Source organism: Triticum urartu, chromosome 2A, assembly GCF_056163025.1.
Source record: "Triticum urartu cultivar PI428250 chromosome 2A, HENAU_Tu73, whole genome shotgun sequence".
Classification (NCBI taxonomy): Eukaryota; Viridiplantae; Streptophyta; class Magnoliopsida; order Poales; family Poaceae; genus Triticum; species Triticum urartu.
In genome coordinates this window covers 474,317,329-474,389,417 of record NC_141874.1, presented here as the reverse complement: position 1 = coordinate 474,389,417, position 72,089 = coordinate 474,317,329, and the positions used below count along the sequence as shown (strand labels likewise).

At 46.2% G+C, this 72,089-nt stretch overlaps 1 long non-coding RNA gene across 1 annotated transcript; it reads left to right on the top strand.

The window, feature by feature from the left end:
• Positions 1-47,128: 47,128 nt before the first annotated feature.
• On the top strand, positions 47,129-62,480 carry LOC125537698 (uncharacterized). The gene is made up of 2 exons (XR_007296059.2): positions 47,129-47,519; positions 50,383-62,480. It is a non-coding gene; the product is annotated as an uncharacterized LOC125537698 (long non-coding RNA).
• Positions 62,481-72,089: the final 9,609 nt, after the last annotated feature.

The following is a 72,089-nucleotide window of genomic DNA, read 5'->3' as shown; positions in this document are numbered from 1 at the left end:
ATCCCCCTTCACCGGTATCACCTACGACCGCGTTAGGGCACCTCTAACGCCGTTACTTGTCATGTCATGCATCACTATGCATATGCTTGCATTATATTTATTGTTTCTTCCCCCTCTTCTCTCGCTAGACACCGAGACCGACGCCGCTGCTACCCAGTACGACTACGGTGTTGACGACCCCTCTCTCTTGCCAGAGCAACCAGGCAAGCCCCCCCTTTGATCACCAGATATCGCCTACTCTTCTCTATACTGCTTGCATTAGAGTAGTGTAGCATGTTACTGCTTTCCGTTATTCCTATCCTGATGCATAGCCTGTCCTTGCTACTACTGTTGTTACCATTACCTGCTATCCTAGTGCTGAGTATAGGATGCTAGTGTTCCATCAGTGGCCCTACACTCTTGTCCGTCTGCCATGCTATACTACTGGGCCGTGATCACTTCGGGAGGTGATCACGGGCATATACGATATACTCTACACAGTTACATTACCTGTGATACTGTTCGGAGATGGGGGCTGAAGGGGCAGGTGGCTCCATCCCGGTAGAGGTGGGCCTGGGTTCCCGACGGCCCCCGACGGTTACTTTGAGGCGGAGCGACAGGGCAGGTTGAGACCACCTAGGAGAGAGGTGGGCCTGGCCCTGGTCGATGTTCGCGGATACTTAACACGTTTAACGAGATCTTGGTATTTGATCTGAGTCTGGCTACTGGCCTATACGCACTAACCATCTACGCGGGGACAGTTATGGGCACTCGACGTCGTGGTATCAGCCGAAGCACTTCGTGACGCCAGCGACCGAGCGGCGCGCGCCGGGTTGGACCGCGTAACGTGACTTCCTTTGTAATGGAGGTTGCTAGGTCTGCTCTCCGGCCGCGTACACAACGTGCAGGTGTGCTATGGGCGATGGGCCCAGACCCCTGTGCGCTTAGGTTTAGACCGGCGTGCTGGCCTCTCTGTTGTGCCTAGGTAGGGCTGCGACGTGTTGATCTTCCGAGGCCGGGCATGACCCAGGAAAGTGTGTCCGGCCAAATGGGATCGAGCGTGTTGGGTTATGTGGTGCACCCCTGCAGGGAAGTTAATCTATTCGAATAGCCGTGATCTTCGGTAACAGGATGACTTGGAGTTGTACCTTGACCTTATGACAACTAGAACCGGATACTTAATAAAACACACCCTTCCAAGTGCCAGATACAACCGGTGGTCGCTCTCTCACAGGGCGACGAGGGGAGGATCATCGGTTAGGATTATGCTATGCGATGCTACTTGGAGGACTTCCGTCTACTCTCTTCTACATGTTGCAAGATGGAGGTTACCAGAAGCATAGTCTTCGAAAGGACTAGCTATCCCCTCTTATTCCGGCTTTCTGCAGTTCAGTCCACATATAACAGCCTTATTCCAGTTGATACCATTGCATACATATGTAGTATAGCTCCTTGCTTGCGAGTACTTTGGATGAGTACTCACGGTTGCTTTCTCCTTTTTCCCCCTATCCCTTCTACCTGGTTGTCGCAACCAGATGTTGGAGCCCAGGAGCCAGACGCCACCTTCGACGATGACTCCTACTACACCGGAGGTGCCTACTACTACGTGATGCCCGCTGACGACGACCAGGAGTAGTTAGGAGGATCCCAGGCAGGAGGCATGCGCCTCTTTCGATCTGTATCCCAGTTTGTGCTAGCCTTCTTAAGGCAACCTTGTTTAACTTATGTCTGTACTCAGATATTGTTGCTTCCGCTGACTCGTCTATGATTGAGCTCTTGTATTCGAGCCCTCGAGGCCCCTGGCTTATAATATGATGCTTGTATGACTTATTTTATTTGTAGAGTTGTGTTGTGATATCTTCCTGTGAGTCCTTGATCTTGATCGTACACATTTGCGTGCATGATTAGTGTACGGTCAAATCGGGGGCGTCACAATTGCAATGCGTTGAAACAAGGCCTAGGGTTCATACTTTCACTAGTGCAAGTTCTCTCAACAATAATAACATAATTGGATCATATAACTATCTCTCAACATGCAATAAAGAGTCACTCCAAAGTCACTAATAGCGGAGAACAACGAAGAGACTATTGTAGGGTACGAAACCACCTCAAAGTTATCCTTTCTGATCGATCTATTCAAGAGTCCATAGTAAAATAACATGAAGCTATTATTTCCGTTCAATCTATCATAGAGTTCATACTAGAATAACACCTTAAGACACAAATCAACCAAAACCCTAATGTCACCAAGATACTCCAATGTCACCTCAAGTATCTGTGGGTATGATTATACGATATGCATCACACAATCTCATATTCATCTATTCAACCAACATAAAGAACTTCAAAGAGTGCCCCAAAGTTTCTACCGGAGAGTCAAGACGAAAACATGTGCCAACCCCTATGCATAAGTTCACGAGGTCACGGAACTCGCAAGTTGATCACCAAAACATACATCAAGTGGATCACGTGATATCCCATTGTCACCACAGATAAGCACATGCAAGACATACATCAAGTGTTCTCAAATCCTTAAAGACTCAATCCGATAAGATAACTTCAAAGGGAAAACTCAATTCATCACAAGAGAGTAGAGGGTGAGAAACATCATAAGATCCAACTATAATAGCAAAGCTCGCGATACATCAAGATCGTTCTGAATCAAGAACAAGAGAGAGAGAGAGAGATCAAAGACATAGATACTGGTACATAACCTCAGACCCGAGGGTGAACTACTCCCTCCTCGTCGTGGAGAGCGCTGGGATGATGAAGATAACCACCGGAGAGGGATTCCCCCCTTTGGCAGGGTGTCGGAATGGGTCTAGATTGGTTTTCGGTGGCTACGGAGGCTTCTAGCGGCGGAACTCCCGATCTAGGTTTGTTTTTGGAAGTTTGGGGTTATATAAGAGGTGTTGGAGTCGGGAACAAGTCAGGGGGGTCCCCGAGGCGGCCACGAGGTAGGGGGCGCGCCCAGGGGGTAGGGTGCGCCCCCACCCTTGTGGTGGCCTCGGGACTCTTCTGGCCCAGCTCCGGTACTCCATGGGCTTCTTTTGGTCCAAAAATGATCTCCGTGAAGTTTCAGGTCAATTGGACTCCGTTTGGTTTTCCTTGTCTGCGATACTCAAAAACAAGAAAAAACAGAAACTGGCACTGGGATCTAGGTTAATAGGTTAGTCCCAAAAATCTTATAAAATAGCATATAAAACATCCAAGGTTGATAATATAATAGCATTGAACAATCAAAAATTATAGATACGTACGTATCAGTAACTTGCTCTATGTTGATTTCAGTTTCAATTGAATAAACAGTTATGTTCTCATGCCATGCACATTACAAGTGTTGTTATTGCTGTGTAGTTTCCGACACTTATATTCTGTCTATGCTGCTTTGTCTTAAATAGATATGATTCGAACTGTATCTATCTTGATTTGGCAACATAAACTAGAATGATATAGACCATACAATGACCATACTACATAGATATATGTTTGTTTCATGTTGTTATCCTGTCCACCTTACTACTGAACTGGTTTATCAAAATGAGTTTCATATACTACATTGTAAACCTGTGATGTGTTTGTTTGTTTCTCTTTTAGAACGTGGATAAAGTATTGGAGAAGAGTACCCCATTATGTAATAGTAAAGGAAGTAGTGCAGATAAGGTTCAAGATAGTGAGACATCCCTATTAGTCTCCAAGAAAGCTGATAAAAACTATATTGAAGACACTGAGACAACCCCAAAGTCCTGTCTTGATGTAGTGTTCGAGTTACTGGCTACTACTACTGGCACTAGTGAAGGAAATATGCCCTAGAGGCAATAATAAAGTTATTATTTATTTCCTTATTTTCATGACAAATGTTTATTGTTCATGCTAGAATTGTATTAATCGGAAACATAATACATGTGTGAATACATACACAAACATAGTGTCACTAGTATGCCTCTACTTGACTAGCTCATTGATCAAAGATGGTTATGTTTCCTAACCATAGACATGAGTTGTTATTTGATCAATGGGATCACATCATTAGGAGAATGATTTGGTTGACTTGACCCATTCCGTTAGCTTAGCACTTGATCGTTTGTTTACTGCTATTGCTTTCTTCATGACTTATACATGTTCTTATGACTATGAGATTATGCAACTCCTGAATACCGGAGGAACACTTTGTGTGCTACCAAACGTCACAACGTAACCGGGTGATTATAAAGGTGCTCTATAGGTGTCTCCGATGGTACTTGTTGAGTTGGCATAGATCAAGATTAGGATTTGTTACTCCGATTGTCGGAGAGGTATCTCTAGGCCCTCTCGGTAATACACATCACTATAAACCTTGCAAGCATGATAACTAATGAGTTAGTTACGGGGTGATGTATTACGGAATGAGTAAAGAGACTTGCTGGTAATGAAATTGAACTAGGTATTGGATACCGACGATCGAATCTCGGGCAAGTAATATACCGATGACAAAGAGAACAACATATAGTGTTGTGCGGTTTGACCGATAAAGATCTTCGTAGAATATGTAGGAACCAATATGAGCATCCAGGTTCCGCTATTGGTTATTGACCGGAAACGTGTCTCGGTCATGTCTACATAGTTCTTGAACCTGTAGGGTCCGCGCGCTTAAAGTTCTGTGACGATCGGTTTTATGAGTTTATATGTTTTGATGTACCGAAGGTAGTCTGGAGTCCCGGATGTGATCACGGACATGACGAGGAGTCTCGAAATGGTCGAGACATATAGATTTATATATTGGAAGCCTATATTTGGATATCGGAAGTGTTCCGGGTGAAATCGGGATTTTACCGGAGTACCGGGGGTTACCGGAACCCCCCCCCCCCCCGGGGGGGGGGGGTTAATGGGCCAAGATGGGCCTTAGTGGAAGAGAGGAGGGGCTTCCAGGGCAGGCTGCGCGCCCCCTCTCCCTCTAGTTCGAATTGGACAAGGAGGGGGGCAGGGCCCCCCTTTCCTTCCTCTCTCCCTCCTCCTTCGCCCTTCTCCTATTCCAACTAGGAAACGAGGGAGTCCTACTCCTGGTAGGAGTAGGAGTCCTCCTAGCGCGCCTCCTCCTGGCCGGCCGCCTCTCCTCCTTGCTCCTTTATATACGGGGGCAGGGGCACCTCTAGACACAAGTTGATCATTGAGATCTCTCCAGCCGTGTGCGGTGCCCCCTCCACCATAATCCACCTCGGTCATACTGTAGCGGTGTTTAGGCGAAGCCCTGCTACGGTAGCTTCATCAACATCGTCACCACGCCGTCGTGCTGACGAAACTCTTCCCCGGGCTCTACTGGATCGTGAGTTCGCGGGACGTCACCGAGCTGAACGTGTGTTGAACGCGGAGGTGTCGTATGTTCGGTACAGAGGATCGGTCGATCGTGATGACATACGACTACATCAACCGCATTGTCATAACGCTTCCGCTTAATGGTCTATGAGGGTACATGGACGACACTCTCCCCTCTCGTTGCTATGCATCACCATGATCCTGCGTGTGCGTAGATTTTTTTTAAATTACTACGGTCCCCAAAAGTGGCATCCGAGCCAGGTTTTATGCGTTGTATATGCACGAGTAGAACACAAGTGAGTTGTGGGTGATACAAGTCATACTTCTTACCAGCATGTCATACTTTGGTTCGGCAGTATTGTTGGATGAAGCAGCCCGGACCGACATTACGCGTACGCTTACACGAGACTGGTTCTACCGACGTGCTTTGCACACAGGTGGCTGGCGGGTGTCAGTTTCTCCAACTTTAGTTGAACTGAGTGTGGCTATGCCCGGTCCTTGAGAAGGTTAAAACAGCACCAACTTGACGAACTAGCATTGTGGTTTTGATGCGTAGGTAAGAACGGTCTTGCTCAGCCCGTAGCAGCCACGTAAAACTTGCAACAACAAAGTAGAGGACGTCTAACTTGTTTTTGCAGGGCATGTTGAGATGTGATATGGTCAATACATGATGCTATATTTATTAAATGAGATGATCATATTTTGTAACGGAGTTATCGGCAACTGGCAGGAGCCATATGCTTGTCGCTTTATTGTATGCAATGCAATCGCCCTGTAATTGCTTTACTTTATCACTAAGCGGTAGCGATAGTCGTAGAAGCAATAGTTGGCGAGACGACAACGATGCTACGATGGAGATCAAGGTGTCGCACCGGTGACAATGTTGATCATGACGGTGCTTCGGAGATGGAGATCACAAGCACAAGATGATGATGGCCATATCATATCACTTATATTGATTGCATGTGATGTTTATCCTTTATGCATCTTATTCTGCTTTGTTTGATGGTACCATTATAAGATGATCTCTCACTAAAATTCAAGATAAAAGTGTTCTCCCTGAGTATGCACCGTTTCCAAAGTTCGTCGTGCCGAGACACCACGTGTTGATCGGGTGTGATAAGCTCTATGTCCATCTACAACGGGTGCAAGCCAGTTTTGCACACACAGAATACTCGGGTTAAACTTGACGAGCCTAACATATGCAGATATGGCCTCGGAACACTGAGACCGAAAGGTCGAGCGTGAATCATATAGCAGATATGATCAACATAGTGATGTTCACCGTTGAAAACTACTCCATTTCACGTGATGATCGGTTATGGTTTAGTTGATATGGATCACGTGATCACTTAGATGATTAGAGGGATGTCTATCTAAGTGGGAGTTCTTAAGTAGTATGATTAATTGAACTTAAATTTATCATGAACTTAGTACCTGATAGTATTTTGCTTATCTATGTTGTTGTAGATAGATGGCCCGTGCTGTTGTTCCATTGAATTTTAATGCGTTCCTTGAGAAAGCAAAGTTGAAAGATGATGGTAGCAATTACACGGACTGGGTCCGTAACTTGAGGATTATCCTCATTGCTGCACAGAAGAATTACATCCTGGAAGCACCGCCGGGTGCCAGGCCTGCTGCAGATGCTGCTGACAATGTTAAGAACGTTTGGCAGAGTAAAGCTGATGACTACTCGATAGTTCAGTGTGCCATGCTTTACGGCTTAGAACGGGGACTTCAACGACATTTTGAACGTCATGGAGCATATGAGATGTTCCAGGAGTTGAAGTTAATATTTCAAGCAAATGCTCGGATTGAGAGATATGAAGTCTCCAATAAGTTCTATAGCTGCAAAATGGAGGAGAATAGTTCTGTCAGTGAGCATATACTCAAAATGTCTGGGTATCATAATCACTTGACTCAACTGGGAGTTAATCTTCTTGTTGATAGTGTCATTGACAGAGTTCTTCAATCACTGCCACCAAGCTACAAAAGCTTCATGATGAACTATAATATGCAAGGGATGAATAAGACTATTCCCGAGCTCTTCGCGATGCTAAAGGCTGCGGAGGTAGAAATCAAGAAGGAGCATCAAGTGTTGATGGTCAATAAGACCACCAGTTTCAAGAAAAAAGGCAAAGGGAAGAAGAAGGGGAACTTCAAGAAGAACGGCAAACAAGTTGCTGCTCAGGAGAAGAAACCCAAGTCTGGACCTAAGACTGAGACTGAGTGCTTCTACTGCAAACAGACTGGTCACTAGAAGCGGAACTGCCCCAAGTATTTGGCGGATAAGAAGGATGGCAAGGTGAACAAAGGTATATGTGATATACATGTTATTGATGTGTACCTCACCAGAGCTCGCAGTAGCACATGGGTATTTGATACTAGTTCTGTTGCTAATATTTGCAACTCGAAACAGGGACTATGGATTAAGCGAAGACTAGCTAAGGACGAGGTGACGATGCGCGTGGGAAATGGTTCCAAAGTCGATGTGATCGCCGTTGGCACGCTACCTCTACATCTACCTTCGGGATTAGTCTTAGACCTAAATAATTGTTATTTGGTGCCAGCGTTAAGCATGGACATTATATCTGGATCTTGTTTGATGCGAGACGGTTATTCATTTAAATCAGAGAATAATGGTTGTTCTATTTATATGAGTAATATCTTTTATGGTCATGCACCCTTAAAGAGTGGTCTATTCTTGTTGAATCTCGATAGTAGTGATACACATATTCATAATGTTGAAGCCAAAAGATGCAGAGTTGATAATTATAGTGCAACTTATTAGTGGCATTGCCATTTGGGTCATATTGGTATAAAACGCATGAAGATACTCCATACTGATGGACTTTTGGAATCACTTGGTACTTGCAAACCATGCCTTATGGGCAAGATGACTAAAACGCCATTCTCCGGAACTATGGAGCGAGCAATAGATTTGTTGGAAATCATACATACTGATGTATGTGGTCCAATGAATATTGAGGCTCGCGGCGGGTATCATTATTTTCTCACCTTCACAGATGATTTTAGCAGATATGGGTATATCTACTTAATGAAACATAAGCCCGAAACATTTGAAAAGTTCAAAGAATTTCAGAGTGAAGTGGAAAATCATCGTAATAAGAAAATAAAGTTTCTGCGATCTAATCGTGGAGGAGAATATTTGAGTTACAAGTTTGGTCTACATTTGAAATAATGCGGAATAGTTTCGCAACTCACGCCACCCGCAACACCACAGCGTAATGGTGTGTCCGAACGTTGTAATCGTACTTTACTAGATATGGTACGATCTATGATGTCTCTTACTGATTTACCGCTATCGTTTTGGGGTTATGCTTTAGAGACGGCTGCATTCACATTAAATAGGGCACCATCAAAATCCGTTGAGACGACGCCTTATGAACTATGGTTTGGCAAGAAACCAAAGTTATCGTTTCTTAAAGTTTGGGGCTGCGATGCTTATGTGAAAAAGCTTCAACCTGATAAGCTCGAACCCAAATCGGAGAAATGTGTCTTCGTAGGATATCCAAAGGAAACTATTGGGTACACCTTCTATCACAGATCTGAAGGCAAGATATTTTTTGCTAAGAATGGATCCTTTCTAGAGAAGGAGTTTCTCTCGAAAGAAGTGAGTGGGAGGAAAGTAGAACTTGATGAGGTAACTGTACCTGCTCCCTTATTGGAAAGTAGTTCATCACAGAAACCGGTTCCTATGACATCTACACCAATTAGTGAGGAAGCTAATGATGATGATCATGAAACTTCAGATCAAGTTACTACTGAACCTCGTAGATCAACTAGAGAAAGATCCACGCTAGAGTGGTACGGTAATCCAGTTCTGGAGGTCATGTTACTTGACCATGACAAACCTACGAACTATGAAGAAGTGATGATGAGCCCAGAATCCGCAAAATGGCTTGAGGCCATGAATTCTGAGATGGGATCCATGTATGAGAACAAAGTGTGGACTTTGGTTGACTTGCCCGATGATCAACAAGCCATCGAGAATAAATGGATCTTCAAGAAGAAGACAAACGCTGACGGTAATGTTACTGTCTACAAAGCTCGACTTGTTGCAAAAGGTTTTCGACAAGTTCAAGGAGTTGACTATGATGAGACCTTCTCACCCGTAGCGATGCTTAAGTTTGTCTGAATCATGTTAGCAATTGCCGCGTTTTATGATTATGAAATTTGGCAAATGGATGTAAAGACTGCATTCATGAATGGATTTCTGGAAGAAGAGTTGTATATGATGCAACCTGAAGGTTTTATTGATCCAAATGGAGCTAACAAAGTGTGCAAGCTCCAGCGATCCATTTGTGGACTGGTGCCAGCCTCTCGGAGTTGGAATAAACGTTCTGATAGTGTGATCAAAGCATATGGTTTTATACAGACTTTTGGAGAAGCCTGTATTTACAAGAAAGTCAGTGGGAGCTCTGTAGCATTTCCAATATTATATGTGGATGACATATTGCTGATTGGAAATGATATAGAATTTCTGGATAGCATAAAAGGATACTTGAATAAGAGTTTTTCAATGAAAGACATCGATGAAGTTGCTTATATATTGGGCATCAAGACGCTTAATTGGACTTTCACAAAGCACATACCTTGATAAAGTTTTGAAGAAGTTCAAAATGGATCAAGCTAAGAAAGGATTCTTGCCTGTATTACAAGGTGTGAAGTTGAGTAAGACTCAATGTCTGACCACTGCAGAAGATAGAGAGAAAATGAAAATTGTTCCCTATGCTTCAGCCATAGGCTCTATCATGTATGCAATGTTGTGTGCTAAACCTGATGTGTGCCTTGCTATTAGCTTAGTAGGGAGGTACCAAAGTAATCCAGGAGTGGATCACTGGACATCGGTCAAGAACATCCTGAAGTACCTGAAAAGGACCAAGGATATGTTTCTCGTTTATGGAGGTGACAAAGAGCTCAACGTAAATGGTTACGTTGGTGCAAGCTTTGACACTGATCCGGAAGATTCTAAATTGCAAACCGGATACGTGTTTATATTAAACAGTGGAGCTGTCAGTTGGATCAGTTCTAAACAGAGCGTCGTGGCGGGATCTACATGTGAAGCGGAGTACATTGCTGCTTCGGAAGCAGCGAATGAAGGAGTCTGGATGAAGGAGTTCATATCCGATCTAGGTGTCATACCTAGTGCATCGGGTCCAATGAAAATCTTTTGTGACAATACTGGAGCAATTGCCGTGGCAAAGGAATCCATATTTCACAAGAGAACCAAGCACATCAAGAGACGCTTCAACTCCATCCGGGATCAAGTCCAGGTGGGAGACATAGAGATTTGCAAGATACATACGGATCTGAATGTTGCAGACCCGTTGACTAAGCCTCTTCCACGAGCAAAACATGATCAGCACCAAGGCTCCATGGGTGTTACAATCATTACTATGTAATCTAGATTATTTACTCTAGTGCAAGTGGGAGACTGAAGGAAATATGCCCTAGAGGCAATAATAAAGTTATTATTTATTTCCTTATTTTCATGACAAATGTTTATTGTTCATGCTAGAATTGTATTAATCGGAAACATAATACATGTGTGAATACATACACAAACATAGTGTCACTAGTATGCCTCTACTTGACTAGCTCATTGATCAAAGATGGCTATGTTTCCTAACCATATACATGAGTTGTTATTTGATCAATGGGATCACATCATTAGGAGAATGATGTGATTGACTTGACCCATTCCGTTAGATTAGCACTTGATCGTTTGTTTACTACTATTACTTTCTTGATGACTTATACATGTTCTTATGACTATGAGATTATGCAACTCCCAAATACCGGAGGAACACTTTGTGTGCTACCAAACATCACAACGTAACTGGGTGATTATAAAGGTGCTCTATAGGTGTCTCCGATGGTACTTGTTGAGTTGGCATAGATCAAGATTAGGATTTGTCACTCTGATTGTCGGAGAGGTATCTCTGGGCCCTCTCGGTAATACACATCACAATAAGCCTTGCAAGCATGATAACTAATGAGTTAGTTACGGGGTGATGTATTACGGAACTTGTAAAGAGACTTGTCGGTAACGAGATTGAACTAGGTATTGGATACCGACGATCGAATCTCGGGCAAGTAATATACCGATGACAAAGAGAACAACGTATAGTGTTGTGCGGTTTGACCGATAAAGATCTTCGTAGAATATGTTGGAACCAATATGAGCATCCAGGTTCCACTATTGGTTATTGACCAGAAACGTGTCTCGGTCATGTCTACATAGTTCTCGAACCCGTAGGGTCCGCACGCTTAAAGTTCTGTGACGATCGGTTTTATGAGTTTATATGTTTTGATGTACCGAAGGTAGTTCGGAGTCTTGGATGTGATCACGGACATGACAAGGAGTCTCAAAATGGTCGAGACATAAAGATTTATATATTGGAAGCCTATATTTGGATATCGGAAGTGTTCTGGGTGAAATCGGGAATTTACCGGGGTACCGGCGGTTACCGGAACCCCCCCCCCCCCCCCGGGGGGGGGGGGGGTTAATGGGCCAAGATGGGCCTTAGTGGAAGAGAGGAGGGGCTGTCAGGGTAGGCCGCGCGCCCCCTCTCCCTCTAGTCCGAATTGGACAAGGAGGGGGCGGCCCCCCTTTCCTTCCTCTCTCCCTCCTCCTCCCCCCTTCTCTTTTTCCAACTAGGAAAGGAGGGAGTCCAACTCCCGGTAGGAGTAGGACTCCTCCTGGAACGCCTCCTACTGGCCGGCCGCCTCTCCCCCTTGCTCCTTTATATACGGGGGCAGGGGCACCTCTAGACACAAGTTGATCATTGAGATCTCTCCAGCCGTGTGCGGTGCCCCCCTCCACCATAATCCACCTCAGTCATACTGTAGCGGTGTTTAGGCGAAGCCCTGCTGCGGTAGCTTCATCAACATCGTCACCACGCCGTCGTGCTGACAAAATTCTTCCCCGAGCTCTACTGGATCGTGAGTTCGCGGGACATCACCAAGTTGAACGTGTGCTGAACGCGGAGGTGCCGTACGTTCGGTACTGAGGATCGGTCGATCGTGAAGACGTACGACTACATCAACCGCGTTTTCATAACGCTTCCGCTTAACGGTCTAGGAGGGTACGTGGAAAACACTCTCCCCTCTCGTTGTTATGCATCGCCATGATCCTGCGTGTGCATAGATTTTTTTTTGAAATTACTACGTTCCCCAACAACCAGCTCTTTGAACTCGCTGCCTGAATCAGTTCGGCTTCTTGAGTCTCAACTTCAAGTTGAAAGACATCGATCAGATGTTATGCGACAGGAAGCCGAAGGACTGAGGAAGTCCTTGCAGAATTCAGATGCATACTTTCTGGTGCAACAGCAAGTGCTGGAGGATTTAAGCGCCAAATAAGAGAAAGTTAATAAGCTTGCTAAGCATCTTGCCAGCATTATGGGTACCCAGGATATTGTTTCTTGAGCTCTTCTGAAGTGGTTGCAGTTCTGGACTTGTTTTGCTACGGCGTTTATATGTTGCTTTGTTCCCTATATTTGCACTGGTGGGGAACTTTGATGCCTAGTGGATGTAATATGTGTAATAGCCGTGATATCCTAGAGTAAGTTGCTTGCTAATTTATTTCCTTATTGTCTTGTTTATTTGTTTTCTTGTAGTCAGTGCAGTTCTTTTTCCGTGGTTTGCTAGTGGCCTCAATAACCTATTTTTTAAAACTAGGCCACAATAACCATGGGCTACATATTTACTGTAGTTAACATGGGCCTCCTACGGGCCATAGAAACAATGGGCCTTCTACGGGGCGTACAGACAATGGGCCTTATACGGGCCATAGACACAATGGGCCTTCTACGGGCCGTATCATCAATGGGCCTTCTCCGAGCTGTATGATCGGTTGGCCAAACATGGGCCAATAACAGACCACATTATTGTCGTAATTGGGCTAGAGTTGAAATCGTCCGTTCATGGGCCGACCATAATGGGCCGTCGTTAATCGGCCGTATTTGATGACGCTATGAAAACGGCCCAACGCATTAACGGGCCACAAACGGGGCGACTGTAACCACGGGCTGAATTTGGCCCACAAGCAGAAAATGACAGTAACTGGCCGTAAGTAAATGAATACTGGAAATGAGCCCAAGAATAAATGGGCCTTGAGAAGGCCAAAAGATAACATGGGCTGGAAACGGCCCAACGGAATAATGGGCCGTTAATGGGTATAAAGTGATACACTGTTCATTACGGGCCAGTTTCACCACGTGCCGTTAATGGGCCGAGGGTTACTAAGGGCCTCATATGGGCCGAAAGACGTCATGGGCCATACATGGGCCGGAAGTTAAAACGGGCTGGAATTATATTGGACGGCCCAGATGACGCTACTGGGCCTAATTCGGATAGGCCGTAAACGGGCCCTGGGTTAGCGGGCTGTAAATGGGCTATATGCGAACAGGCCGTTAACAGGCTTGCCGTGGGATAGCCCGCCACCTTTTGACCAAGTCAAACGGGCTGGCCTTTTCATAGGAATGGGCCTCTGTTGGGTCGTGCCACGTGTCGACGTATCATAGGCGCTTTGGGTCCAATGAGTGGATGACATCTGTCCCAACGGTGAGCCGACACATGTTTCCTCCAGCCAATGATGATTTTACACGTGGAAAATCTCCATTGGTCGGGGCTGTTAACGGGTTATCGGATCCATACCGGACCCGATAGCTTAACGGTGTTCCGTTACGGTGGATGACACGTGTCGGTCACCCTTGACGAAAGCACTTCTGTGACACGCGATTTATCGTCATGGAAGTGGACACTTCCATGATGATAATTTTGGTAATGTCACAGAACACTTCTACGACAGCACAGGTATGACTATCTTGATTCTGTCATAAATTAGTCACGGATGTACTGCATGACAGAAAACGTGACCTACTGTGACAAACACGTATCATCACGGAAGTGTATTTTTTTGTAGTGGATAGGTTTAGAGGGGAGAGATTAAAATAGAGTGAGGTCTAAGGAGAAAATCACTACCCATATGCACATGAGACAAACACATTCATATCACACCACTCAATTCAAACAAGGGCATACAATCGATCTAGCTATCGTTACAAATACTCGGACTACTACTATATACATGGGGGAATACTACTAGTAATATGGTAGTTGACTAGAAATTTTGATCAGAAGAAGACTCCATGATATCTGCTCCAACTTCGTCTTCATAGTCATCATCACGGTCGGGCTCAGAGTCGGTGTCGTCGATGATGATGTAGTCTTCGGGATGGTTGTCCTCTCCTGGCGCGGGGTCTCCCATGAATATTCCTAGATTCTTCTTCAGTTCTTCATTCTTCTCTAGTAGTACTGCAATTTCCTCTTCATATCCATCGTGTGTACAGTTGAGTTCCTCTTCTAGCTCCATGTTCTTGGTCATCACCTTCTTCAGGTCTATCATGTTGGCGCACATCTGGTTCTCCTGACGATGAATGTGTTGGTTTAACTCCTGGATGTAGGCTGCAATGGACTTGTCCCTCCTAGTGCAGATCATCTCCCATTGTTCATCTCAGCGTCCACATATCAGGTAGATGGTGTCTTTAAGATCCTTGTGGTATACTTCGCCGATGCGTCCCATGGCGATGTGAGCTGCCATGCTCTTTCCTAGACTCCAGGTTGGGGCATCAAAGGAAAACTCTATGGGCTCGGTAACTGGTGCGAAAGTCCTTCCTGGAACATGTACTCGAATTTTCCAGTGCACTTCTTCAGGTAGAGTGGCGGTGTAGGTCCCGGTGAAGCTTGGTATTCCGATGTTCAGGTATCTAGTGGCTTCCTTCAAGTGTCGTCCAAAAGGGGTGTCTTTATCCGGTTGAGCAAACTTGTTCCTTGGATCCGCCATCTATAGAGTAGAAGTGGATAAGGGTCGGAAATGGGTAGAGAAGAGTGTCCTATGGCTTATATTAGTGGTCGCGTCCTACAATCAGCGTGTGCTCTGATACCATCTTGTAGCGATCCGACCTCAAATGGTGAAATCTCTGTGTATAAGTGTCATCCCTGGATCGGCAATGCTGACACAAACAGTACTTGAAGGATTTATAATAGAGTTCAATCACACACTTATTACATCGAACGTCTCATAGAGAATACTTATTACAATAATATGGCTGAAGTCCATCTAAACAAGATAACAACGGAAGCTTCATAGGTAAATGAGTCCATCAACTCCAACGACATAGCTGAGTGCATGACAATGACCTAGCGCACCTTACTCTTCATCTGAAAACTCTGCAACATAATACGTTGCAGCCTGTGTAGGTCAGCACATGGATTATGCTGGCAAGATAACACTATAGAGCAATGAACAAGGAACAACTATAACTATATGCATATATGGCTGGTGGAGGCTCTATGGTTATCATTTGCATAAAGCTAGTTTTTCCCTACAACAAAGGAATATATTTTATTTAACTACAAAGCTTGTTGAAAACATTGACAATGGTAACCCCATCTCAATCCAAAAATTAATAATCATTAACCCAAGAAGTTAATTAAGTAAAGTGATGGGACCAACATAGTAATTCAAGCACCAGATACTCAAGATGTCCATAACCGGGGACATGGCTAATCATGATTAGTTTGTACACTCTGCAGAGGTTTGCGCACTTTTCCCCACAAGACTCGATCTCCTGCGCTGAATTCTCGCATTGCATGATGTTTGAGAAACGGATTACCGAGACACAGTCTTTCTGAAGAGGTCCCCTTAACCGATAGATAGCCTGGTACACCTACAATCCCCTACATCTGCTAGCCCATCATGGAAAGGATTCCCACAACTTACTCAACTATGCTAGAGCCCCTAATTGCTTGTGGATGCACACGGAAGTTTCCAGCATGAATAACATAATGATCCCTTTGAGTCTGGGTGGCAAACCATAGAAAAAATCACATGGATACCCCGGGATTCTCCTTTGGACAACACTGGATTTCCCCAGGTGCCCACAAACCAATCCACCCAGATGTGTATTAAAGTAGCCACCTTAAGGAAACCCTTAGTTCATAATAATACTCACAACTATCATGATTGACTCAAATCAAACCACGTCTACGAGCATAGCATAGCAATGTATAATAAGCGTAACGTAGTAACTCCCAAGGTTTGAATAAAAGGGCAATAGGTACTACCTCAACAACTACTTCCCAAAACCCACATGTTAAACAGATCCTACTCATGCAATGTTTGAGGGTTGAGACTAATGCATAAAAACTGGGTAATAAGGGATATGATCAAAGTGTTACTTGCCTTGCTGACGATCTGTAAACCCTAGTGACTCGTAGTAGCATGATTCGCACTCCGAAAACTCTATCGTGAACAAACAATAGCATACATAAGAAATCAAGCATAAGATGCAAGGGTAAAACTCAGATGAAAAGATACAAACTAAAAGTTCAACTGAAGAGCTTCGATTTGCAAAAATAATTAACCAAATCGGAGCTACGAAACTCAAACTACGATCAAAAGAAGTTCAAAGTCAAATCTGCTTGCAACGGAATTTTAATTTGTCAAAACCATGTTCAAGTTGGTATCTGGAAAGAGGGGAAAAAGACGAACATTTTTAGGGAGTCCTGGACTAAGGAGTCCTCGGGTGTCTGGCCTATTGGACATGGGCCGGACTGTTGGGCCATGAAGATGCAAGACTAAAGATTCTCTCACCCGTGTCCGGATGGGACTCTCCTTGACGTGGATGGCAAGCTTGGCATTCGGATATGAAGATTCCTTTCTCTGTAACCGACTTTGTACAACCCTAGTCCCCTCTGGTGTCTATATAAACCGGAGGGTTTAGTCCGTAGAGGCAATCATAATCATATAGGCTAGACCTCTAGGGTTTTAGCCATTACGATCTCGTGGTAGATCAACTCTTGTAACCCCCATACTCATAAATATTAATCAAGCAGGATGTAGGGTATTACCTCCATTGAGAGGGCCCAAACCTGGGTAAAACTTCGTGTCCCTTGTCTCCTATTATCGTCAATGTTAGACGCATAGTTCGGGACACCCTACCCGAGATCCGCCGGTTTTGACACCAACATTGGTGCTTTCATTGAGAGTTCCGTTGTGTCGTCTTCAAGAGGTTTGATGGCTCCATCAATCATCTACAACGATGCGGCCCTAAGGGAGGTCTTTCTCCCCGGCCAGATCTTTGTTTTCGGCGGCTTCGCACTGCGGGCCAACTCGCTTGGCCATCTAGAGCAGATCGACAGCTATGCCCTTGGCCATGAGGTCAAGTTTGGAAGCTTGAACTACATTGCTGATATCCGCGGAGACTTGATCTTCGACGGATTTGAGCCCATGGCAGCCGCTCCCTGCCACCGCGATGAGCATGACCTAAATCTGTCATCGAACCATGCTCGGGAGATAGCGCATGTAAGTGCTCTGGCCCTAGATCCGGAGCAGACTGCGCCATCTGAAGACGGGAAGCTCAACCCCGCCATGGAGGCCGCGGAATTAGCGGTGTTGGAGCCGCACACAGACCCGATTTTGTGCGGGATCTGCGTCACCGGAACCCCGGACTCGTCTCCGGGCACTGACACCGAACTACGCGCACCCGCGTCCGCTGAGCTTGATCAGGCGCCGATCGTCAAATTCAGCGCCGCGGACATCTTCCGGCACTCACCTTTAGGCAATGTGCTAAACTCATTAAAAACCCTCTCCTTAGCAGGGGACTCACAGCCGAATTATATCCAGTTTGTACTAGGGGCTAATGACGGGGAATTTCGCTTCCCACCCACCTCCCACTTAATAGCCACTATCGAAGACCTAATCAACATGCCTGATTACGGCTCAGAAGACATCGACGGTATGGACGACGATGCCGAAGAGGAGCAGGTCCAAAACCCGCCATTTACCGGGCGCTAGATCACCACCCTTTCATATGACGTATACATGGTGGATACACCCTAAGAGAATAGCGGCAATGACAGGGAAGACCCAGTCAAGGATAAACCTCCTGAGATACAATCAAAGATTCGACGTCAGCGGCGCCCCTCCAAGTCACGTCGTGGAAAAGACAGCAATACCAGCACAGGAGAAAACAATACTCCGAATGATGCCGAAGACAATGAAGACCCCATTAAGCCAACTTCAGAACAGGAAAAATGGGAAGACGGGCAAGTTAGCCCCGATGAACAGGCCATAAACGAAGACTCGGAGGACAGTAATTATATTCTACTCTCCGAGGATGAGGAGAGCCTCGGCAACGAGGATTTTATCATGCCTGAGGAACCTCTTGAGCAGGAGCGCTTCAAGCGTCGGCTAATAGCCACTGCAAGGAGCCTGAAAAAGAAGCAGCGGCAGCTTAAAGCTGACAAAGATCTACTCAACGATAGATGGACTCATGTCCTGGCAGTCGAGGAATACGGCCTCGAGCGCCCATCCAAAAGTTATCCGAAGCGCAAATTGCTACCTCAATTGGACGACGAGGCACTGGAGCCTGTACCGTCAGCACGTAATGCGGATGATCGACCACAATGTGGCTGAGACAAAGCGACAACTCAAGCCGAACACCAGCTAGCACTACCTAACCATAAAGGCAAAAAGAAAACAGCTCGGGGACATACATATGACCTATGGCAGGACCTGGCCAGTGGAGCAGGTCAGACCAGATCGATCTACGAATAGCGGGGGCATGCCCCGTCGCGTGACGACGGCTATCAAGCCGAACATGGAAAGCACAATCATATCCGAGCCGAAAGCCGCAGACGGACTCCATCCAAACTACGTCACGACCTGGCCCAATATAGAGGCACCGCACACCCCCTCTGCTTCACTGATGAAGTAATGGAACATGAATTCCCAGAAGGGTTCGAACCCGTGAATATCGAATCATATGATGGAACCACAGATCCCGTGGTATGGATTAAAGACTTTATTCTCCATATTCATATGGCCCGCGGCGACGACCTTCATGCCATCAAATACCTCCCGCTAAAACTTAAGGGGCCAGCTCGGCACTAGCTGAACAGTCTGCTCGAGAATTCCATTGGCAGCTGGGAAGACTTGGAAGACGCCTTCCGTGATAACTTCCAAGGTACATATGTCCGGCCTCCGGATGCCGATGACCTAAGTCACATAATCCAGCAGCCCGGGGAGTCAGCCAGGAAGCTCTGGACTAGGTTCTTAATTAAAAAGAACCAAATTGTCGATTGACCGGGCATCGAAGCCCTCATGGCCTTTAAACATAGTGTCCGAGATGAATGGCTCGCCCGCCACCTCGGACAAGAAAAACCAAAATCCATGGCAGCCCTTACCGCTCTGATGACCCACTTCTGCGCGGGAGAGGATATCTAGCTCGCTTTTAGAAGCAACAACATCAGTGACCCGGGCACTTCCGAAGTGCGAGACGACAACGGCAAGTCACGACGCAATAAACACAAGCGTCGAAATAACAATGAAGGAACGCACGACACGGCGGTCAACCAAATTCAGCGGCTCCAAACCCGGTCAACAGAAAAAGGCATTCAAGGAAAACAGAGACGGGCCATCCAATTTAGACAAGATACTGGATCGGCCCTGCCAGATTCATGGCACCCCCGATAAACCTGCTAATCATACCAATAGAAGTTGTTGGGTCTTCAAACAAGTCGGCAAGCTCAATGCCGAACATAAGGGGAAGGGGCCGCCCAATGACAGCGATGACGAAGAGACTCGCCCACCAAACACTAGGGGTCAGAGGCAATTTCCCCCCGAAGTAAACATGGTAAACTGGGTATACGTGACGCACACCCCTATAGGGGAGCGCAAGTGCGCACCACGGGACGCCTACGCCATAGAGCCGGTTCCCTCAAAATTTAACCAATGGGCGCCCTGCCCGATCACTTTTGATTGCAAGGATCACCCAGTCAGCATCCGTCACGCAGCTCTGGTCCTCGACCCAATCATCAATGGGTTACATCTCACGAAAGTCCTTGTGGACAGCGGCAGCAGCCTTAATCTACTCTGCCAAGACACTGTTTGCAAAATGGGCATTGATCCTCAAAGAATCAAGCCCACCACAACTACCCTCAAGGGAGCAGTACCTGGCGTAGAAGCTCACTACACGGGCTCCATCACATTGGAAGTAGTTTTCGGTTCGCCGAACAACTTCCGAAGCGAAGGCTTGACCTTCGATATTGCCCCGTTCCGCATTGGCTACCATGCACTTCTGGGGCGTACTGCTTTTGCTCATTTTAATGCGGTCCCACACTATGCCCATGCAAAACTTAAGATGCTCGGTCCACGCGGCGTCATAACAATAAATGGAAATATGGAACGCTCCCTTCGTACAGAGGGTCACACTACGGCTAATACAGTCGAAGTACAAAGCGGCCTCATCAAGCCGCATATCTTATCGGTCAATAAGCCGTCGGTCTCTATTAAACAGGACCGATCAATCTCAGGGCTAGATTAGCAATTCGGCCTTCGTCGTTCGCCTCATATACCTGCAAAGTCTATATCGTGCATAAATAATTATGCACTTAAAATACCCTGGTCATCGGCTGAGGCACAATACGGACAGGCCTACAAGCACTCACATGGCCTCTTTTCTTTTCTAAACCATTTTTATCTTTTACCATAGGTGGCTCAAAGGCTGGTCATCTCACAGACTCTTTCGGAGTTCGGCTTCATACACTTACTCAAAGGCTATTCCTGTTAAGGAGTCCTTTCATCGAGGCAAGGCGGCGCAGACGTGCGACAGGAGGTCCAAATAATTCTTTGTAGACCGCACTCTCTATTTTGAGCCTGTAAAGTGCCTTTTTCCTTAGCCTTCAACCCCCGGCATGTCAAATAGCCTGGGTTGTGGCATTATTATCTGTAAAATGGCGATTGGCGTATCAATCCGGTCCCAGTGAACATAATCTGTAGTCAGTATTCGCTTTTTCTATATAACTAAATCTTGCTTCTTCGGTTGTTTCACACACGCACCTCGGCACAAATTGTCAGCGGCTCGATATGGGAACAAGTGAGTCGCCGACAAGTTTGAACAGCTTTACAGCACACTTCGGCGTCACGAGTTTGGCCTTATATGCATCAGCTCCAAATCATATCTTTGGTCAATAGTTGGGTTGCCCGGCTCATGTGCTTACTACCTTACGTTCTGCTCTATCGGCTAGGGTAGTAAAGGGAGAACTACTGCGATTGTGTTTCCGGTTCATCTGGTCAAGCACCTTAGTAGAGAAAGCCGAAAACTGACTATCATGATGTGGTGAGAGCTGGTCAACCAATCGATGACTTCTCAGAATCTATCGCGATTCCTTCTGTATTACACGAAGGACCGTTTTTAAGGTCGCCTATGTAGCGCACCGTATTGGGATAGCCGCGTACATACTAGGGGCTATATCATAGACCCACCGTCAAACTCCTATGGCTAAGTGAAAGTGTTAAAGCCCTATAGTCCGATTGCCTAGTTCGCCGCCTTGACACCTCCTTCACGGACCAAGACGTTGGGTCAAGAGTGATCAAGTGCTTTTCCGAACACCCCCGTATTTTATGCGTGGGGGCCGAAGCCGACGACTGGAAAACTTTCAAATTATACAAAGACGGACGCACAGGAGGAACCAAAACTTTTAGGAAAAAGTATAAAAAATGTAGCCTTAATATATCATAATATTGTTTTTTACAATCTTGGTACATTCACTCGAAGGTCATATCCTTCGAGCACTGACCCTTTATCAAGCGGGCGCCCTCTAGGACATCTTCAAAATACTGCTCCGGTGTGTGTTTGTCCTTGCCCCTGGGTGGACTCTTCGCTGCAATATCGGTGTCCTTCATCTTCGCCCAGTACGTCTGGACACGGGCAAAGGCCATCCGTGCACCTTCAATGCACGCTGATCGCTTCATGGCGTCGATACGCGGCACCACATCCACAGGTCGCTGCACCAAACCGAAATAACTATTCGGAACTGGCTCAGTCAGCCACAGCCGGACCACGACATCCTTCATGGCAAAACCGGATATCTTGTGGAGCTCGGCCCACTGGGCCATCTGTTCGTTCAGCAACAGCGGGCGCTTTGGCGTGCCGAATTGTGACCAGAAAAGCTTCTCCATTGCACACCCTTCTTGCACTTGGTAAAACTGCGTCGCATCGGAAGTACTCTTCGGCAAGTCCAAAAATGCATCTCGAGGACTCCACATTTGATTAAGCAGGGCATACTTCGGATCGCCAAATTTACTCTATAATAGAAAGGGCTTACCGGCCGCTATCTCCCCAGCTTGCCGGATCTCCTCCCGAGCCGCTCTCGACTCGGATCGTGCCTCTCTCGCCTCTCGTAAGGCCTTCTCGAGTTCGGCTACTTTGGCCTTGTTCTCCTCCTCGAGTGCTCGGCATTTGCCAGTGGCATCCTTTAGATCTTGCTCTATGGAAGATATTCTCTCTTCGCACTGGCGCCGAGCAGCCTGTTCGGCCTTTAACTCCTCAGCTGTCTTTTTGGCAGCCACATTACTCATCCTGACTTGCTCCTTGGCCCGGACGAGCTCAGCCCGCAGGGTCTCAACCGCGGCAGCACCATCTGCAGTTATGCATATTTCAGTGTATAATTCTCAGCTTCATGCTCATATTATTATACATACATACACGGACTGCACCAAAACATACCTTGCGCCTCGTCAAGCCACCTGTTAATAAGTGTGATGTCGTCATCCGCCACATCAAGTTTCCACTATAGATCGACAACCTCTGTAGAACGGGCGGTCGCCGTGGATGAAACAGCCTGTGTTCCACTTAGTTAGATTATTTCCTGGGCATATTTTTTTATCCTCTTATTGCCTCCGACCAGACGCCAACCAGAGTCTCAGGGGCTACTATCTATACACGGGTGCATTTTTTGCATGTCAAGTGCAATTGAAGATATTACATTGCATACGTCGAAGCCTCTTAGCAGGCCCGTGAAGGCTTCATTCAATCCGCTTCTCGCGGACAGAATCCTCTCGGCTACCGTACCCATCAAGGTACGATGTTCCTCTGAGATGGACGCATGTTGCAACATGTCCATGAAGTTATCCGGCGCCTCCTGATTCCCGGAAGCGGTGATGGGAGTACGGACTCCCTTCGAAGGGATGTGTTTGCTCGACTCTAGAGTCGTCTCCGGCTGTAAACCGGATAGTTTGGGACCTTTATTGTTGGTCCCCGAAGGGGCTGCATGCCCCAAACCCTGGGCCGCCGAAGTATCACCTTCGGGCATGGTCTTCATTGTCCCTTGCACCACTTGTTGATCAGGAGAAATCCTCTGGGACAACACCTCAAAGTCGTCCGCCCTATTGGGCGAGAGGGTCTGGGGAGGTGTCTCTCTTTCCATCATCTCCGGAAGAAGATCCCCCGAGGAGGAGGACTGTTGAGGAAGACTGCGTGTCGGACTGCAAACATATATTTTCAGATGTTGCCCTTGTAAGCGGAAAGGAACGGGATATGTTTAGGACACCTTTGTTCACTTACGATTCGTCTAAAGGCGTGTCCTTACGGAGGAACTGCATGTCATCGTCGTCTTCCGAACCTGAACCGCTCGACAAGGACATCTTCCCTCGCTTAGGAGCACCCTCCTCCAAATATTCAGAGGCGGTCCTCTTCTTCCCATATGAGGAAGCGATGTCGGCTTCCCCTTCTCTTTTGTCTTCGGAAGAAGGCCCAATATCCCCGGACATAGCGTCTGGTGTAACTTTAGAATGGAGGTCACCTTTGGCCTTCTTGTTCTCCTCCTTGTCCTCCTTCGCCGGCACTTGATAAGGCGCCGGAGCCAGCATCCTTGTTAACACAGGATCGGCTGAGTCGTCGGGAAGAGGCGACGAAAACCTAATTCATTCCTCCTTCTTTACCCGGTCATGTGCGAAGATGGTTTTTCTTAGTATTACGGGATGTTTAACTAAGCTGTGTTCGGGAGTCGAGTGCTTACCGAGGTATACGGATGATTGCAGTCAAGGCCGATGTCTTCGGTGGTATCCAGCCACTGCCTCCGTGTCCCGAAGAGTAACTTCCATGTTCCTTTGTGCGTCGTGCCGAAGAAGTGCTGAAGGGTCTGTGGTCCTTCCGGATTGAACTCCCACATGCGGAGGGGCCGTCGCTAGCATGACAGGACCCGGAGGACTAGCATTACCTGGATTACATTGATGAGGCCGGTGTCCTTTTCAAGGAGGCTCCGGATGTGGCTTTGTAGCGTCTGTACTTCGTCAATGGATCCCCAGCCAGCCCCTTATTAATCCATGATGCGAGCTGTAATGGAGGCTTTTGATCTGCCTATTCCCAAGGGATTATGCCAACAGAACGGTTGGGTTATCCACGGCCATATTGATGAGAATCCCGTAATAAGGGGACACGATCTCTGCTTCGACAAGACGTGCCAATAAAATCGCATCTTAAAACGTGAAGTGGGAGGCTGAAAACGGTTCGAAATAATGACCGGGTTGTGACATGATGTCACGCCATAAAAAGTTGTCAGTGGATTAGACTCATGAAATATTATTCTCTCTACGGATATATGTGATGCTTGTTTTGCAGAGCCGGACATGTTCTTTGTATTCAAAGGCTGTTTTGGAGTATTCGGAGGAGGAACCTGCCTTGCAATGTCGAAGATAATCTGTGTGCCAGAGACCTCATCATTGAAGCCTGGTTCAGGGGCTACTGAGGGAGTCCTGGACTAAGGGGTCCTCGGGCGTCCGGCCTGTTGGACATGGGCCAGACTGTTTGGCCATGAAGATAGAAGACTAAAGATTCTCTCACCCGTGTCCGGATGGGACTCTCCTTGACGTGGATGGCAAGCTTGGCGTTCAGATATGAAAATTCCTTTCTCTGTAACCGACTTTGTACAACCCTAGTCCCCTCCAGTGTCTATATAAACCGGAGGGTTTAGTCCGTAGAGGCAATCACAATCATAATAGGCTAGACCTCTAGGGTTTTAGCCATTACGATCTCGTGGTAGATCAACTCTTGTAACCCCCATACTCATAAATATTAATCAAGCAGGACGTAGGGTATTACCTCCATCGAGAGGACCCGAACCTGGGTAAAACTTTGTGTCCCTTGTCTCCTGTTACCATCAACCTCAGACGCACAGTTCGGGACCCCCTACTCGAGATCCGCCGGTTTTGACACCGACAATTTTGGCGTTGGTTTCACTAGATTTGGACAAGCGAGCAAAAAGTTGCAAGGGTTTGAAGATCAGGGACTGATCTATGATAAAAATTAATCGCGGATAAGGCCCTGGACGAAAATAGAAGTACAACAAAAACCCTAATGAACGAACATTCACTATAGAAACCCTAATGAACGAAAACATTCGCTACAGAGTAATAACGGATGAACGTCCGCAATTTGGATCCAACCATAAAAACCGAAAGAAAAGCCTAACTCTAAAAAACTGGAAGATAAACTGGTTCGGTTTTTTACCCATTAACCAAATAAATTCGCCGGCAGCAATGACGGGATCCGGCGTGGCTCCGTCGAACGGCGGCTTGGGCGGTGGCGAGGCGACGGAGGGCGGCAGCTTGCGGCGGCGGCGCAGCAGCAGTAGCAGCGGCGGCAGCGAGCGGCTTGCGGCGGCGGCGGGTTCGGTGGTGGCGCTGCAGTCGGGGTGGGGTGAGGAAGCGGAGGGGTGGCGGTGCTATTTAAAGGGCGAGGGGGGCGGGTGCCTTGCGGAAGGGGGCGCGGGGGCTCGTGTCTGAGCCGGACACGGCGGCGACCATGGTGGCGGCGCTCGGGACTCCTGTCCCGAGTCGGAGAGGGAGGCGGCACGGGGCTGCGGGCCGACCTACTCGGCTGGGCCTACGGCGCAGTCAGGCGGGAAACTTTTTTTAAAATAAATTTCGCCCAAAGAAAAAAATCCTATTAAAATATAAAATAAATTCTAAAATATCAGAAACAATGTTCACCGTCTAAACCTAATATTTAGAACAAAGTGAACATTTTTTTGGCCTAAAATGCAATTTTCAAAAATGCACATTTTTCTAAATTCAAATAAAATAGCAAATAAAATTTTAATTTGATTATAAATTTTCTTCTCCAATATTCCTTTCTTTTGAAGAAGTCATATTATTTTCTCTCTTTTTATTTTTAATATTGGAAATAATTGGAGAGAAAAATATAAAAATCAAATTGATCCCCTTTTCAAATTTGAGAAAATTCAAATATGAAAATTTATGAAATCCCCAACTTTCTCCTTGAGTCCTTGAGTTGCTTAAGATTTCTAGGATCCCAATCTAATATGCAAGTAAAATATGGTATGCATATGATGACCTATGTATAACTTTCTGGGGACATTTCTTCTCGGCCTTCTTGTATCGAGAAGCATTGCACACCGGACAGCTTGTTTTTTCCGCATGCTCCTTCCGATAAATTATGCAATCGTTGATGCATGCATGGTATCTAACATGCGGCAGATCAAGAGGGCACACGATCTTCTTGGCCTCATCAACACTAGTAGGACATAGATTCCCCGCGGAAAGAACATCCTTTAGGTACTTGAGATGCTCATCGAGGCTAGTGTCGGTCCATTTGTTTTTAGCCTTCGTCTTTAGGAGTTCGAGCATGAAACTCAAGCGGGTCACCTCAGGATTGCAACCATCATACAATGGAGTGTTCGAGTCTACCACAAGTTGCTCCAGCTTAGCCTCCTCTCTAGAAGCAGCTCTCTCAGTACTCGTCTCCTTGCGAAGCAGTGCTTGAACATGAGGGTCCCACACGATTGAACTTAGTACCGATGAACTCTGCTGCGTGGAGTCCACGTTCTCTCCGCCGCCATGTCCGGCCACTTCTACTCCGCCATGTCCGGCCCCTTCTCCGCCGCCATGTCCGGCCTCTTCCCCGCCGCCATTATCGATCATCTCTTCGTCTTGCCCTGTGTCGTCATTGCCTGCCCCATCGGCGTCCTCAACATCGTCATCCTCATCTTCAATTATCCACTGAGTATAGCCATCCATGAAACCAGTCATGAGCAGGTGCGCTTCGACACGACCATCGTCATAGGGGTCGAGCCAAACTATTCCTTTGCATTTTTGACATAGGCATAAAACCTCTGTCCGGTTATTTTCTTTCATGTCCTGCACCGCAGACCGCAACCACCTGTCCACCATCATTCCACTGACCATCATGAACGTCTGCACGGTAATAATAAATAAATTGATTATAAAAATGTGTTCATGCATCAAAGTCATACAAAAATTCGACATGACCTTCCCTAAAAATAGGACATATATAGATCTAGAGTTTGCCCGGAATTCGCCAAAACGGAAATAAATCGACATTTCGGAAAAACATAGGCAACTCAAAAGCACAATTTGGCGTCAACACATGCCACACACACAATTTCCATCATATTGCCCAATTATCATATCACACACATACACATATTTCCATTTCGCAAAAGCATGAAATTTTAATCACCCCTTTCTCGAGATCAAGCACACGGTGGAGATGATGATGTAGGGAGATCAAAAGTGCACAAAACTCTTCTTGACAAAGATAGATCTAGTTAGGGGGAAAATATTGGTCACTTGACTAAATGCTACATCTACCTAGCTAGCTAATTTGGGAGGAGACAACTTCAACTAGTGGAGGGGGGAGGAAAAAGAGAAAGGAGATGCATTTAATGGAGGTGGTGTTAGCTAGGAGTAATGAAGAGAGAGAAAGGTAAGTAGAAGAGGGAGAGTAATGGGGGGAGAAGTATTGAGGAAGAAGAAGAGTGAGAGAGGGAGGATGCATGTGGGAGGTAGGGGAAAGGGAGGAGAGGAGATGGGGGAGGGGTGGGAAAAGGTGGTGGGGTGTTGTGTCTTAGCAGTAGCGTAGGAGGAAAAACGCGCTACTGCTAAGAGCATAGCAGCAGCGCCCTTTCGTCACACGCGCTACTGCTAAACGGGCCAACCGTGTGGACAATTTCAATATTAGCAGCAGCGACGTGACTAAAAAGCGCGCTACTACTATTGCATTAGAAGTAGCGCGCATCGTGACGCCGCACTGCTGGTAAACTTAGGTTGTTGGGTACTATCAGTGGATTTTTGTAGCAGCGCAGTTTAGACATCACGCGCTACTGCTAAATTTACATTAGTAGCGTCCTTTTCTTAACCTCGCTACTGCTAATTAGCAGTAGCGCCTCTTTTTGTGTCGTGCTGCTGCTAAGATTCTGTGTATAAGGTTTTCCCTAATAGTGCAACCTTGTTTGTAAAGGTTCGGTCACCGCCATCAAGGGCACCACTAATGGAATCACGACATCTTGCATTGTGCGAGGGCGTGAGGAGAATACGGTGGCCCTAGTGGCTCCTTGGGGAGCATTGTGCCTCCACATCGCTCCAACGGAGACGTACTTCCCCCAAAGGAAAGGAACTTTGGTAATACATCCTCGTCTTCACCGAATCCACTTGTGGTTATCTCTTACCTATACTTTGTGCAAGCTTGTATTGTGTTGTATCATTTGCTTGCTTGTGTGGTTGTTGTTAGCATCATATAGGTTGTTCACCTAGTTACATATCTAGACAAACTACTTATTGTTTAACCTAATTTCTTAAGAAAAGATAAAAAGGTAGTTGCCTATTCACCCCCCCCCCTCTAGTCAACCATATCGATTCTTTCACTCTTCCTCTCTCCCTATTTTCTTTCTCCCTTTTCTTTTTTTAACAAAATACTTGGGGAAAAATAAAGAGAGGGGTATACAGGGAAATTAGTAAGGTTAGACATTTCTCTGGACACATTGAAATTTTGGGAATTTAATAAAAATGGATTGGGGATTTTTAGAGAAAATAAAAGTCAATCAATTTAAATTTAATTCAATATGTTTGAATTGTGAAACTCATTCAAATGAACTTCAAATGGGTTGAAATTTTAGGAGGTGTCCTTACACATTAAATGTGAATTATGGGCAAATATGGAACATTTATAGTGGAAGTAAAATGGAACTGAAAGTTAGAAAAAAAGATTTTGTGAAATTTGACATTTGAGGCTTGGAAAAATTGGATAGTTGTGCAATGGCTTGGTCAAAGTTGACAAGGCTTGAAGTTTGGTTTGATACAAGAGGTCACACGACCAAAAGAAAAATAAAAACATACCATTGCACAGACAACCCTAACATAAATATAAAGATCTATCCTTAGCAAAATATTAAGTTTGGGTTGTGCATAGTAACAAAAACATACGATGACAAACAATAAACCTTCGCATTTTATCTCAGCTGACTTTTTTCAATGGGCTTTACGAAGCCCAATCCCAAAATCCAAGTCTGAGCCTCACTCGACCCGAAAGTATATGAACACCATGATTCTCCCTATTATTATTGCTATATATAATTTTGTAAAAAAAGTATTTTTAAAGTAATCTGAGCTTTTGGGTTGATCCTTTGTACCTAAATCTAGGACCCAAACCCAGCCCGACCGTTAGGCTTTGAGTTCCGACCACCCATCGTGTCGGCTATCCATGCCTGCGTTTAGCGAAAACTCGTACTTAAGGGACCGTTTGGAAGCTCTCCAGCTTCTTCAAATCCACATCTTCAACTCCGTGCGCTCACTTCCAGCTTCTTGCTGGAGCAGAGAGCGTTTGGGACATTGGGTCGGCTCCTCTCATGTCTGCCACCAGGGAGGCACGTCAAGGGTGACGGAAGGCAGCGAGACAAGAGAGGGAGGCTATACAGAGTTGGGAGGCACGTCGCAGGTAATGTATGGCTGGCGTCGGCGACCAATGGAGGGGTGACAACGATAGATGTGGGAGATGACTACGCATGGATGGCCCGGCGGCGACGGTAGGGCGGCGATGGATGGAGTCCCGCGTGGCTTGGTGGATATGCGGGTGGTGGTGCGGCGCCGGCCGGCGATAGGGTGGCAGCTCGAGGGTTGCGACAGGGTGGCCACCAATGGTGTCGTTCTTGTGTGCTATGAAACAGTTCGCTGCTTCCATATGGCATTGCGGAACGGCATTGGGATGTAATAAATAACAACGTTCGCTCCTGGTTTTCGTGAAGTTGGGCTTCCGTACCTCCATGAAATTGCACTGCGGAAGGAATTGCTCCGTGGAGTTACAGCATTTGGGCCAGCTCCCAGCCCACTTCCGAAGAAGCATGGAGCCAGAGAGCTTCCAAATAGGCCGTTAGTGAATGTGGATTGCTCACATCGATGTTTCTGTTACATAGGTGCATGTCTATTCTATTGCGGTTGTACGACACATGATTGTCCGGTACAACTTTGTAATACTTTGATTTTTTTTCACCTGTACTTTCTCAGTTTGCCAACTGAACATAGCTATGGCTAATTATCTCGTGGTGGAACTTGCCCACCCAGGTTCATGTCCTATATTTGGCATGGGAGGTCACATTTTCCTGGATTTATGGCAGGCTCATTGGCTCTATTCGTTCAACGGTATGACATGTTTGTCAAGTACGAGGTGTCTGAGGCGACATCGTCAATCTCCAGATTTTTCGGATCAATCCCTCGGAGGTAGGATAGAGTGTACGTGCGTAGTGGTGAAGATAAGCCTAAGGCAAGTAGGGCAATAGTGTTAGGCCAAGTAACCACAGCCCTTTCAATTTCTTCTTACAAAGTACGAAAAAGTAGCAGAGTGCATCACTCAAGGTATTTATCCATGGAGGTAGCGTGTGCGCGCATAGCGGTGAAGATAGGCCTAGGGCAGCTAGCTAAAGGTATAGCGCTAGGCCTAGTAACCACAAATCCTGCAATTTCTTCTTATACAAAATACAAAAATAACCGCCATGGTACTTGGACATAGGCGTAATCCGATGCTAGCTTCGTCTCTGTGTCTGTTCATATAGGTGAGCATGTGTATGTATGTGACAGTCTGCATATGTATTGTGTTTCTCAAAACAAAATGAAGAAGAAACTCACCTTACGTGACTGGGTTGGAAGCTTGGGCCACGTTATAACGTTTGATGGTATTTGGGCCAGCAAAGTCATGACTATAAGCAAGTTTAGCCAAATTGACATAGAAAACAAACTGAATAGCAATCAAACAAATCTTGTATGCACAAATGACACAAGAGTTCCTCCATGTATTACCAAACGTAGTCTTTAGGTTTTTGCCCAAAAAGGTTTGTTTACCTCAGTCATGCTTCAACTCTTCAAGCCTTGCAGGGTGGGCTGCTGGGCGGGGCGCCGGATCTGGGCCCAAGAGACCGGTTGGATGGCTCTCCTCTCCCCTCCCCCTCCTGCGGCGTCGCCTACCTCTGGCTCCGCCCCGGTGGCGTCCCTGCCCCGTGTGGCCTCCCCTTCTCCCTCCCCCCTCGCGGACTCCTCTGGGTTCCTCTCCGGCGTCGCGTCTCGTGCCCCTCTGCTCTCTGGTCTCCCCGTCTCGCTCCGCTCCGGGCCAACAGGTTTTGGGCGCTTGATTCGAATGGTTCCGGGTCGGACTCCGAGGTCCCTTCCTCCCCTCCTCGCTCGGGTCCGGTGTGTTGTCTCCCGGTGGCCCCGGCGGCGGGTCGCCGGCGTAAGTTCGCGCCCGGGGGTGGGTGCGGCCCGTCGGACCTACCGTGGAGGTGGATGGGTGGCGTCGCGTCTACCGTGGCCGTCGGCGTGCTTCGGTTTGGCCTCCTGCTGAGGTTTCGCCGGTGTCCACTGGGGTTGGTGGGGCGGCGTCCGCGTCGGCGTCCTGCTCTCCGGTGGTTCCCCTCGCTTGCTCTCCCTCGGCTGCGGCCTCCGCCTCTCCGACGGCGACGGCACTGGTGCCAACCCTAGATCTGGGATCCAGGACGGCGCTGGTGCCCTTGTCTGGGGCACGGGCCCCGGGGGATGCTGTTGGGCCTGGTAGGCCTGTTTTGATGCTTGCTTTGGATTCCTTTTCTAATCCCCCCTTCTTCTTTGGTTTCTGGGCCGCGGGTGGCTCAGGCCCAGCCCCCCCCCTTTGTGGTGCCTTTTATCGAGCCGGGCCTGGCTCGGTCCGGGTATTTATGGGTGTGGAAGGGTGCGGCTCCCCCATTTTCTAGGGTTTCCTGCCTCCTCCTCCGACCTGCATCGGCACCGTCTGCCCATTCGCCGCTTCGTCAGATCTGCCCCTCCTCCTCCCCTCTACCTCTCTTTTGTGGCGGTGGCCGCGATGGATCGTTCTCGTGCATCCTCCAGTGAGGCGGTCTCCGGTCAGAAGCGGGGGCGTGATGGATCCGGTGAGGCTGCCGCGGATCTGGAGTATGAGGCGACTCTTCGTGCTAAGCTCCAGGCCTCGCTCGCCCCGGAGGCGGGTTCGGCGGCGGCGGCTGGTGCGTCCCCCCGCGCCTCTGGATCTGGCCCATCGGTGCCTCTGCCCCTCGTGCTTGGTGCTCCTGCGGATGTTGTCGACCCTTGGGAGTTGGCGGCGGCGGGCAGTCGGGCGGGCTCGTCGGGGCCGGCTCAGCAGTCTCCTCCGCTGGGTGCTGCTCCCCGGGGCGGCGCTCCGCTGCGGGCCCCGGCGGTGGCTGGTGGTGGCCCGTCCCGCTTCATTCCCCGGGGCGCGTCGGGGGCTCCGGCTTGTCGCCCCGTCGGATCCGCTGCTGGGCGGGGCGCCAGATTTGGGCCTGCTGCGTCTGGTGTCGGTATCCTTCCCCCTCCTCCCTATGGTCCCGGTCACATCCCTCCCCAATCCTAAGTCTCCAGCCCCATCCTCACCTGCTTTGCTTGTCACCGTCCTGGCCACTTCCAGTCTCGGTGTGAAAATCCCCCCTTCTGCCTCATATGCAGGGAAGACGGTCACCTCATGGTGGACTGTCAGAATCGTCTCAAGCCTCCTGCTTTTGTTCATTATGGTACCAGCCTTCCTGGTTGTTCTTTTTTTTGCTTTAGCTAGGGGGAACCCTGAGGCAGCCCCTATCCCGTCGCTGTCCAATGTTGGCATCATCTCGGTCCAGGCTAAACGCATCTCTCCCCAGATCCTTCTTGACGAACTTCGGCCGTGGGATGAGGGTGGTTGGGATTGGCAAATTCGCCAACTTTCTGAGTTCGAGTTTGCTGCAACATTCCCTTCCAAAGAGAGTCTCCTTATGATATCCTCCTGCACTAGCTTCACGCTTCCTTTGAACCAACTGGTGGTCTCGGTCAAAGCTGCTTCCAACGGGTCCAAGGCGATCTCTTCTCTGTCTGATGTGTGGGTGCTTGTTGAAGATGTTCCTCCTAACGTGCGCACCACGGAGTTCCTCATGGCGTTCGGGGTTCTTATCGGGAAGCCTATTGAGGTGGACCAAGAGTCTCTGGCCATCCTCGGGCCGGCTCGGCTCCGGGTCTGGTCTGTTGACCCTTTGTGCATCTGTGGCTCCATTGATGTATTTCCTGTGGCTAGTGGCTTTCGGCTCCGGGTGCGGGTGGAGGGAGCCTCGGGCCCGGTGTCGCCCCCTCCTCCTCCCCCGCCACCGGCATCCGACAATGGTGACAAGATCAAAGATGGGGATGGATGCCCTGATAATTCCATGCATGGGACCGATCCTCGTTTTACCCAGTCGGAGTGGGATGGGCTATCTCCCGAAGATCAGGACATGCTAAAGGAGAATGCGCCTGCTGGCAGGGGGCCCAGGATTCGGTGCCTGATTTGGGCGGAGGGGATGCAGCTTCTGGTGGGGCTAAGGGCACGCCATTCTCGGCGGTGTGCTCCAATCTCCCAGCCCGTCCCGCATCTCCGTCCCTATCTGGCATTGAAGATTTGCCCCCGGCTAGTCCCGTTGCGTCCAAAAAGAAGAAGAAGAAGTCGTCTGTCAAGAAGTACTCTGCAAAGAGCCGGGCTTCTGGTGATTCTAGGCAGTCTGCGGCTGTGCTTTGCCGCAGGCTTGACGCTGACCTGGGTACGGCCTCGGGCTCGTCTTCTGCTGCGGCTTCCCCCAGCCGTGCTCGCCCCGTGCCTGTGCGCTCGCCTGCCTCCACGGCTCGCAAGAGCGGCCGCGTCTCCAACAGTGATGAGCGGGTGGCCGATCGGGCTGCTCGGCGTGCTACGGCTCGGGATCTGCCTCCTTCAGGTTCGTCCCCGGCCCCTCCCCCTTCCTTCCCACGGTTCTCTCACCTGTTTGTTTAGTTCTTCCATCGCAATCTGATGAACACTTGCTTAAAATTTTAGATGATGTGGGTATTTGTTTAGATTCTAGCTTGGGATCCCCCTCGTCTGTTCTTGGTATTATTAGGGCTAATGAAATAGCTCAGGCTGATATTGCGAAAGCTAAGGAGGCTGGGGTGGGATCGGATGCCCCACTGGTTGTGGCCGGTGGGGATGCGGGGGGAGATGACAGGTGCAGGCTCCCCCGGTGGCTTCTAAACGTGGGGCGGGGAAGTGTGCTAAACCCTGCATGGCGCCGAGCAGGTCGAGTCTTTGCATTAAAAACTTGTCCTACAGATGAAGGCCTTATTCTGGAACATTAGAGGTTTCGGCGCTAGGGGGGCGCAGGGACCAGCTTAAAGACTTGGTGCGGTTTGAAAATGTGGATTTTATTAGCCTTGTCGAGACTATCAAATTTTCTTTCTCTTCTAGCAAACTATCGGCCATTGCTGGGATAGATAGATTTAATTGGAACTTTGTGGCCTCTGTTGGTCATTCTTCTTGGTTCCAGAAAAGATATGTTCGGTTTTGTTGCTTTTGACCATGGCATTTTTTGGGCTAGCACAGTGATATCTCATCGATCTCTCAATTCTCTACTGGAAATCATGGTGGTTTATGCTCCGGCTGACCACGCCATGTCTTATGTTTTTTTGGATGAGCTTAGTACTAAAATTGAATCCTGCCAGCTACCTCTCTTGATCGGGGGCGATTTTAACTTGTTGCGTTTTCCTTCTGACAAGAGCTCCTCTAATTTCTCTTGGCCTCTGGCTGATGCTTTGAATGCTTTCATTAGGGACATGGCTATTCGTGAAATCCCTAGGGTTGGAGCCCGGTACACTTGGGCTAACCATCAAACTTCCCCCATTCGTTCAGTCCTCGATAGGGTTTTTGTTTGTCCTATGTGGGATTCTTTGTTTCCCCGTGTTAGTCTCAGAGCCCTTGCTTGTGTGGGATCTGATCACACCCCCCTGATTCTTGATGATGGCGCGCGCTCAGCTGGTTTCCCGAGGTTTCAGTTCGATGCTTCCTGGCTACAAGTGGAGGGTTTCAATGAACTGTTGTCGCAAAAGATTTCGACTTTCCTTTGCTCTAATCGCCAATCTTTTGGACCGATGGATGACTGGCATCAATGCTCCTATTTCCTTCGTAGATTCCTTAGAGGTTGGTCCAAAAACCACTATGCTGAGTCAAAGCGTGACAAAGCTAGGCTGGTTGCTCAAATTGGCGTTCTACGAGCGCGCGGATAATTCTGGGCTGACCACGGACGAATGGCAAATCTGGTATGGCTTAGAAGAGGCGCTTTTGGGCATCCATAGGCAGGAGGAAGTGTCCTAGAAACAGCGAGGCACTATCAACTGGACCTTAAAGGGTGATTCGCCCACGTCCTATTTCTTCGCTATTGCTAATGGTAGACGTCGGAGATGCCTTATTGATAGCCTTATCATTGACGGCATCAGGGTCTCTGACCCTGCGGTGATTATGCGTCATGTGGTTCATTTCTTCGCTAACCTTTTAGCGGCTAAACCTGAGACGGGTTTTAAGCTGGCTCCGTCCTTCTGGTCCCTCTCGAACAGCTTTCGACCGCTGAAAATGACAGTTTGTTGATCCCCCCGTCGGAAGAGGAAATTTTTGAGACGATTCATACTGCCAATTCTAATGCGGCTTCAGGTCCTGACGGCTTTTCCATTCCTTTTTTTTGGCAATTCTGGCCTCAGTTAAAAGGCCTCATTAAGGCTATCACTCAAGGGTTTTGGCTGGGGACTGTTGACATCTCGAGACTTAATTACACGGTACTCACCCTCATCCCTAAGGTCAAAGGTGCTGACTTCATCTCCCAATTTAGGCCCATTGCTCTTATTAACAACTTTGCTAAGATCTCCGCCAAGGGCATGGCTACTAGGGTTTCTCGGATCGCTCATCGGGTCATTAGTCCTTTCCAATCTGCGTTCATTAAGGGGAGATTCATCTTGGACGGGGTGCTTTGCTTGCATGAGATCATTCATGACCTTCGTAGTAAGAACACTAAGGTTGTGGTACTTAAACTTGACTTTGAAAAGGCGTATGACTCGGTGAGTTGGAACTTCCTCCGCCAAGTTTTGTTGGCCAAGGGCTTCGATGGCTCGGTGGTTCACCGCTTGATGCAACTCGTCATTGGTGGCCACACGGCGGTGGCTGTCAATGGTCAAACTAGTAATTTTTTTGCGAATGGTAGGGGTTTGAGACAAGGAGATCCGGCGTCCCCCTTACTTTTTAATTTTGTGGCTGATGCTCTATCTCACATTCTTTCGCGTGCGGCGTCTGTTGGTCACATTTCGCCTGTCAGCACTCACCTCATCCCTAATGGCATTTCTCACCTCCAATATGCCGATGATACCATCATTATGCTTGAACTTAATGAGAACTCACTCACGAATTTGAAATTTCTTCTTCTTTGCTTTGAAGCCCTTTCAGGTCTTAAAATTAACTTCTCTAAGAGCGAGGTCATTGTTACTGGGGTGCCTGACTCGGAAGCGCAGCGGGTGGCGCATCTCTTGAACTGCTCTCTTGGGTCTTTTCCTCTCAAATATTTGGGCTTACCTATTTCCCCTCTCAAGGTTTTGGCGAAAGATTTTGCCCCGGCAGTGACTAAAGTTGGTACTAGAGTTTTGTCGTGGCAAGGTCGTTATAACTCTCAGGCGGGCAAGGTTGCCCTTACCAACTCTTGCCTTTCCTCTTTTCCGATGTTTCTAATGGGCTTCTATCTCCTGTCCGAAGGGACACACACGGGTTTCGATAAGCACAGGGGTGCCTTTTACTGGAATTCTTCCGATAATAAACGCAAATATAGGATGGTTAAATGGGATCTCATTTGTAGACCTAAGAACATGGGGGGCCTTGGCATCATTAACACTAGGATCATGAATAGATGCCTTTTGTTAAAATGGCGGTGGAAGATAATGTTCCTTGAGGATCGTCCTGCTTGGCTTACTCTTCTCAAAGCTAAATACTTCCCGTCCTCGAGCCCCATATTCGCGCCCTCTTTTGGCGGTTCGCAATTTTGGCGTCAGCTCGTTACTATTAGATTGATCTTCCGGTCTCTTGTGAAATTCGTAGTTCGAGACGATAAATCTACTCGTTTTTTGCTAGATTGGTGGGTCGGGGACACCTCACTTGCGGTTGCCTATCCGACTCTGTTCTCGTATTGTGCTGATCCCGAGATCTCTATCTTTGAGCTCTCGGCTCAGGGTTGGGTTTTAAATTTTCGGTGTTCTCTTTCCCCTGTGGAGTTGGAAGATTGGCAGCGCCTTACTGCCTGCTTCCCCTTGCTTTCGGAGGAAGAGGACTCCGTTGTTTGGCCCCATTCCTCCTCAGAGCGGTTTTCTGTTAAATCAGCGTATTCTAAACTTATCTCTGACGGTCGTACTGTTAAGTTTAAGTACATTTGGTCTGCCCGCTTTCCTCCTAAAATTAAAATCTTCCTTTGGCAAGCTCTTCGCCGTAAACTCCCTGCGGCTGATCAGATTAAGAAGAGGAACGGGCCGGGCTCTGACAGTTGCCAGCTTTGTGGTGCTCTTGAGAATACCGAACATATCTTTTTCATTGTTCTTTGGCCAAATTCATTTAGAGTTGCATTAGACTTTGGCTTCGTGTCAATTGGAACCCCTCTTCTTTTGAGGATCTACGGCGTTGTATTCATTCGCTAGCAGGCCGGTCTAAGTGGGTCTTCGTGGTGGGCTGGGCTGCGATCTGTTGGTCGCTATGGACTACTAGAAACAAGTTCACTGTTGAATACATTTTCCCGGCTAACCCTTTGAGTTGCTTATTTAAAGCCAATGTCTTTTTGCAGCAGTGAAGATCATTGACTAAGGAAGGGGAACTAGACGCTTTCGACGATATGCTATCTAAAATGAAATCTACGGCTTCTTCCCTGCTGCGGTGCTCCAGGAGGACGGATTCCTAATTGGTTTGGCTGTTCGTCGTGCTGGCCTGCGCGCCATGTTAGGCTGGATGCCTTGTACTTGTACTTCGTAGCCTATTTCTGCTAAACTTATGTGGTGTCTTGTGTTGGTGTTTGACTCTGCCTGGTGGCTTTATTTATAAAGTCGGGCGCTCGCCTTTTCTCTAAAAAAAATGCTTCAACTCTTCGAAGCCCCATTAATTTCGGGCTTGTTTTAGTGTGAACTATTACCGCTGATTTTTGGTAATAATTCAAAGGTCTGGTTGAAGAAGTTGTTCCTACTAAATCATATATTAAGCAAAGATATAAATGTTCAGTGTGAGCGTCTGCTTATTTTTGACATCACCACTTAATTTCAAAGGTGACACTGTCGGCTGCCAGAGATCCCCAAGCAGTTGATCATATACACCGGCGTTTAGGCCAAGCTGAGAGGGGAGTCCAAATTATGCTGTCTGATTTCTGCTCCTAATTAATGGTTTTATTTGGGGAAAGGAAGTCCATGTCAGGCGCAAAATTGTACCCCTGCGATGGCAGATGGATACATGAGAACGGCACCCTGTACCAATACTCTACCCCTCGCATCAATTGAGGCTTGGATACCGATCCTGAAGGACGGCAAAGCCACTTGGAACATGTAGCTAGCTCTAATCAAATCCTAATACGTCCTGTAGTACTGAACAGCTGATTAATCATGTACTCGCAGCGGTATTCTCATGTGCTACTAATGATAGAGATTTTTTTCATTAAAAATGATAGAGATTTTTCATTAAAAAATGATAGAGATTTTTTCTTCTTCGATAAATGACACTTTTATTAATTTAAAATGTAGCATAAGGCGTATACAAAGCATGATGAGTAATACCCGTACTAATTTTTCTTATTTTTTTGAAAAGAAGGTACTCCAGCCCCTGCATATGGACGATGCATGCAGCCACTTTGTTAATTATTCACAAAGACCTTACAAATTAGTACATCAGATAGTCTGAAGCCACCATCCTAGCAACAACTGTTGTTACTCCTATCCACCTGATGAAGGGGTGCCAATAGTCCGAGTCTAATACCAAACAGACATCGCACAAATGCCTAACATCCAAAGCCAGAGACCCGAACCAAGCCACATACCGGGTTTGGAGCACAAGCTGGTCCAACGCACTATCTACGTCGCCGCCATCTTCCATCAATTCATCTTCAGAGCAGAAACTAATGCACCGACTTTGTCAGGCCTCTCTGCCATCGATGCCACCATGACGCCAGACAGCACCCTCCTCCTGTGCGAGTCCATCTCCGTGCATCGGACGCCGGGTCTCCACAGCGCCATGCTGCCGAGATCCGCCGCCATCAATGTGTGAGATGAAACACCGCTCCACCAAAGAATTCGTCTTCTGGTCCCTCGATCACGTGTGTACCTCCAAGAATGACATCCCAAGAAGGGAACGACACCAGAGCGTCGCCGTCATCCGATCATCCAATCTAGGGTTTCCCTCGAAGGTAGAAGATAGTGGCCTTAAACTTCTCCACGACGATGCCTTCAAGAAAGAAACGGCGCAGATAGCGCTACCACTGCCGGCCTTGGCAGTAGCCGAAAGCAAGTTTTCATCCAAATCTGTTCGAAGAAATCCAACTCTCGTGCATAGGCCGCCACCACCACCAGCACCACCAGGCCGAGCACACGCCGCCGCCAGCACCTCCACGGTGTCCAGAGGCAGCGAGACTCGCCACCACCATGCCTGAAAGGCAGCCGCGGCCAGGCCCGAGCACCACCCAGATCCAATCTGGGATCAAGAGTCCCAGGCTGCAATCGCCGTGTAGGCGGCACCACCGGGCGAGGACAAGCCCTCCACCCCGCCGCAGAGCAAGCTGCCGCCGGAACTTCGAAGCACTACGCCACCAAGCCCACCGGCGGCGGCGAGGTGGACGGGAGGGTGGAGGAGGGCCGGCGGCAGGGGGAGCTAGAGTTCCTCGTGTCGCCTCCGAGAGGGAGGCAACTTGATTTAGATATTTACATAATGATAGAGATATTTAGATATTTGTGGGGATATTAATGATTGGGCAATATTTTCAGCAAAACCTAAATAAGAACTACAAATGTTGTATTTTCACATAATCAAACATCGTCCATCGTCAAAATTAACACCCCATTCAGCGATTTCACCGTGTGCATTCAGGTGGCCGACGTACATTCCAGAACCGAATACCTCCAACTCGGATCATCTATACCATGCATACATTTTCAGTAGGGATCGAACCACCCATCACCCAAGATCCGGCATGCACGTATGCACGTATGCATGGGATGATCAACCGGTAACTAGAAAAAGATCCCTTGAAACTAGGCTGTGATCGATAACGCGCACACGCATGATGGTTGGATGAACGGCCATCTTAAATTGCATTTTTCCGCCAATTGTTAATAATGTACTCTACACCATATATATGTGTGCGTGTATACAAAAGCGAAATGCTAGGATCCTATAATATGCCAAAGCGTGACGCCGATGGAGCGATGTGCCCCCCTAAAGCTAACCATGCATCGCGCTGTCCTCTGCTGTCGCCGTCCTGCTGCACTAGCTAGCTGATTACAGATCGAGAAGGACGCAGGGCACAATGCAAGTGGCCGGTAGACCATCCTGCTGCACTAGTTACCCGGTAGTACAGCCCGCCCGACGGATCGATCGATCGGTCCCAGGCCTGGGCTACTAGATCGCGGATTGAACTGATTAAAACTAAGCAGCTAATGATCGAAAAACTCTTCTTGGTTGGATGGAATGGATCGGAACTTGCATGGAACGAGAAGATACGGAACGGGACCGGTGGATGCTTGAGGACCCCGGCCCGGCCGGGCGATCCATGGCCCGCTTTGGTCCCTCCATATCTCGCTCGCGTGACGCACCCAAGTCCACACAAGTAAGGTGCAGGAGTACGTGTGTGTATGTATACATGCTGCTGCTGTTGCGGGGATCTTGTCCAAGTTGCGGCAAGGGGTGGGGTGCGGTGCGGTGGGGTTGTTGACAGATCATCGTCGATTCATTCCATCGGGTCGCACGTCCACGGGTGAGCTTGAGCTTGAGCGTGAGTGAGCTCCAACCCGCTTCGCCATGCATGCATGCAGGCATGCCGCTCGCGATGGCATCCTCTGGTTGCACTTGTCGACCTACAGGGGCGTACACGTGCGTGCGCATGCAGCCACGTACTGGCCGAACCCAAGCTGATTAAACTGGGCGTTTGCTGGCTGGCATTTTCAGTTTCTTTTTTCTTTTCTTTTTTGCAGGAGTCTTTCAGTTATTTCAGTTAAACAATGTATCTAACTTGCAAACGTGATTCTTAACAATTTTTTAATCGGTAATTAATTAAGCACACTTTGCACCACGCAAGTTTATTACTCAAAATACGGAAATACCATCTAACTGCCGCTGAAATGAGTAGATTATCTTGTGTTTCACGGTCAACCAACGGGCAAACTAGACATTATCAATCGTTGTATAATACTCCCTCCATTTCATATTGTGATGCGTACATTTTTTAAAGTCAAAATTTGCAAACTTTGATCAAATTTATAGACAAAACTATTCATATCTATAATAAAAATATATAAAGTATGAAGCTACATCTTATAATGCATTCAATGATATATGCTGGGCATTCCTGACGTTAATGTTTTCTACGCAAACTTGATCAAAGTTTCTGAGGTTAATCTTTTTCAAAAAAAACAATATGCACTGCGTTATGAAACGATGAAGTAGCGTTATTGATACGGAAACACGATGGTTTGAACAGAATATGCATTGCGTTTGTACCTTTTCGATCATTGGATAAGACGAAGTACATATAAACCTATATACTAGCAGTGAAAAAACAGTTCTTTCCTGTCCACATCAACAGTTTCGCGTCTTGGCCCGTACGTCGACTACACAGACGATCAAGTCCCCTTCAACCAAAATAAACAATGCTCCTACTCCTACATGCAGTACCGTAAAAACTCCACGGGCCGGAGAGAAGTTAAAACTACTCCTATATACGTAAAGAGTTGGACAAGTATTTCGGGACGGAAGGAGTACGTATGGGTTCGCGTGCAATCACTGCCACGCGTGTGTGCCTGGTGGTGGGTTGTGCATCACCTCAGCTCAAGGAAGGGGAAAAAACAAGTGCCACTATGAAACGTACCTGTCGTTTCACTCAACGTCGCACGTCACGTACGTACCCATCCACACATTTATTCTGTGCATGACAACTCCCCATTCTCCCTCGTCACCATCTCGTCACCACGCTCGTCATGCATGCTGTCGGTCCCGGCTCGCCATGGACGCCACAGCCCGCAAGTACAGTAGGATTTTTGCACTTTCTCTTCCATGCATGTGTATTGCTATTTATTTTTTGAGTCGATTTATGTATCTATTCCTTCTTTTTAACTTGTTCCGACATTGCATGGTTTGACTGGAGGCAAAATTTATACGAAGTCTTATTTTCGGAGACGGCGAGAGTAGGTCAAAAAAAAAAGTTAAACACACACACACACACACTGTCCCGGAGATTATTTCCTGGTGGATCGATACAGGGTAACCAGCCGAAATCAGTAATCTCTGAACCGATGGAATATATAGTACCATAGGGCACGCATGATGGGTGCATGCGAACAGACTGGCACTCGATCGATCGCAGAATAATATGTATGGGTGGTGCATGCAAACTGCAGTGCATGGCCTGCCCGGGATCTGCGTGTCTCGTGTGGAGGGGGCTCCCGTGTCCACCTGAGTGCGGTCGATCATGAGACTGTCGTCGCGTTGTTTTCCATCTCGTCTCGGCCCGGTGGAATTTTAGTCCACCGACTGATGAGATTGTCGTCTGATCCAACGATATGTTGGGACGGGTTTCCCCTTTTGTTGTACGTGCCAAAGCAAAAGATCAATGGTCCTCCTTTCCTCTCTCTGTAGTAAACAGTATCGTGGCTGTTACGACACAGAGGTTCCACAGCTCGAAACCAGGTGACACTCTAGCGTTTTGACGTGGCCAGGTAATATTGCGAGTCCCATCCGATACACTCATACACATGGATACGTAGCTCTAAGACACGGACGTCTCACGCACGCACAGACGCGTGCTGTTACGGGCCGCACAGGACGGGGAGTGATTTGTTGTCGTGCAGGACAGCACAGCTTCTCGAGTCTCGACCGTCTCCTTTCGTTTCATGCTCATGCTTATTAGTGCGTGCGTGCGTGCACGTACATACATATGCCGAGGTCGCTGTTTGACGTGACATGGATTTCCCTTCCCACCATCGAACTGCACGTCGATTAAACGTCTATTCCGCTGCTTCCAGAGAGGACAGTGACTGATCCAGACATATGGGCTCGACCTGCGTATGGCATGCACGGCGAGATTTGCTTGCAGGTGATATCACCGTCCTAGAAAAAGATGATTTTATTTTTGCAATCATAGTTGCCCTATTTAGATTTTCTACTCAGGAAAATTTCAGTAACCAAATGATTGTTCCTTTGGAAAAATAGTACCTTTGTGTGCAGCATTTTAAGTGTCGTGTGTTTTGAGGGATACGTACGTGCTACCGGCCGCAGCTCCATGCAAGCTTAATTTCCAGATTTTACGATGGTAGTAGGAAATAGCCCAAATCATAAGGCTGGACTACGGCCAAGGCAAGTCGGTACGACTGCCGGGGCGAAATCAACTGCGTAGTGGTTTGCTGCAGAGTCCATGTGCGCTTGGCCGGCACCAAGACGGGGGATTCTGCAGTGCTACTGCTCGCACTCACTCGCTTGGGCAGGGAGAGGGACTGTAGCACTGGCCGAGAAGCCGGCCGGCCGGCCGGACTCGCATGATCCAACAGCAAGGGGACAAGAGTGCCTGATGATTACCCCGTCCGCGCGCGATCGAGCACGCACGCACGCATGCAGCTGCACTGTTTCGCGGAATGCTACCTCTGCGGTTTGACTTCTGGCGAGCTGGCGGGAACAGAGGATTCGATCGGGAGCAAGTAGCGATGGAGACTAGCATGCCCAATTTAAAACAACCAAGATCGATCGAATCCACTGGGAGCTTTCTTCTCCCTCTTTCACTGTCTCGTTTCATCTCCCTGACTGACCTTGTAGAGACGGATCGATGTGACCTGGCCTTATTTTTTCTACATATCCTCTTTCCGGCCGGAGGTGATAGACGTTGCTCCATGCACTCGATCAGCTGAGCTGCTGCCCCAGCCCATGCAACTCCAACGCGCGGGACAGAGAAACAACGCGCAAAGCACCGTTTTCGGTCCGCTTTCAACCCATTCTCAATCAAAATTTCGGCCGCGCTTGCGTTGAAATGGACCGTGCACGGACGGGCGGGACGCGCGCCCTTTTCCTCCCCTGGTCCGCCCGTTCGGGAGACACCCGTCCACTTTCCCTCCATTTTGCCCAAAACCCTCTCGTCCTCCTTTCCTCCCTCCTCCATGGTCGGCGCCTGATGAATCCCGGTGAACCGGCCGCGGTCGCGCACCCTGCGGCGAAGAAGAAGGCTACCAAGAAGCCGCGGTCGGAGCTCACGCCGGCGGAGCTCGCCAAGCTCGACGCCGAATCGATGAAGAGCAAGAACCGGCGGACAAAGGTGGCGGAGAAAAAGGCCGCTGCCGACTACGCCGCCGAGGCGGCTGTGCTGCGTGCCGCACAACACCAGGCCGAAGTCGACGAGGAGTCCATCGTCACCAAGGCGCATGCCCTCCTCGTGCTAGCACAGGCTCATCGTCGTTTGTCGTCCGTAGTACCCAGTGGTGGACCTAGCCCACTGGGCCAGGGTGGGCCAACAGTGCAATTGTACATATAATCTTATTTTTTATTTTACTTTTTAGCTTTTTCTCTATGGTATAAAGCCCATATTTCTAATCTTAGGGTGGGCCGTGGCCCACCCTGTCCACCCTCTACCTCCGCCACTGGTAGTACCAGTCCTCGAGCTCGTCCGTCACACCGGAGACGCCCGGGTATCGTGCACCGCCGCTGCATGCCCATGGGCAGGCACGGTTCTTCACGTCACCGGAGGGCAGCGTGGTCGCTTCGTCCATGCACGTAGGCGTCATCGACCTAAACGTGACACCAGGGTATAGTGGCGCTGGCCAGCCGTCCAACAGGACCCAAAGGAAGCAGCCCTGGTCGATCCCTTCGGCCAACATGGTCGGCGCCCGCAAGCTGTTCGATGAAATGCCACTGCCGACGTCGAGAGTCGACGACCCTGACTACGTCGCGTTCATGGAGAACGTCATCTTCGAGGACCGTGGTGAGGACTTCCACGTCGACGGCCAAGGCCAAGCTTTCGATCCCGACGCGACCCAACGCCAGGATGGTCGCGACCAGTATGGTGACACCCAGTTCGCCGGCCATGATGAAGATGACGATGACCATGGCAACTCATGGCATGAAGATGATGACATGTATTGTGAAGATGATGAAGAAAAGGTCAACATTGTGGAGGAGCCCTTGTTTATCGATGAGCTCACCCAAAGGGCGGAAGCACAAAACGAGAGGCAAAGCATTCGCACGGGATCATACACCCAGGAGGAGGACCCTTTGATTTGTGAGAGTTGGATGGACATAGGCCAAGATCCGATGAAAAGTGTCAAGCAAAAAAAGATCTGTCTTTTGACAAGCGTTCACAAAAAAATTCATGCGCGAAGGAAGTTTGCCCCTACCAATTTGCGAGCACCGCGGCATCAACTCAATCCAAAAGAGATGGGGGTTCATTCAACAAGAGTGCAACAAGTATTGTGATGCGCTTGAGAGCGTCGAAGCCCGTCCCGTGAGTGGCCTAGGCGTTGGTGACTTGGTATGAACCTCTTGTTTTTTCATCTTGTGTCCTTTCATCTTGGCATGCCATTTATGTTTCATGCATATTGTGTCTTTCCATGTTACAATTGCGGCCACATCTTTGATTGTGTACGCATTCCAATCTTTGAAAGCCTTCAAGGCCCGGCAAAAAAACAAGCCATTCACTCTCACGCATTGTTGGTCGCTCATCAAAGATTGCCCCGAGTTCAAAGACCAATATGCCGCTCGTAAGAAGAAAGGAGGGAAGGCGGTCATAGCTGAGGAGGGAGACTTGCTCAAGAGGGCGAGGGGCAAGACCAGCTCGAAGGCCGACGAGAAGCATGATGTGTCAAAAGGAAGTGAGGGAGGAGAGGAGGAGCAAATGAAGATATACCTAGACCTTCAAATGAAGAAGCTTGACATGAAGGAGGCCGCAAAGAGGAGGAAGCTTAACATTGAGGAGGCCGCTCAACTGAAGAAGCTCGAGATCGAGGCCACCAATGCCGACACCAAAGCAACAGAGATGGCACTCGCGATCATGAGTGTCGACAAGAAAAACATGTCATCGGAGAGGGAAGGCTTGGTTCACGAATCGACAAAAGGAGATGTTTGCCCGAGACGGCCTGTGTAACACCCCGGCTGTTAAGCTATAGTAACCACACACTAATGGTGCCAGGTCATCATAATTATTGTTTTCTAAACTTTACTTTGATCCAAACTGAATTCAAATTCAAATTAAAATAAAGTCAAATTATTATCTCTTGAAACGGTAAATCGATGGTTTGAAAATATTCACTAACTAATTATCAGGGAGAAACCAACTTTAATAAAATATTTAATTGCCCTGAAACAATTAAAACAGGGGCCAAGTCTTTACTAAAATGACTTTTCAAAATTATAGAAATTCTAAAATATTTTATTTAAAATCCCAAGACTTTTTGTGGTAGTAATAAATAATGCCTAGTATTTGATTTGACAAATTGTATATTTTACCAAAGCTTTTTGCTAGTTAAACTAATAGAAACAGTAGCTAAAATAAAACAAACAAAAAAATTAAATTAACCTAACCGACTGGGCTCTTGGCCCATCTAACAAACAACCAGCCCAACACGGCGCACTTCGTTACTAACCCTAACTCCTCCCGTCCCGATCCTCATCTCTCCCTCATTCCCACCTCGCGCCGCCAGGAGCAAGCGAGAGCGCTCCCGCTCGACCCCGCAGCTCCTCCAGCCGGCCACGCCCTCCCTCTCCCCCGAGCTCGCCTCACCCTCCTCTGAACCCACCTCCGCCGCCACTCCCACGCTAGAGCCCTCCCCGCCGGCCCCTCGCCGTACACGGCCGCCCGACGCCGTGAACCCCATGGCCACCGGCCTCCCTAAGTAGGCTAACGCTTCGAGGGGCTGCCCCTCGACCTCCTCAACCTCCACGCCAACTCCAGCGAATAGGAGCTTCACCAAGTCGTCGCCGTCATCTCTTCTTCAACCTCGTCCGCCTCTCCGATCCCCGTCGAGCCGCTCGCCATCGACGCCCTCCGGCTACCTCGACCCCGGCAAAGAGCTCGCGGTGAGCTACTGCGTCAAACCCCTCATGTTCGCCCTCGGATTGGAGCCTTAGCGTGCTGCTGTCGTTGCCTTGCTCCGGCCGCCGCTGCCGTTGCTTCTCCGGCCACGTTCGGCCACCCCCGCTGCTGCCACGACCACCGTTCGATGCGCGCTGCCGCGGGCGTCCGAACGCACCAAGCTGCGCGTCAAGCCGACGCCTGTGGCGGATTTCCGACCAGGTCCCGAGCCCTCCGCCTCTGATTTGGTCGCTGACGGATTTCTCCGGTGGTGCTGATGTGGCACCTTTAACCCAGCTCCTAATTACGCTCTGAGTCACCGACAAATGGGACCCACACCTAATTAATCGCGGGCATAATTAACAGACTAATTAAAATAATCCAAATAGCCACTTACATGTGGGGCTCACCGCATTAATTAAACACGTTTAAAATTGATCCTTAATTACCCCTACAGTCCATGACATGTGGGACCATGTGTACTGTTCTAGTCGATAAGGTTGACTGGGTCCTCTGCTGACTCAGCAACTGGGCCCCACTGTTAGTCTCACTTGCACTTCTCTGGATACACTTTCATGTACCTGTAGCATATATTGTTTAACTGTATTTTCGAATTAAAATAAATAAATAATTTTAGAATATATTTGAAACTTTGAAAATTAATATAAAATAATCCGTAGTTCGGATGAAAATACTTTGTACATGAAAGTTACTTAGAACGACGAGACGAATTCGATACACAGTCTGTTTGCTAACCACACGTCCCTAGCACGGCGAACATCCAACTTTCCCCCTTCGGTCTGTCTATCCGAAAACACGAAACACCGGAAATACTCTCCCAGATGTTTCCCCCTTTCGTCGGTAGCACTAGTATTGTGTTAGGTCATCTCTAACACCGCGTATTGCCATGTTATGCTTTGTGATACTTTGATTGCTCCATTATTTATTATATTCCCCTCCGTTACTTCTTCGGTAGACCTCGAGACCGCGGTTGAACCAGTGATCAACTAATTCACCTTTGAGGGTATGTTTCTGTCTGCAGAGCAACCAGGCAGGCCCCCCTCCCTTGATCACCAGATATCGCCTATTCTTCTCTCTACTGCTTGCATTAGAGTAGTGTAGCATGTTGCTGCTTTCGGTTTATCCTATTCTATTGCATAGCCTGTCATTGTTGCTACAGTTGTTGATAACTTACCTGCAGTCCTAAATGCTTAGTATAGGATGCTAGTTTATCATCAGTGGCCCCACATTCTTGTTCGTCTTCGATGCTATACTATCGGGCCGTGATCACTAGGGAGGTGATCACGGGTATATACTTATAATACATGATATATGATACATGTTGTGACTAAAGTCGGGTCGCTCGTTGAGTACCCGCAAGTGATTCGAATATGGGGGCTGAAGGGGCAGGTGGTTCCATCCAAGTAGTGATGGGCCTGGGTTCCCGACGGCCCCCCCGACTGTTACTTTGTGACGGAGCGACAGGGCAGGTTGTGACCTCCTAGGAGATAGGTGGGCTTGGTCCCTGGTCGGTGTTCGCGGTTGCTTCAAAATAACACACATAACGAGATCTTAGTATTTGATCTGAGTCTGGCCACTGGCCTATACGCACTAACCAACTACGCGGGAATAATTATAGGCACTCGACGTCGTGGTATCAGCCGAAGCCTTCTTGACGTCAGCGACTGAGCGTCGCGCGCCGGATTGGGCTGGAACGTCTGCTCTTGTATTAGGGAGGTTAAGTCTGCTTACCGGCTACCCACGCAACGTGCAGGTGTGCAATGGGCCCTGACCCCAGCGCGCTTAGGATTTAGACCGGCGTGCTGACCTCTCTGTTGTGCCTAGGTGTGGCTGCGACGTGTTGATCTTCTGAGGCCGGACATGACCCAGAAAAGTGTGCCCGTCCAGAGGGATCGAGCGTGTTGGGAAATATGGTGCGCCCCTACAGGAAAGTTTATCTATTCGAATAACCGTGTCCCTCGGTAAAAGGACGACCCGGAGTTGTACCTTGACCTTATGACAACTAGAACCAGATCTTAATAAAACACACCCTTTCAAGTGTGATGAGGACATGGCTACCTTGGATACGATCAAAGATATTGCATACATGTATATTTGTGAGGTGATTTCTAATGCAAACTATGTAATAATTTATTTATGTCATCCAGGACAAAAAATACTTCACAAATCTTTTGTGCCATGTCTAATTGCAGGTATACGGGACATTTGTACAATCCACATATGAAGATAAGGGAAAAATAGAAGTTTAGGTGCTGTTTAAAAAGTCCTCTCACATCACTTTTGGGCCAAGAGAAGATAGAATCCAAGTCTCTCACGTTCTGTATTCAGATTCGGACTGCACAGACATACCTGACTTAAAACGCTAACAACTTTTTCATACAGACTCCGAATTGGGTGATTCTTTTTTGTTTGAAAGTAGATTTCGTGCTCTTTCCAACACAATTGGATTCACCTTCAAATTTGTCTGTAACGTTAAGTTATGGACGAAACAATCTGACGTTGCAGTAGAATCCAAGTCAAACTACAAGCCCAACGGTGTAGCATCACCTCCACTTGGAGCCATGAGCCTTGTACGACCTAGGGTTAGTTTTAGACTGCCTTGGGACGTCCTCCTACCTCCTTGGCGCCACCCCTTGCTCCTATATAATTAGATCCATCTAGTAGCTTTTTTTTGGGTTTTGTTTAGATTAAAGTTCGTCATAGCTGCAACTTCGCGTATTTCGTTTATGTTCAACTACCCGACAAAGGCGTCACAGAACGCCACCTTAATCAATAAAGGTTTCCTCTTATATTCGCAATATCCAGATTGCAATCTTAGTTTCTTACTTGTTTTCCGTTTGCTCGCAGGAAACAGACCCTCGTGGTCAGGTTGATCGTGCTCCGACGTGGTCAATAACCACTCGAAATTGGTTTAGCGATTGCTAAGGTGCAATGTCTTGCACGTTTGTAGTCGGATCGTCAAAGTCGGCTCCACCAAATCGATAGTTATCATCTCATCGAAATATCGGGTCCCTCGCCTCTATCAAGTGATATCAGTTTTCAGGTTCCTCGGTGAGAATTTCCAGTTTTTCGTAGATTAGATTTATTTTCTTACATATTGTCCAAGAAAAAGCCACAAAAAAGTTAGATCTATTTATCATTTATCCAAGCTAGTCTGAGCCTTTGTAATTTTCTTTTCATTGCTTGCATAGTTGAATTATCGGTTGCATCGTCGTGTCAAGTTGCTTGTCTTAGTGTCTAGTTCATTTAGAGTTTCGAGTTCTGTTCACATTAGTCACGTCGCCGCGACATCGTTATCCCTTCCGCTATCCACCACTCATCCATCAATTTCCACCACATGCTACCCATTGTTCATTGCCACAATCATAGTTGAGGTCATTCACATTTTCACTAGATCCAATCTGCATCTTATCTAGTTTGTCTTGGAAAGAGGGAGAGAGAAAAAAAAGGCAAAGAAAAAAGAGAAAGAAAAAAAGTTAAAAAAAGCAAGAGAAAAAAAGTGTGAGTGAAAAAAAAGAGAAGAAAAAAAACAAAATTCGGATCTATCTAGACACAATCTCGTAGTTGATTTCGGATTGGAATCTGTTTCGTGCACTGTTCAGTAAAATAGCCATAACTTCCTCATATGAAGTCCGTTTTGGCTCCGCGAGTACTCAAATGAAAGCTACCGACGAGCCGCATCTAAATAGTTGCAGAGACAAGTTCAATATTTGGCACCTCAAAATCGGCTTATAAATAAGTCATTTTGCCCTCCGAAGTTCGCAACACAGCTTGTTCCAGTTTTTGACACCAGTTTTGGAATTTTTTGAGTCCTCATATCAACTCAGAATTGAGTGATTCTTTTTGCATTTGAAAGCTTGAGTCATTGCCATTTTTGAGAAAAATTATCATAAAATTGGCACAAACTTTTCCAGAGAAAAGTTTGAGAGAAAAATTATTGTATATCCTGCTTGGCAGTTGTTTTTCATCATTATCTTTATTGCCGTTGTGATCTTCACTTATATCTTGTTGTCCAGAGCTACTTAGTATCCTTCATTAATGCCAGTTGTGCTACGCCGTGACCTCATTAGTGTTAGAGGCTCGCGTCTCTAGTCCGGTCTAGTCTAGGACCAGCACAGTACCGTCGTTGAGCGTTTATTCAACATTGCATCTCCGAATTGATTATTGCTAATCTTTTGCTACCATATATAGCCAACCCAACTCCACATATTTCTAAATCGTGTATACGTACGTTCCCCTGACAATCGCTTTACACAATCTTCGGAGTTATTTGACAGCGCTGGTTACCTGTCACCACCTGCCGCATGGTAAGAACTTCTAAGATATTGATATTTGCTTTACTGTGAGCACTTTACAACCACATCCTAGTAGTTCATAGGAACATTATTCTTGAATTTTGTTTCTTGTTTCTACTAATCATGACAGGTTCCGGAGATAAAAGTTCTTGGACGACGGACATATCTTCATCATCACGAGAGTTGGGACAACACACACAAGCACATGGTCAAGTTAACTTTTTACCGTCATTTGAGGGTAGATTTTGTTGGGGAACGTAGTAATTTCAAAAAATTTCCTACGCACACGCAAGATCATGGTGATGCATAGCAACGAGAGGGGAGAGTGTTGTCTACGTACCCTCGTAGACCGTTCACAGAAGCGTTATATCAACGCGGTTGATGTAGTCGTACGTCTTCACGTCCGACCGATCCAAGTACCGAAAGCACGGCACCTCCGAGTTCTGCACACGTTCGACTCGGTGATGTCCTCGCCTTCTCGATCCAGCAAGAGGGGCGAAGTAGTAGATGAGTTCCGGCAGCACGACGGTGTGGTGACGGTGTTGGTGAAGAACAATCTCCGTAGGGCTTCGCCTAAGCACTACGAAAACTATGATGGAGGATAAACTAGAGGGGACGGGGTTGCTGGCACACGGCTTGGTGTTTCTTGATGTGTCTTTGGTGCTAGCCCTACCCCTCTATTTATATGTTGAGCCCTGGGGTCGAAACTTGGAGTAAAAGCCTCCTCAAAGTCGGTTTCACCCGAAAGGCAAGAGTCCTTCTCGGACTCCAGGGCTAGACGCCAGAGTTCCCGGTGTCTACCCCCTAGACGCCAGGGTTCCTGGCGTCTAGCCTCTGGTCTCCGCAAAACTTTCTTTTGCACTTTCCAAAAGCCTCGCGGGCTTTCCCCTTTGGCCCAGATAAAGTGTTCTCGTGCCCAAACATTTCGGGAAACATCCGGAACCTCTTCCGGTGAATTCCGGAACCCTTCCGGAGATCAAACACTACTATCGACATATCAATCTTTACTTCCGGACCATTCCGGAGTTCCTAGTCATATCTGTGATCTCATCCAAAACTCGGAACAACATTCTGTCACCAACATACATAACTCACATAGTACTATATCGTCAACGAACGTTAAGCGTGCGGACCCTACGGGTTCGAGAACTATGTAGACATGACCGAGACACCTCTCTGGTCAATAACCAATAGCGGGACCTGGATGCCCATATTGGCTCCTATATATTCTACGAAGATCTTTATCGGTCAGACCGCATAACAACATACGTTGTTCCCTTTGTCATCGGTATGTTACTTGCCCGAGATTCGATCGTCGGTATCTCAATACCTAGTTCAATCTCGTTACCGGCAAGTCTCTTTACTCGTTCCGTAATGCATCATCCCGCAACTAACTCATTAGTTGCAATGCTTGCAAGGCTTATAGTGATGTGCATTACCAAGTGGGCCCAGAGATACCTCTCTGACAATCGGAGTGACAAATCCTAATCTCGAAATACGCCAACCCAACAAGTACCTTTGGAGACACCTGTAGAGCACCTTTATAATCACCCAGTTACGTTGTGATGTTTGGTGGCACACAAAGTGTTCCTCCGGTAAACGGGAGTTGCATAATCTCATAGTCATAGGAACATGTATAAGTCATGAAGAAAGCAATAGCAACAAAACTAAACGATCAAGTGCTAAGCTAACGGAATGGGTCAAGTCAATCACATCATTCTCCTAATGATGTGATCTCGTTAATCAAATGACAACTCGTGTCTATGGTTAGGAAACTTAACCATCTTTGATCAACGAGCTAGTCAAGTAGAGGCATACTAGTGACACTCTGTTTGTCTATGTATTCACACATGTATTATGTTTCCGGTTAATACAATTCTAGCATGAATAATAAACATTTATCATGAAATAAGGAAATAAATAATAACTTTATTATTGCCTCTAGGGCATATTTTCTCCAGTCTCCCACTTGCACTAGAGTCAATAATCTAGATCACATCGCCATGTGATTTAACATCAATAGTTCACATCACCATGTGATTAACACCCATAGTTCACATCGTCATGTGACCAACACCCAAAGGGTTTACTAGAGTCAATAATCTAGTTCACATCGCTATGTGATTAACACCAAAAGAGTACTAAGGTGTGATCATGTTTTGCTTTTGAGAGAAGTTTAGTCAACGGGTCCGCAACATTCAGATCCGTATGTATTTTGCAAATTTCTATGTCAACAATGCTCTGCACGGAGCTACTCTAGCTAATTGCTCCCACTTTCAATATGGATCAGTGTCAAAACTTGCATCGTCATAACCCTTTACGACAAACCTTTTGTCACCTCCATAATCGAGAAACATATCCTTACTCAAGGATAATTTTGACCAATGTCCAGTGATCTACTCCTAGATCACTATTGCACTCCCTTGCCAAACTCAGGGCAGGGTATACAATAGGTCTGGTACACAGCATGGCATACTTTATAGAACCTATGGCTGAGGCATAGGGAATGACTTTCATTCTCTTTCTATCTTCTGCCGTGGTCGGGCTTTGAGTCTTACTTAATTTCACACCTTGTAACACAGGCAAGAACTCTTTCTTTGACTGTTCCATTTTGAACTATTTCAAAATCTTGTCAAGGTATGTACTCATTGAAAAACTTATCAAGCGTCTTGATCTATCTCTATAGATCTTGATGCTCAATATATAAGCAGCTTCACCGAGGTCTTTCTTTGAAAAACTCCTTTCAAACATTTCTTTATGCTTTGCAGAATAATTCTACATTATCTCCGATCAACAATATGTCATTCACATATAGTTATCAGAAATGCTGTAGTGCCCCCACTCACTTTCTTGTAAATATAGGCTTCACCACAAGTCTGTATAAAACTATATGCTTTGATCAACTTATCAAAGCATATATTCCAACTCCGAGATGCTTGCACCATTCCATAGATGGATCGCTGGAGCTTGCATATTTTGTTAGCACCTTTAGGTTTGACAAAACTTTCTTGCTACATCATATACAACTCTTCTTTAATAAATCCATTAAGGAATGTAGTTTTGTTTATCCATTTGCCAGATTTCATAAAATGTGGCAATTGCTAACATGATTCAGACAGACTTAAGCATAGATACGAGTGAGAAACTCTCATCGTAGTCAACACCTTGAACTTGTCAAAAACCTTTTGCGACAATTCTAGCTTTGTAGATAGTAACACCACTATCAGCGTCCGTCTTCCTCTTGAAGATCCATTTAATCTCAATGGCTCGCCGATCAATGGGCAAGTCAATCAAAGTCCATACTTTGTTCTCATACATGGATCTCATCTCAGATTTCATGGCCTCAAGCCGTTTCGCGGAATCTGGGCTCATCATCGCTTCCTCATAGTTCGTAGGTTCGTCATGGTCAAGTAACATGACCTCCAGAACAGGATTACCGTACCACTCTGGTGCAGATCTCACTCTGGTTTACCTACGAGGTTTCGGTAGTAACTTGATCTGAAGTTACATGATCTTCATCATTAGCTTCCTCACTAATTGGTGTAGTAGTCACAGGAACATATTTCTGTGATGAACTACTTTCCAATAAGGGAGCAGGTACAGTTACCTCATCAAGTTCTACTTTCCTCCCACTCACTTCTTTCGAGATAAACTCCTTCTCTAGAAAGACTCCGAATTTAGCAACAAAAGTCTTGCCTTTGGATCTATGATAGAAGATGTACCCAACAGTCTCCTTTGGGTATGCTATGAAGACACATTTCTCCGATTTGGGTTTGAGCTTATCAGGATGAAACTTTTTCATATAAGCATCGCAGCCCCAAACTCTAAGAAACGACAGCTTAGGTTTCTTGCCAAACCATAGTCCATACGGTGTCGTCTCAACGGATTTAGATGGTGCCCTATTTAACGGGAATGCAGCTGTCTCTAATGCATAACCCCAAAACGATAGTGGTAGATCGGTAAGAGACATCATAGATCGCACCATATCTAATAAAGTACGGTTATGACGTTCGGACACACCATTACACTGTGGTGTTCTAGGTGGCGTGAGTAGTGAAACTATTTCACATTGTTTTAACTGAAGGACAAACTCGTAACTCAAATATTTTACTTCTGCGATCATATCGTAGAAACTTTTATTTTTGTTACGATGATTCTCCACTTCACTCTGAAATTCTTTGAACTTTTCAAATGTGTCAGACTTGTGTTTCATCAAGTAGATATACTCATATCTGCTCAAATCATCTGTGAAGATCAGAAAATAATGATACCTGCCGTGAGCCTCAATATTCATCGGACCACATACATCAGTATGTATGATTTCCAACAAATCTTTTGCTCGCTCCATTGTTCCGGAGAACGGAGTCTTAGTCATCTTGCCCATGAGGCATGGTTCGCAAGCATCAATTGATTCATAATCAAGTGATTCCAAAAGTCCATCAGCATGGAGTTTCTTCATGCGCTTTACACCAATATGACCTAAACGGCAGTGCCACAAACAAGTTGCACTATCATTATTAACTTTGCATCTTTTGGCTTCAATTTTATGAATATGTGTATCATTACGATCGAGATCCAACAAACCATTTTCGTTGGTGTGTATGACCATAGAAGGTTTTATTCATGTAAACAGAACAACACTTGTTCTCTAACTTAAATGAATAACCATATTGCAATAAACATGGTCAAATCATATTCATGTTCAACGCAAACACCAAATAACACTTATTTAGGTTCAACACTAATCCCGAAAGTATAGGAAGTGTGCGATGATTATCATATCAATCTTGGAACCACTTCCAACACACATCGTCACTTCACCCTTAACTAGTCTCTGTTTATTCTGCAACTCCAGTTTCGAGTTACTACTCTTAGCAATTGTACTAGTATCAAATACCGAGGGGTTGCTACGAACACTAGTAAAATACACATCAATAATCTGTATATCAAATATACTTTTGTTCACTTTGCCATCCTTCTTATCCGCCAAATACTTGGGGCAGTTCCGCTTCTAGTGACCAGTCCCTTTGCAGTAGAAGCACTTAGTCTCAGGCTTAGGACCAGACTTGGGCTTCTTCACTTGAGCAGCGACTTGCTTGCCGTTCTTCTTGAAGTTCCCCTTCTTCCCTTTGCCCTTTTCTTGAAACTAGTGGTCTTGTCTACCATCAACACTTGATATTTTTCTTGATTTCTACCTTCGTCGATTTCAGCATTACGAAGAGCTTGGGAATCGTTTGCGTTATCCCTTGCATATCATAGTTCATCACGAAGTTCTACTAACTTGGTGATGGTGACTAGAGAATTCTGTCAATCACTATTTTATCTGGAAGATTAACTCCCACTTGATTCAAGCGATTGTAGTACCCAGACAATCTGAGCACATGCTCATTGCTTGAGCTATTCTCCTCCATCTTTTAGCTATAGAACTTGTTGGAGACTTCATATCTCTCAACTCGGGTATTTGCTTGAAATATTAACTTCAACTCCTAGAACATCTCATATGGTCCATGACGTTCAAAACGTCTTTGAAGTCCCGATTCTAAGCTATTAAGCATGGTGCACTAAACTATTAAGTAGTCATCATATTGAGCTAGCTAAACGTTCATGATGTCTGCATCTGCTCCTGCAATAGGTCTGTCACTTAGCGGTGCATTAAGGACATAATTCTTCTGTGCAGCAATGAGGATAAACCTCAGATCACGGATCCAATCCGCATCATTGCTACTAACATCTTTCAACTTAGTTTTCTCTAGGAACATATCAAAAATAAAATAGGGGAGCTAAACGCTAGCTATTGATCTACAACATAGATATGCTAATACTACCAGGACTAAGTTCATGATAAATTAAAGTTCAATTAATCATATTACTTAAGAACTCCCACTTAGATAGACATCCCTCTAATCATCTAAGTGATCACGTGATCCAAATCAACTAAACCATAACCGATCATCATGTGAAATGGAGTAGCTTTCAATGGTGAACATCAATATGTTGATCATATCTACTATATGATTCACGCTCGACCTTTCGGTCTCAGTGTTCCGAGGCCATATCTGCATATGCTAGGCTCGTCAAGTTTAACCTGAGTATTCTGCGTGTGCAAAAACTGGCTTGCACCCGTTGTAGATGGACGTAGAGCTTATCACACCCGATCATCACGTGGTGTCTGGGCACGATGAACTTTGGCAACGGTGCATACTCAGGGAGAACACTTTTATCTTGAAATTTAGTGAGAGATCATCTTATAATGCTACCGTCAATCAAAGCAAGATAAGATGCATAAAAGATAAACATCATATGCAATCAATATAAGTGATATGATATGGCCATCATCATCTTGTGCTTGTGATCTCCATCTCCGAAGCACCGTCATGATCACCATCGTCACCGGCGCGACACATTGATCTCCATCGTAGCATCATTGTTGTCTCGCCAATCTTATGCTTCTACGACTATCGCTACCGCTTAGTGATAAAGTAAAGCATTACAGCGCAATTGCATTGCATACAATAAAGCGACAACCATATGGCTCCTGCCAGTTGCCGATAACTCGGTTACAAAACATGATCATCTCATACAATAAAATTTAGCATCATGTCTTGACCATACCACATCACAACATGCCCTGCAAAAACAAGTTAGACGTCCTCTACTTTGTTGTTGCAAGTTTTACGTGGCTGCTACGGGCTTAAGCAAGAACCGTTCTTACCTACGCATCAAAACCACAACAATAGTTTGTCAAGTTGGTGTTGTTTTAACCTTCGCAAGGACCGGGCGTAGCCACACTTGGTTCAACTAAAGTTGGAGAAACTGACACCCGCCAGCCACCTGTGTGCAAAGCACGTCGGTAGAACTAGTCTTGCGTAAGCGTACGCGTAATGTCGGTCCGGGCCGCTTCATCCAACAATACCGCCGAACCAAAGTATGACATGCTGGTAAGCAGTATGACTTATATCGCCCACAACTCATTTGTGTTCTACTCGTGCACAACATCAACGCATAAAACCTAGGCTCTGATGCCACTGTTGGGGAACATAGTAATTTCAAAAAAATTCCTACGCACACGCAAGATCATGGTGATGCATAGCAACGAGAGGGGAGAGTGTTGTCTACGTACCCTCGTAGACCGTTCACGGAAGCGTTATATCAATGCGGTTGATGTAGTCATACGTCTTCACGTCCGACCGATCCAAGTACCGAAAGCACGGCACCTCCGAGTTCTGCACACGTTCGGCTCGGTGACGTCCTCGCCTTCTCGATCCAGCAAGAGGGGCGAAGTAGTAGATGAGTTCCAGCAGCACAACGACATGGTGACGGTGTTGGTGAAGAACAATCTCCGCGGAGCTTCGCCTAAGCACTACGAAAACTATGACGGAGGATAAACTAGAGGGGACGGGGTTGCCGGCACACAGCTTGGTGTTTCTTGATGTGTCTTTGGTGCTAGCCCTACCCCTCTATTTATATGTTGAGCCCTGGGGTCGAAACTTGGAGTAAAAGCCTCCTCAAAGTCGGTTTCACCCGAAAGGCAAGAGTCTTTCTCGGACTCCAGGGCTAGACGCCAGGGTTCCCGGCGTCTACCCCCTAGACGCCAGGGTTCCCAGCGTCTACCCCCTAGACGCCAGGGTTCCTGGCGTCTAGCCTCTGGTCTCCGCAAAACTTCCTTTTGCACTTTCCAAAAGCCTCGTGGGCTTTCCCCTTTGGCCCAGATAAAGTGTTCTCGTGCCCAAACATTTCAGGAAACATCCGGAACCCCTTCCGGTGAATTCCAGAACCCTTCCGGAGATCAAACACTACTATCCACATATCAATCTTTACTTCCGGACCATTCCGGAGTTCCTTGTCATATCTGTGATCTCATCCAAAACTCCAAACAACGTTCGGTCACCAACATACATAACTCACATAGTAATATATCGTCAACGAACGTTAAGCGTGCGGACCCTACGGGTTCGAGAACTATGTAGACATGACCGAGACACCTATCTGGTCAATAACCAATAGCGGGACCTGGATGCCCATATTGGCTCCTACATATTCTACGAAGATCTTTATCGGTCAGACCGCATAACAACATACGTTGTTCCCTTTGTCATCGGTATGTTACTTGCCCGAGATTCGATCGTCGGTATCTCAATACCTAGTTCAATCTCGTTACCGGCAAGTCTCTTTACTCGTTCCGTAATACATCATCCCGCAACTAACTCATTAGTTGCAATGCTTGCAAGGCTTATAGTGATGTGCATTACCGAGTGGGCCCAGAGATACCTCTCCGACAATCGAAGTGACAAATCCTAATCTCGAAATACGCCAACCAAACAAGTACCTTTGGAGACACCTGTAGAGCACCTTTATAATCACCCAGTTACGTTGTGACGTTTGGTGGCACACAAAGTGTTCCTCCGGTAAACGGGAGTTGCATAATCTCATAGTCATAGGAACATGTATAAGTCATGAAGAAAGCAATAGCAACAAAACTAAACGATCAAGTGCTAAGCTAACGGAATGGGTCAAGTCAATCACATCATTCTCCTAATGATGTGATCCCGTTAATCAAATGACAACTCATGTCTATGGTTAGGAAACTTAACCATCTTTGATCAACGAGCTAGTCAAGTAGAGGCATACTAGTGACACTCTGTTTGTCTATGTATTCACACATGTATTATGTTTCCGGTTAATACAATTCTAGCATGAATAATAAACATTTATCATGAAATAAGGAAATAAATAATAACTTTATTATTGCCTCTAGGGCATATTTCCTTCAGATTTAATCCTGCTATTTATCTAGCTTGGGAGCTTGAAGTAGAACAAGTTTTTAGTCACCATGACTTTTTTGAACTTGAGCGAGTACAAGCTGCCACTAGAGCATTTACTGGTTTTGCTTCTATTTTGTGGAGTGTGCATTGTAAGAAAAATGTTGATAACCAACCCACAACTTGGAAAGATTTGAAATATGTAATGAGACAACAATTTTTCCCTCCTTACTATCATCGTGAATTTCTTTGCAAATTTGAACAATTTAAACAAGGCAACAACACTGTTCATGCTTACTACCAAGAGTTCAAATCTTATATGCATCATTGTGACATAGAAGAATCTGAGGATGATACAATGAATAGATTTTTTGGTGGTTTGAACCGTGATATTCAGGCAAGATTTCAGTACATTCCTCGTTGCATTACTGGTATGTATGTTCGTGCGTGTACCTTTGAGAGACAGATACAGGAGGATGCATTGGGTGACTACAACAACTACTATTCCAGTTCATGCTCACCACCGCCGGTTGGTTCCTCCACCATTGCACCTACTAGAGCAGCCCCACCTCGGATTGTGAGCGTGACATCATCTCAAGAGTACGATACATTGTCAACGTCCGTACGTACATCAGCTACGTCTTTGCGACAAGGTAACAGTAATTGTATTGATGATATAGCTTCACACGAGAATGATGCATGCCTAGTTAACTTGAATGCATCATGTGTTGAGTTACCTCTTCATTTGAGCACTCCACCTATTTTAGAGGATCTTGTTACTGTCATGAATGTGTCATGTGATCAAACAACTGAAATATCAACAATTTTGAGTACACCCATTGAATTAACTGTTGATGCAAAAGAACCAATGTTTAATCATTTTGATATGACCTCTAATCTTGCTGATGATTCTATGTCAAATGACTTATTGCATGTTTGCTTATTTAAGCATATTGTAGCATGTAAATTTGGTGCACGTAAGGTTTATTCATCAATGTTGGGATGGTTTAATGATGAACATTGCCAATCCTTTGATATGAATAAGAGCTTCACTTATATGTGCAAACTGAGTTGCAATATTTTCATGCCTTCTACTTCTTGTGATAATATTTCGGCTTTAGATTTTATGAACTATGAAAATTACTCATGTATACATGTGTTATTTGTGCAAAAGCCAAGGGAAGTAAAAATGGATGACATATACATATACAGCATGTACACCTTGTCTCTTTTGTTAGCCACATTTCAGTTTAAGCAACGCCGAGGATGGCTTTGTTTTCAAGAAGGGGAGGATGATGAGGACATGACTACCTTGGATACGGCCAAAAATATTGCATACATGTATATTTGTGAGGTGATTTCTAATGCAAACTATGCAATAATTTATTTATGTTCAAACTTTTGTGCCATGTCTAATTGCAGGTGTATGGGACATTTGTACAATCCACATATGAAGATAACGGAAAAAGAGAAGTTTAGGTGCTATTTAAAAAGTCATCTCACGTCACTTTTGGGCCAAGAGAAGATAGAGTCCAAGTCTCCCACGTCCTGGATTCAGATTCGGACTGCACAGACATACCTGACTCAAAACACCAACAACTTTTTCATACGAACCCCTAATTGGGTGATTCTTTTTTTGTTTGAAAGTAGATTTCGTGCTCTTTCCAACACAATTGGATTCACCTTAAAATTCATCCGGAGCGTTGAGTTATGGAAAAAACAATCTGACGTTGCAGCAAAATATGAGTCAAACTACAAGTCCAAAGGTGTTGCATCACCTCCACTTGGGCCCATTAGCCTTGTACGACCTAGGGTTAGTTTTAGGGAAAATTTTGTTTTGGCACTCTAGCTTTTGCCAATTTTCCTTATGCCATTCTAGATTTTAACATTTCATTTTTGCCACTCTTAGCTTTTGACAATTATCACAATTGCCATTTTGTGGCAAAAGCACAATAATTTTATTTCATTTTTGCCACCCTCAGCTTTTGAAATGTATGACAACTGCCACTCTGAAAATTTTGCTTTTGCCACGGGAATGGTAATTGTGATAATTGTCAAAAATTAAGAGTGGCAAAAGAGAAATGTCAAAATCTAGAGTGGCATAAGGAAAATTGGCAAAATCTAGAGTGGCAAAAACAAAATTTTCCCTTAGTTTTAGGCTGTGGGACGTCCTCCCACCTCCTTGGCCGCCACCCCTTGCTCCTATATAAGTAGATCCATCTAGTAGCTTTTTCCTTGGGTTTTGTTTAGATTAAAGTTCGCCATAGCTGCAACTTCGCGTACTTCGTTTGTGTTCAACGACTAGACAAAGGCGTCACAGAACCCCACTATGATCAATAAAGCTTTCCTCTTATATTCGGAATATCCAGATTGCAATCTTAGTTTCTTGCTTGTTCTTCGTTTGCTCGCAGGAAACAGACCCTCGTGGTCAGGTTGATCGTGCTCCGGCGTGGTCAATAACCCTCGGAAGTTGGTTTAGCGATTGCTAAGGCGCAACGTCTCGCACGTTCGTAGTCGGATTATCAAGGTCGACTCCCATCGCAAGCGATAGCCACCATCTCATCGAAACATCGGGGCACCTTTGCCTCTATCAAAGTGTCAGATACAACCCGGTGATCGCTCTCTAACAGGGCGACGAGGAGAGGATCGCCGGGTAGGATTATGCTATGCGATGATAGTTGGTTAACCTACGATATACTCTCTTCTACTGCTTGAAGATGGAGGCTGCCAGAAGCGTAGTCTTCGATAGGACTAGCTATCCCTCTTATTCTGGCATTCTGCAGTTTAGTCCACAGATACTATCCATTTCATTGATACCAATGCATATGTAGTGTAGATCCTTGCTTGCGAGTACTTTGGATGAGTACTCACGGTTGCTTTGCTACTTCTTTTCCCCCTTTCCCGGTTTTTGTGATCATATGATGGAGTCCAGGAGCCAGAGGATCCCGAGGATGATTCTACATGGAGTTTGACTTCAAGGAGTAGTTAGGAGGTCCCAGGCAGGAGGCCTTGCCTTTTCGACCGTTGCTACTTTTGTGCTAGCCATCTTATTGCACCTTGTTTAACTTATGTCTGTACTCAGATATTTTTGCTTCCGCTGACTCTTGTGTTTTCGAACTTATGTATTCGAGAATTCAAGGCCCCTGGCTTGTAATATAAAGCTTGTATTATTTTAATTTGTGCCTAGAGTTGTGTTGTGATATCTTCTCGTGAGTCCCTGATCTTGGTCGTACACATTTGCATGTATGATTAATGTACGGTCAAATCCGGGGCGTCACAAGTTGGTATCAGAGCCGACTGCCTGTAGGAATCCCCATTCCACACTCCTTGGCCGAAGTTGAGTCTAGTCGATGAAAACTGTTTTACTAACATGGCTGTGCGTCCCATGAGCCCACGTCGCCATTGGGTGGTCTTAGAATCTTTTATTCCTCATCTATACTCTAGGACTCTAATCTCTCTTCTATTTGGGTTAATGAATTTTTCTAAATCTAACATTAGGATCTCGTGATCACTTTCACCCGGAGAGCACCTTATTACGATGGTCGTCTACTTCACCAGAAGATTTCGAAGATACTCTCTGATGTTCTCTCAAGACTTTGTGCCCACCACTTTTGCTATTCCCGACTACCGATAAATCCTTATGGATAACTACTTACGCTTGTTGTTCATACTTAGTTCCGAATTGCCCTTGTTATTGCTTGATACCCAAAAAAATTCTCCGATATGCCGAGAATCCTTTGAGCCTACTGCTTTGCAGCTCTTTTCCGCATTAATACCCACACGAAAAATTCCTCGCACTTACCGGGGATCCATCCATCCCTAGTTGTTCAGGTGTTTCACAAAATTCTTCGAAGTACTATCCGATCTTTCGAGAATCCTCTGCGGCCTAAGGCTCTTCAAATTCTTGCCTGCCTGCATTATGTTTAATTCCAAATGCCTAGCAATATTCATTGACGTTCTTTGCCTTTATTATCTTGGGTCCCTTGATTCAATATGCTGCAAATGTTCGCAATCCTTAATTACATCTTAAAATTCATCCTTTCGGCTCAGCTGTCATTTTAAACATGAGTTGGATCTCGACCAATCAAATTGCCATCGATTGTACCCCCAAGCCTACTCAACTTATCCATCCTTAATCAGAGTGTTAGCTTCTGATCCCTTGATTTGGAAATCATAATTCATTTGCGTTTGAGCTTTGAGTTAGTCAGTTGTTTCTATAATCTGATCTCCTTGCATTCTTTCTTCCTCTAGTTGAGTATCGATGCTCACATCAGATCCCTTGTGGACCACCAGATCCTTTGTTGGATTTTATCCGACCGTGTCCTTCATATTCAATAACCTTGTGAGCCTTTCCATGTGTATATAATGCCTTTGGTAAATTGTATTATTTTCTTTGTCAACCATGCTCCATTTGCAAGCTTGTATTATTTACTCCTGAAGTTTGTGGTATATGTTTCTACGATGCCCCGATGGGTTAAACCTATGCCTTCCTTAATCTGTGTGAACCCAAAAGATTTCATGAGTCATACTCTTCTGGAGCTTCGCCAGATAAAATTTCAACACTACAACTTCTTCGAAGATGAGAAGTGAATGAAAGGTTATGCATTAAAGAAGTGGGAGTCGACCTTGAACTTTATGTGCATGCCCATGGACCCGATGTGGAACTTATCATGGAAGCTTCTTGCAAAATATATAATCATTTGGTTAATTCTTTCGGTGTCATTAAATTAGATCCCCTGTAGCTATGGTTCCGACCATATTGCTCTTCTTTGATCCCATTTCTTGGGCAAGTTTAAGCATTTTTCTTCTGCGGATCAATACCCTAGTCCAACCCTTACCTTGATATACCATTGAGTATTACACTCTGGTATCTCAAGAATATCATGGAACTGCATAACTTCTTATGGGTTCTTCATCAACTGTTATTTCTCACCGATTCCAATTTTCCTGGGATCTGGGTTGTCGTCAACTGAGAACATCGAATAGTGAATCGAGTCCACACTTCGATTCAATAACTCTAACTAATTTTCGTTGCTTATGAGTTTAATCCTTCAAGTCATTCCTAGCCTGATTGGCCATATCATGATCGTGCTAAATTTTAACTGTGCTACCCGGTCCTTCTTCCTGGAGCACAATTTTCGACGATGAGCTAAGCTTACATCGATCTTCCTCGTCATATCATTTCGCCTTGAACAACAATCTTGATTTCAAGTTTGTGTTTTACCCGTGTTTCTAATAACCTTGCGCTTCATCATTCCTTTGATTTGATGTCATCACCGATCGATTACATCTTCAGGAAATCTCTCGACAAATGTGATGTGATTATCATCAACATTCTGAGCTCTTCCAGGATATCAATTGAATTCATGATGAGAAATACCATCCTTGCTCCCGATGATTTGTGTTATCATCGACCACTTTATTGCCTTTCGTTCAACACAAACCTGTTCGTGTTTCGTGTTATACCTTGAGATCCTTGTTATCCAGCATTTGTTCTTTACCTTGAAGTATTACCATCTTTATGTCAAGAATGTCGTGAGAATTTCACCACCTCTTAAGAATTCTTGATACATGTGATACTTCTTGCCATATCCATTCATTCCTTGTTCCCAGTGTTGTTTCTAACTGGAAAACCGACAATTGAACTATGATGTGCGAATTAAAAACTTCTAGCAACCCTATTGCTTTGAAGTTAATGGTTGATATTTCATCCTTAGACTATTGATTATTGAATCCCCATTCTAACCTTGATAATGCTCCCTAAGTGTAACATCCCAAATTTTCAATTTGGAATGTTATACATTAGATCATCATGCATATCATATTTTATTTTGCTTTTGGTTTTGATCCTAGAAAATCCTAAGCAACTCAAGGACCCACGGAGAGAGTTGGGGATTTCGTTATTTACATATTTGAGTTTTCTCAAATTATGTAAACAGGATCATTTGATTTTATTTATTTTATCATCAATTATTTCTATTACAAAAATATGAGAGAGGGAATAAAATGACTTTCCCAAAATATAGAAATATTGAGGATTTAATAAAAAAATCAAATAAGTTTTATTTCGGAGTTTTTTGGTATTTTTAATTGAATTTAGGAAAAATGCGCGTTTTTCAAAGTTGTAGTTTGGGCCCAGATAAATGTTCACTTTATCGGGCTTCATTTTAGAAACCCGGCAAAATTTATTTCGTGATTTTTGGAGTCCGTTTAGTATTCTTTTTATTTTTCTTCCGAGCGGAATTATTAAAAAAAAACCGGAACCGACTACGGGTCGTACTCGGCCAGGACTCCCTGGTCGGGGCCTTTATAAGGCGCCCGAGGCCCGAGCCGAGAGAGAGCCCAGCCGCCGCCGCCTAACCCTAGCCCCGCCCCAGCCGCCGCCCCAGCCGCCGCCGCCGCCCGCCGCCGCCGACTTGCCGGAGCAGCGCGCCGCCCGAGGTTCGCCGCTGCCTCATTTACCGTGCTGTTTAAAAAAAATTCTGTTCGTCGTTTTTCTTTTTCGTCGGATTTTTCGCGGTTATTTTCTGATCGTGATTTCTGATCCGATTTTCGTTTTAGTATAACTTTTCGCTCGTTTATCGGAATCAGGCGATTCAAGCGCTTGGAGTTTCATCTTGAAACCCTCTTTCCGAATAGTCAACTTAAACATGTTTTTGCTACTGTAAAATTTGCCCTAGATCCAGATTACTAGAACGAAGTTGTTTTCTTTCGCCGTTTGATTTCTTTTGCTTCGTTCGATTTGATTCTTTTTGCAAACCAGGGTTCTTAAGTTGAACTTTCTGGTTAGATCTTCTATTTGAGTTTTACCTGTGCATTAGATGAGTACTTATTGTATGCTATAGAATACCCGGAGTGCGCCGCCTGTTACTTCGAATCTCTAGGTTACGCGGATCATCAGCAAGGCAAGTAACACTTTGATCATACCTTTTCTACAACCCAGTTTTATTGCATTAGATCAATCTTCACACATTGCATGATTAGGATCTAATTAAATTGTGGGATGGGAAGTAGATGAGGTAGTACCTATTACCTGTTTATTATCAAACCTTTGGAAGTTACTTCTACGTTTGCTCATTATGCCATGCTATGCTAGTAGACGTGGATTGGGTGAGTGATATCCATGACAGATGTGAGATTGATAATTAAGGGTTTATCTAAGGTGGCAACCTAACACACATCTGGGTGGATTGAGGCACCTGGGGTTTCCAGGACTTGCCTGTTTTTATTTGGACCGCCACCCAGGCCGAAAGGGATCATGAGATTATTCATACTAGAAACTTCCGTGTGCAGCCACAAGCCATTATGGGCTCTGGCATAGTTGACTAAGTTGTGCGAACTCTTACAGGGTAGACTAGCAGATGTAGGGGAAAGTAGGTGTACCGGTCTATCCGTCGTAAGGTGCTAGCGCTTCTGAAAGACTGTGTCTCGGTCATCCGTCTTCTCAAACACCCCGTAGTGCGAGAAACCAAACGGAGGCGATCGAGTCTTGTGGGGAAAAGTGAGCAAACCTCTGCAGAGTGTAACAAACTAATCATGGTTAGCCGTGTCCCCGGTTATGGACATCTTGAGTATCTAGTACCTGGATTATCATGTGAATCTCAACATGTTACTCTAAATTAATTTTGTGGGGTTTTTAATGATGTTACTTAATTGGGATTGAGAATGATGTCAACCATTTTCAATGTTTAACAACCACCATGATAGTAATTAATTTTATTCCTTTGAAGTAGGGAAAAATTGGCTTTACGCAAAACAGTAACCATAGAGCTTTCCACCAGCCAAATATGCATATAGTATAGCTGTTGCATTCCATTACTCTCTATGTGTTACCTTGCCAGCATATTCCATGTGCTGACCCGTTTTCGGGCTGCAACGTTAATGTTGCAGACTTTTCAGACGACGATTGAGGAGTTTTAGGTCGTGGTTCTATACTCAGTGATGCCATTGGAGTTGATGGACTCACTTATCTTCCAAGCCTTCCGCTGTTATCGTATTAGATGGCCTTAAGCCATATTTATTGTAATAAGTTCTCTTTTGAGACACTCGATGTAATAAGTGTGTGATTGCTACTCTGCTATAAATCCTCCGAGTACTGTGTGGTGTCAGCATTACTGATCCAGGGATGACACCGGAGCACAGAGATCAGATTGTTTGAGGTCTGGTCGCTACAGAGATGGTATCAGAGCACACGCCGACTGTAGGACACGACCACTAAGCTAAAGACCTAGATCACTACTCACTCTCTTCTCTTCTGACTTCTCATGTTTTCTACTCTTTAGGATGGCGGATGCAAGGAACAAGTTCACCCAACCGGATGAAGATACACCCTTTGGACGCCACTTGAAGGAAGTCACTAGATACCTGAACATAGGAGTACCAAGCTTCACGGGAACCTACAACGCCACCTTACCTGAAGAAGAGCGCTGGATGATTCAAGTTCAAGTTCCAGGAAGGACGTTCATGCCAGTCACTGAGCCCATAGAGTTTTCTTTTGATGCACCAACTTGGAGTCTAGGAAAGAGCATGGCAGCCCACATCGCCATGGGACGCATTGGAGAAGTCTACCGCAAGGATCTCAAGGATACTATCTACCAGATTTGTGGACGGCGAGATGAACACTGGGAGATGATTAGCACCAGGAAAGATAGATCAATTACAGCTTTTATCCAGGAGTTAAACCAGCACATTCGACGACAGGAGAATCAGATGTGTGCCGACATGATAGATCTGAAGAAGGCTAAGACTAGAATCAAGGAACTAGAGGAAGAACTCAAGGCTACACGCGAAGATTATGAAGAAGAAATTGAAGTATTGGTGGAGAAGAATGACGATCTGATCAAGAAGATTTGGAATATTTATGGGAGGCCCGACACCAGTAGATGAAGACGAAGAACCCAAGGAGATTAGCCCGGAAGACTACATCATCATCGACGGCACCGACTCGGAGCAAGATAGTAGCGATGATGACTATGTGGATGAAGCAGGAGCCGATATCATGGAGTCTACAACCGTAGAATATTTCTAGTAGACCACCTCATCAGTAGTAGTAGTCCACCATGTAAATATAGTAGTCCGAGCACTTTGCGATAGTTAGATCGATTGTATGCCTTTGTTTGATTGAATGAAGTGAATTGTGTGCTTTTGCCTCATGTGCATATGGGTAGTGTTTTCTCTTTAGACCCCCTCTATTCTTATATCTCATCTTTTCTAAACCCTCAGATGCCTCCGAGACGTGACCCCGGATTTGCCTTTCCGCCGGAGCTCACCCAGTTGATCCAGCAGCAGAACACCTTGATGCAGTTGCTAGTTCAAAATCAGAATCAAGGGAACAACAACAACAACCCACCACCACCACCACCTGTTGACCACTTAGCCCGTTTTCTTAGGCTGAATCCGCCGGTGTTTTCCAGTAGCACCGAGCCGATAGTAGCAGATGATTGGCTCCGCAAGATAGCTAGGAAGTTGACCACAGCAGGATGCGCAGATGCGGAGAAGGTGAAGTTTGCCGCACATCAGTTAGAAGGACCCGCAGCATCTTGGTGGGAGAATTTCACAGCCACCTTCCCAGTCGACACTGTCACATGGGACCAGTTTCAGCAGGCTTTTCGTACTGCCCATGTTTCAGCAGGAGCAATGGCCATGAAGAAGCGTGAGTTTCGTAAATTGTGCCAAGGAGGACGGACAGTTGGCCAGTATGTGGAGGAGTTTAGTAAGCTAGCACGTTATGCCCCAGATGACGTTGCTACAGATCCAGCTAAGCAGGAGAAATTCCTGGAAGGACTGAATGATGAGTTGAGTATGGAGTTGATGGTAGCCACCTTCAACAACTACCAGGAGTTGGTAGATCGTGCTCTTATGATTGAAGGGAAGCAGCAGCAAATTGAGAAGCGCAAGAGGAAGTATGGACAAGGAAAGTATAATTCAGGAGCTCAGCAGAAGCCTCGTTTTACCCCTAGACCGGGAGGACAATTTCAGCATACCCATGTAGTAGGTAGCTCGCACAATCACAATGGCATCAAGAATGGTAATGGGAATGGAGGAAGCAATGGCCAGAACCGCAGCACCCCATCAACCCCAGCCAAGAAGGACTTGAGCCACGTCACTTGCTATAAGTGTTCGAAGCCAGGACATTATGCAAATGACTGTCCTGAAGGACAAAACGACAATGGAAGCTCTGGAAAGAAGCCGAACCCTTTCAACAGGGGACAGGTGAACCACGTTAATGTGGAGGAGGTTGAAGCTCAGCCCGATGCAGTAATAGGTACGTTTTTGGTTAAGTCATTTACTGCACTCGTTCTTTTTGATACTGGTGCATCGCATTCATACATATCAAGGGGATTTGTGGAAAAGTATAGCCTGCCCACTAGGATTCTTAAAACACCTATGCTAGTAAGCTCACCAGGAGCGGAGTACATAGCCAGTCAAGGATGTTTTCAAGTGCCATTAAGTATAGGAAGGCATGTTTTCCCAACGGATTTAATTATTTTGGAATCCCAAGGTCTGGATGTGATTCTTGGTATGGATTGGCTATCGATGTATGGAGGAAACATCGATTGCGCCAGTAAGACAATTTTGCTCACAACGCCAGAAGGAAGAAGGATCAAGTATGTATCCCGACATGCGCCAAACAGGACATAAGTAAATTCCTTATCAGGAATGGTGCAGGAGGAAGTACCAGTGGTAAAGGATTTTCCTGATGTATTTCCCGAAGAGTTGCCAGGCATGCCACCGGATAGAGATATTGAGTTTTTGATTGAGCTTTTGCCAGGCACTGGGCCAATATCGAAGAGACCATATAGGATACCAGCAAAAGATTTGGTGGAAATTAAGAAGCAGATTAAGGAGTTACTGGATAAGGGATATATTCGCCCAAGTTCTTCGCCTTGGGGATCACCAGTACTTCTAGTGGAGAAGAAGGATGGATCGTTAAGGATGGTTGTTGACTATCGAGGATTGAACGAAGTAACAATCAAGAACAAGTACCCGCTACCAATGATCAATGATCTGTTTGAGCGATTGCAAGGAGCTAAAGTGTTTTCCAAGATCGATTTGCGATCAGGATACCATCAGTTGAAGATTCGAGAACAGGATATCCCGAAGACAGCTTTTACCACAAGATATGGACTGTATGAGTATACCGTTATGTCATTTGGACTGACTAACGCGCCTGCTTATTTTATGAACATGATGAACAAAGTGTTTATGGAGTTTTTGGATAAGTTCGTCGTAGTGTTCATTGATGATATCCTGGTATATTCGAAGAATGAAGAGGAGCATAAGGAACATTTGCGTTTGGTACTTGGAAAGCTCAGAGAACACCAATTATACGCCAAGTTCAACAAATGTGAATTTTGGTTGAAGGAAGTAGGATTCCTCGGACACGTTATATCTGGAGAAGGTATAGCAGTAGATCCCGCTAAAGTTGAAACTGTGACCAAGTGGGAAGCCCCAACAACAGTTGGAGAGATCCGGAGTTTTCTTGGACTCGCAGGGTATT